This window comes from Cryptomeria japonica, chromosome 2, assembly GCF_030272615.1.
Source record: "Cryptomeria japonica chromosome 2, Sugi_1.0, whole genome shotgun sequence".
In the NCBI taxonomy this organism is placed as follows: domain Eukaryota; kingdom Viridiplantae; phylum Streptophyta; class Pinopsida; order Cupressales; family Cupressaceae; genus Cryptomeria; species Cryptomeria japonica.
In genome coordinates, this window is record NC_081406.1 from 297,941,573 (window position 1) to 298,013,661 (window position 72,089).

At 36.9% G+C, this 72,089-nt stretch overlaps 1 long non-coding RNA gene across 2 annotated transcripts; it reads right to left on the reverse strand.

Moving 5' to 3' along the window:
- Window positions 1-24,358: 24,358 nt before the first annotated feature.
- On the reverse strand, window positions 24,359-29,624 carry LOC131044401 (uncharacterized). Of its 2 annotated transcripts, XR_009105656.2 has the most exons (3): window positions 29,386-29,622; window positions 28,713-28,866; window positions 24,359-27,391 (listed from the first exon to the last, which is right to left on the reverse strand). It is a non-coding gene; the product is annotated as an uncharacterized LOC131044401 (long non-coding RNA). The 2 variants fall into 2 exon arrangements; XR_009105655.2 differs by lacking the exon at window positions 28,713-28,866 and having other exon boundaries at window positions 29,386-29,624.
- Window positions 29,625-72,089: the final 42,465 nt, after the last annotated feature.

Below are 72,089 nucleotides of genomic sequence, written 5' to 3' on the forward strand. Positions count from 1 at the left end.
TTTGAAAACTATGAATTCTTTTGGTAGCAAGTAGTGTCTCCACTTTTTCAAGGATTGGACTAGAGCATACATCTCTAGGTTATAGGATGAATATCTTCTCTTTGCCTCATTCAACTTCTCACTGAAGAAATAAATAGGTCTTCCCTATTGAATGAGCATCGCTCAAATGGCCATATGACGAGCATCACATTCTACTTGAAGATCCTATTGAAGTCAGGTAGGGCAAGGACCGGTTGTTCTGCAACTTTTCTCTTCAATGTTTCAAAAGAATTATCTGCTTCTTCTTTCCAACTAAACCTACACTTTTGTCCTCCCTTTATTGTATCAAGCATAGCGGCACAAATATGATTAAAGCCTCTTATAAACTTCCTATAGAAGGTAGCTAAGCCATCAAAACTCCTAACATCATTCATTGTCCTAGGTGTAGGCCAAGACAATACGACACTCACCTTTTCTTGATCCATTTTCAATTCACCATATCAGATCACAAATCCCAAGTAAATGATCTCTTCCTGCATAAAGAAACACTTTTCCAAGTTGATCACCAATTGTTCTTCATACAATCTCCTTAGGACCAGGTCTACATGCTTTAGATGTTCTCCTTTGGTTTGACTAAAAAACTAGAATGCCATCTAGGTAGACTATAAAAAATTTCCCTATGAAATCCCTCAAGACTTCATTCATTAACCTCATGAAGGTACTAGGTGCATTGGATAAGACAAAGGGCATGAATTTCCACTCATATAACCCCTCATTTGTTTTAAAGGCAGTTTTCCATTCATCTCCCGACCTAATCCTAATCTGATGATAGCCACTTTTTAAATCATTTTTTGTAAAATATCTAGCACCCCCCAAACAATCTAACAAATCCTCAATCCTAGGCATGGGAAACCTATACCTAATAGTAATCTTGTTGATAGCTCTTGAATTGGTGCAAAGCCTCCAAGTGCCTTCCTTCTTGGGTGCCAAGACTGCAGGGACTACACATGGGCTCAAACTTTTTCCAACCAATTTGGATTCCAACAATTCTTCAACCTATTTTGCCATCTCAACATTCCGATCCAGTGTGAGCTTGTATGCTGCTTTATTAGGAAATGTGGATCCAGGTATAAGGTCTATACAATGGTTTATATCCCTCATGGGAGGTAGTGACCTTGGTATGCCATCAGAGATGACACCCTTGTATTTGTCTAGTAGTTGCTGCACTGCAGGGCTCTCGTACTAAGTTGAATTACTATCGCGGTGCGGATCATCAGTAGGGTAAAACTAACATGTCTAACGATGGTCTAAACCCATCTCACGTTCCCTATTGGTGGGTGAAAAATCCAACACTTGGTGAATTCTATTTCACAATGATAGGAAGAGCTAACATCGAAGGATCAAAAAGCAACGCCACTATGAATGCTTGGCTACCACAAGCCAGTTATCCCCGTGGTAACTTTTTTGACACCTCTAGCTTCAATCAATCTCAATCTGTCCTCTTTCTTATCCTCAGACCTCTCCACCTTTGTAACTATTGGAATAGGGATAAGGGCATAACAAACCATGCCTTCATTTTCCATGTTCTTCATGAACTGCTTCCCTCCTAATATCAACACCTTGGCCTCCTTTTGTTTGGTCTCCTCATCATCCTCCATTAAAGGTAGAAATTCAATTACCTTACCATCCTTGGTAATGGAATATGTATTTCTAGCACCATCATGTTGTGCCTTCAAATCAAACTGCCATGGTCTCCCAAATAGGAGATGGCAACCATCCATCTTTGCAATGTCAAACATCAACTTATCACTATAGGTTCCAATCTGGAATTCTACCCAAGCCTGCTCTTCCACAACAACTTGTTGTCCTTGTGTGAGCCATGAGACCTTATAGGGGCAAGGGTGAGGTAGTCTACTCAACTTTATCCTTTCTACCATCTCTAGGGACACAAAGTTCTCAGTTGAACCAGAGTCTATTAAGACCTTACATACCTTTCCATCGGCTTTGCAAGTGGTTTTGAATAGAGACTTCCTCTGTGGGGGTTCTCTATCAGACATCTTCATAGTGGTCATTGTTCTTCTGATCATCAAGGCTTCACCTCTTTCGGGGTAGCCATAACTGTCAAGGGTATTGACACTTTGATAGGTATTTGCACTTGCCACACTTTGGCAGTTAGCCTCTAAAATCAAATTACTTCTTCTTTCCCCTATGGAACTAGTAGGCTTCTCCGGGCATCTATTAGCCATGTGTCCTTCTTGATTGCAGTTAAAACATCTGATTGGACCTCTACCTTGAGATCTCCCTCTGAATGGTGGTCTTCTTCCTCGTAAATTACCTCTGTGATTGTATCCTCCATTGTTATTGGAACTGCTCTCTCCTTTAGAGCCTTCTTGACTGGTTTCACCTTGATTTCCAAAACCATTTCCTTTACTTTTGAAAAAATTTCTTCCACCCCTCTTTTGTGTTCCTCTTCCTTTGTTATTTTGTTCTTGTCTCCTTTTGATCTTCTCTTCCACCTTTATAGCAAGTTGATGGCATCTAGTATCTGGGCTAAGAAGATTCAATTCTTCTTGAATGTTGTACCTTAGTCCATTTAGGTACCAGGAAACTTTATCACTCTCTTCCTCTTTTGTTTTTGACTTCATGCATAGCCTTTGGAACTCCTTTGTATATGAGTTCACATCCATCTCTTTCTGCTTGAGATTTTGTCTCCTCTTATGGAGTTGTATTTCATAGTCTTTGGGTACATAGGCCTCTTTTATTAAGGCAAACATCCTCTTCCAAGAAACAATCTTGGGCTTATTGTTCTTCTCTCTTTCTTATTGGACAAAGTTCCACCAAATTAGGGCTGCTCCCTTCAACTTGGACTTAGCAATCTTCACCTTCTGGTGTCCTAAAATGTCTTCACACTCAAAAAAATTAGACAGGGAGTCTATCCAATCCATCACAACATCTGGTTCCATCTTCCCAACGAAATTTGTAAAATCAATCTTCTTCTCCATGGTTCTCCTCTCCATGGATTTGAGGGCATTAAGGAAGTACCTCCGATCAGGAGAAATCACCTCTTCCTCCGGCATAGGGATCTCATCCTCATCCCCTTCATCACAACTACCAGTGCCGCCATCTTCCTTTCCATCTACTCTGCTTCTCAACCTCTCTAGCTCCCTCTACATTGCCTTGCAAGCAGTGGCCTGCTCTCTTACAATCTTTGCCAATTCCATGTTGGTGATTGGTCCTCTAGGGACCTCTTCTTCTTGTCCCTTTGACATCTCTCAATTTTCTATCTTCTCACCAAAGCCGTTACTAGCTCTGATACCACTTGATGTAGAGACCTCCTTGTAACTTGTCAAACACCTCAATGTAAGACATTGACCCCCCAAACCAAGAATGGGATCCTCTCAAGACAAGGCTCTACAACATTAGGTAGAACTTCACACAATCCTCAAGACCCATACCTACTCAAAAGGGGTATCTTGCAACAACACACTCCTTGATGCATTCAAGGGCTAAAAATCATTTTTGTACTAGTTTTGGGTCATGCAAGACTAATCAAAGTCAAACAAAGCACTGGTTTTAAGATTTCATGCTCATTCCTTTGTAAACTCACTCAATTAGGCCTAGTGGCTTGTAGCCCTATTTAGCAGGTAATTGGAACATAAGTCCAGATTATTCCAAACACATAGGAAAAAAAAATGGATTTAGACACCCTTTTGGAAGTTACACAAATCCCCAAAAGGAAGGATCAGGGTCTACAAAATAAGGGACTAAGCCGGTAGGGTATTGAGTGTCCTAAAGGGCTAATTAGGCCTCTTTTATGAAGCAAATCTACTTAGATGAGTAAACTGGTTAAATACAACCCCTTGGGCATATGAGGGACCATAAATCATGAGATATTCCAGGGTTACACACCTAGAATCATCACCATTTTAACACAAAGGTGATCTATCTGTTCAAGGTCTAGGTAGCCACATAGAGATGTCTACCTAAGATCGCCCCAAACACTCTTCTTCCTTGATTTCCCTGAAAAACCCTCTTAGAATCCTAGAATAAAATGACCATACTTTCCTTCCACCAAATCCCATGAGTCTCAGACTAAGGAAGTGCAAGATATGGCCATGGAAGGATGAAAACCTAAGGTAAACCCTGGTTTTCTGGGTACCTACAACAAAACTTGAATATCTGGAGCACTATATACAATAAAGGTTTCAAAACAAATCCAAAACAAATTTAACTCACCCCTTCAAATTATTCACAACATTTGGATTGGGTACCAATCCATACAAAACCGTACTACAGATGAAAACTCCAGAAATGCAGGAAAACTCAAAATTTTTATTGATTTGTTGGCATCAAACTCTCCTTCGTACCATTACTCCTTAGGAATTTGATCAACAAGGTTCAAATACTACTCTACAACCACTCTCAACCAAAATACAAGAGGTTAGAGCCATTGGGGAAGTTTGAAATATCAAAAATGCAAAAAAGTGCATAAAGGTTACTCATGACAACTTTTGACAACTTTTGCAAAAGTTGTCAAAATGTCATCTTTCGCCTCCTAATGCCTTGGGTCAAGTGAAACCCCTCCTAAAACATCTTAAAACACTCAAAACCAACACATTGGATCCCTATTGTCCAAAAGTCCTAATTGGCTCATATAAATGCCAAAATAGGAGTTTGGCTCACAAGATGGGATTCGTTATTACAAACATATAATGCATGATTAAAAACCTATATAAAACATCCTAAAGACATTATTAATGCCTTATCCTCCCTTATCAGGGTCTAACATGCCATCTTTAAGGGTTTTACGAGGTTCTCCTACACCAATATTACCTTGTTGAGTTTAAATAGCTTGTTGGATGATCCCCTCAGGCTTGCCATACCATTGGATGGTTGTATCCCTCTCCCCTATGACTTCCTCTAGCTGCCTACTAAAAGATGTTATCTTTACATCCATCGCTACAATAACTCCCTACAAAACCCCAATCTAAGAATCTCAAGTTTGCACCTATGCATGTAAGGTAGCTATTTGTGCATCTCTGTCATCTTTTCCATATACTTAGGGAATGGGCTCATCCTGGCCTTGCACCTATGGGCTAGCTTGGTCTCTAATATATATGTCAAGTGACTTATTCTATTCTTCTCACCCTCATGGTGGTCTCGACGGTAATCCCACCTGAAGAGTTGCTTCCTATCCCTTGGCCGGTGCCTATCATCCATCCCCTCCTCCATCTCCCTCCTCTGCCTAATATGTCCTCCTCTGACAATGTATCCTAAGATGAGGATCATCATAATCATCACTTGTATAAGCATGTATCTTCCTGGGGTTGATGAATCATGGAAATAAATGGATGCAAACCATGCCTCAAACTCGAGCATCATACCTATGTTTTCAATGTCTCACCTTAGGTCCCATGTCATAGGAGAAAGAACTTAGAACTCGGCTAAAGCAACATCATATGACAAGTTAGGTCCCCACTATGGCATATGTTGTTAGGATAACTAGTGGACAATTGAGAGGGGGGTGGGTGAATCAATTGTCAACAAATTATATTAATCAAACCACTTTATAACCTTTAACCGAAGCACATAAACATTGAATAGCAGAAATAGATACCGGTAAGCAATAAAACTTAAGAATGAAATAGAGAATTAACACATTGCAACCATACCACATAGCACCATGATTTGTACGTGGAAAACCCGGTAAAGGAAAAAACCATGATGGGAAGCCTACCCACAGTCAGATGATACTTCTGCAGAAAGTATGTGATACAATGAGGGGCTTGCACATGCAGGAAGGCACACTGCCTAGAGCGTACTGCTCATTACAAAAGAGTCTCACTGACTACAAAGAGGTTATAACCACCTCAAGATAATCGGACAACAATCCAAAAGAATGAACTGCCAGAAATAGCATCTACCATGCCTGATTACAGTCCCGGTTAAGTTCAATATCAGAGGCCTTTGACCTCTTACTTAAACCCAATTCGATCACCTATGATCGACCAAATCTCCTTCGCATATGACATTTCATTCCATGACCATGACACACGATCTACAATGAGATCTTACATCAATTTATATAAACCCTAAGGCCTAAACCAATTAGGTCGGCCACCTAAAAGATATTACAATAAGATCATTACATACATCCATATTATAATGATATGCCATGTCGGCTTTAGACCAAAACAACATCAACCAATCCATGAATCATCCCGGTAATGTTTAGAGAACACATTAACATGATATCGGTCCGTAACCTAGATAGGTACCAGACCTAATCTGGGTCCACCATGCCAAAACAATGTCTCCAATCAGTCGAGGCATGATCAAGGATCACTTTCTGCATCCCGAATTCCATCTAGAAGCCGCACCAACACCACTTAGCATTTTGTCAAAGATTCTCAGTAAAAGCTCCGTCGGTTAAACCTTTAACCCTTGCCGGTAACACAAGATCTTCTACTGGTAACCAAAACCCGTTTGTTGGTAACCAACCAAAACAACTAGTGTTGACATTAATGACAAAACACCAATGCAACACATAATCAATTCCTTCATATTGCCAACATCTCCCACATTGTCCATGCAAACTCTGTTGATCATCAAGGTTTACTTTGTATCCTACAAAACTATCTAAGTACCCAATTAGGCAGATGTCTATCAATGATATATTGTATGTGACCACTCAGGCACCATGTCTAAAAATAAAATAGGAGCTTTGCATCATCGTCCTACCAATCCTCATACTCCAAATATGGTCTCCAATAGATTATATCAATACCATCAATCACATGCCACCAATAATCCATCTTACCCAGCTTAAGCTAGGTAGTGATCATGCTATACATGTGAATATAGGGTTGTCTAGCCCTACAGAACCTCATGCATATTGGCTATTGGGAAATACGATGTTGTACACCTTGCATACTAATATTTATAATTGTAATATTTTATTTATTATGTCATGTTGCACATGGACATGTAACATGTAGAGATTCCTTTGAATATTCTTGGGGCCATTCTGATATTGTATTACAACATTATATTATATTGTAATTATTTAATATTGGGGAAAGATTTTTGAAAAAAGAAAACTTAACACCCAATATTAAATCTAGGGTCGAGGGTTAGTTGTGAGCACATGATTTTACTTTACCACTAGTTATATTTGTGTGAGTTTTGTTTATAAAAGCAAGCACATGTTTAGTGGTTAAGGTTTGCTACTAGTTTGGGTTGTCATTGTATTGAGTCCTTTAGAGGATTGCATTTGTGAAGCATGTAATGAGATGTGTGGATTCATGGTTGGACACATGTGAATGAATTGGAGCTCTTTATGGTTTGAGAGTATTCATTATAACTCTCTACGTGTTTTGTATTGCTTTATGGCTAATTAATATGATAGAGTATGGATGCTTTTGGAGGCTGGTTTTTTCCATTATGAGGGTTTTCCAAGGGTATATCTTTTGTTATCTTATGGCTTATCTATTTGATTTTTGTATTATGGTGATTTAATAAGCTTATATGCATGCTTTTGTCTCATGGGTTATGTAATAAATGGATTAAATGTATGTGGGTTTAAAGCATTATTTCTTAACAAGTGGTATCGAAGCTTTCATGGTAGATTTGGAGTTATAACCCTAACTTGAGTCAAGTGGTGAAAAGTGGAAGCCATGGATATGTATGAAAGGATTAGGACATTCCAAGGTGTGGAACACACTTGTAGGTTGTTTTATTTCATATCTATTGCATTTGGGTTCTTTGTTATGATGGGTTGTTTGCAGATTTGGGGTATGAATTTTTCTGGGTCAAATGGATTTCCTTTGGATATACATTTAAATGAGGGTTTTTTTTTGTTGGGGGGGGGGAGGTTACATAAATATCCTTGTGAACAAAAATAATCCTCACTATTCTATCTAGGTTAGGCAAGAAATGAAATTTGATATAAAATTTTCCTTGGTTTGGTCATGATTGAAAAAAATACAAAAATAATTAGTTGCACGACCTTGACGGACATCAAATTTGTGACAGTCTACAAAAATTAAAAAATAATCATAATAATTTTTCATCGTAGTTATTTTTTCATGCCTGCAAACTCCTAGCAAGCTACGACATACCTTGTCATGGTAGGGACTATCAACCAAACAATCCTTATTGTGAATCAACCCCACGACCTCATCACAGGCCTGGTAGCCCATTGGCCTCCAGTTCCCATGTCAGGTACCATGGGTGCTTGACCCACAATATAACCAGCAACCCATATAAATAGAAATTTTCATTTTTAACCACCATTTTAAAATGCATTTAAATTTTTTTTTTTGATCGATAATTGATTTATTTTATTATATTATAAAAAATAGTACATTGGCAACAAGGATTATCTCAAATATCAAACCACCCCAACCCCCATCTAAAACCACCAAACCACCCTACAAAATCAAATGTCAATACCACCATCCAGTAAACCCACCAACACCATCCCACATCCAAATTACACCAAATTATAGTTTTTCAAGCTCAAAAGAGGGTGCTCGATACGACATTGCTAAACAACAGTAACTAATAGAGCAAGTTTATACGATGTTGTTGAAAAAATAGATGAAACTTTAAAGTTTCTAGTAGAATTAAAAGAAAAAATCTATAAACAAAGCAGACAAAAATAGAGCTACTCAGGGCCTAGCCAGGTTCATCTCATCCCTCGACCATAACACTTGTCTCACCACCCGTCTCGCTTCCTCCATTGCTCGTGAGAATTGTTAGTGGCACGTTCATTTCCATTAACTCCACATGCCTGCGTTTGGTCATCAAACGTTGCCTCCTCCCCTGCCTCTCATGGGCCTGCCTAATAACCTCCTCTAGTTTCATAATTTGCACATACAATTTCAGGGCCTCCCATCCTCTACTTTCCATCTCCTGAAACTTGGCCTTCACCTCTTCACATCGTTTGAGGAAAGGGATATGCATATGTCAGCCCCTATGTTCTTGATGTTATTTCAGGATACCTTCGATCCCATCAAACCCCTAGCCTGACACTACCTATTCCAACAAAGACTCCAAATTATCAAGATATTCTTGTGGTACTATAGCTTTCATTACCCTTTGAACCTCCAAACATGAGGAATCTAATTCCAGTCCCCACACCATGATGAGGGAGTAGATGTCCACCCTTGTCTGATATATATGACCTATCACTGCCAATTCTTCTCCAACACCAACTGCATAGCCTTCAAGAACAAAGGTTCCTTTGAATGGAATATAGTCATCAATCGTCTCTTTGGAACTGGCCCCAGGAATACAGGCATCATTTTGGAGGTTCTCAATGTAAAGTTGGCCTCCAGTGCACCCACCAACCACAAAACCACCTCTCACTGTCAAAAACCGCTTCCTTAGACTAAGAAAGGCATTCACTATCCACATTGAATGAAATTTAATTTCTATTACACCTATTAATGTGAATGTCATAGCTTCCACTGTCGTTGTAGAGCTACTCAACATTAATTGCCAATATCAGCCGAGATGGGCTCGACACTTGGGTAGAGAAAAAAACACACTCATCTCCCACGCTTCATCTTAATCGTTTGTACTGTCCAGTACAACTGTTTAAACTTGCCATTGTATAGAGTAATCATCTCAACCCCACCACCTCGTCACCCATTTGTCATGTTCGCATGCCACATTGGATAAACAATCCGCTAAAAGATTCCCACCTCTTCTAATGCGAGACATAGGAAAATATTGGAAATTAATTAATTATGATTGAATCAAAGCAATGAATTTGTTTAGCCTCCAATTCGATATTTCTCATTTCATAATTGCATCCACTACTACCTTGGAGTCTCCTTCCAAATGCACTTTCAGAGCCTTCATATTAACAACCAATTCGACTATTAATAGAGTGGCTTACACCTCAACTTCATTGTTAGTCCGGTCTTGTAGTCTTTTCGCACCCTTGAAAAGAATCAACCCGTCTGCATCATGAGAAATGCATCTCACCCTGGATACACCTAGGTTACCCCTAGAAGCCCCATCAAATTTGATTTTAATCCACCCTCGCTCCAGTTTAGACCACACTTCCTCTTGTTAGACAGTTCAAATAACCGAAAGAAAACTAAGAGGGTGGGATGAATCAGTTGTCACAAATTACCAGAACCTTAAGCAATTAAAACTATAATATCGAAACCCAAAACATTAATACTGGAATGCTTAAAACAAATACCAGAATAGAAATTAAATCAATTAAGCATAAACAATAATCACAAAATAAATACCACCCACATGACACCAAGATTTATACGTGGAAAACCCAGTAAAGGGAAAAACCACGGTGGGAAGCCTACCCATAGTCGGATAATACTTCTGTAGTAAGTATGTGAATTATAATTGAGGGGCTTGCACTTGCAGGAAGGCCAACAGCCTAGAGCGCATTGCTCATCACAAAAGGAGTCTCACTGAATACATATAAATCTAGACTACAATCCGAAAGAAGTGTTTGAACTGCAAAGATAACATCTCCTATGCCTGAGTACGGTTCTGATTAAGCTCAATAGCGGAGGACTATATCCTCTTACATAATCCCAATTCAATCTCTAATGATCGACCAAATTCCTTTGCCTGAATGATATTACATTATTCGCACATTACATATCCTCACACATGATCTACAATGAGATCTTACATCATATATATACAAACCCTCGACCATAAACAATCAGGTCGGCCACCAGACAATAAACCAAATACATAATTATAAAACATGTTGGCCTTAGACCAAACAAATAATTTCCAACATATAAGACATCTTAGAAACACATAGAGAGGTCCAATCCACATGTTACATTAAGCCAATCCATAACCTAGATCAATCGGGGCCCAATATAGGTCCACATGCTAAAGCAATGATCTCCATCCACCAAGTCTCAAACATGATCACCAAAAACATCCTGAAACTCCATCAAAAATTGCACCAACACCACTTATACATATCACCAAAGATCTTCATCAAAAGCTTTGCTGATGAAACCCTTGCTGGAACCACAAGCCAAGCTTCCAAGCAAACAGGATAGCATCTGATCACCAGACCAAAACCAACTAGCTGAATATGAACATGAGTATCATGAATAAGCCAATTCCATAACCAAATCATACCGGAGCCTACCAAATCATGCCGGATCCAAACATACCAGAAACTACTCAACCTACCAGGACCAGAAGGGTGCCGGTAAAGCATCCAAAATAGCTAGTGTTGACATAAATGATAAAACATCAATGCAACACATAATTAATTCCTCCAAATGGCCAACAATCTCCCCCTTTGGCATTGATGGCAACACTTGATGTGAAAAACATCTAAGTACCAAGAAATGCCAAACAAGTCTCCCCCAATGGAAGACAACCAACAATCTCCAACATAAAGATATAGCAATGAAGTTCTAAAACAAAGACCAAACTCCCCCTATGAATGATATCTCTGTAAAAGCTCTAAATTATACATATATCTCTCCCCCTAATGTATACAACTCCTTAAGTTTTTCTTTTTCACATCGATATCTCTCCCCCTTTGACATCAATGCCAGAAATATGACAAAAATATCAAGGCAAAAACATAAACCACTAAATCACAAAGTTCACTACTCGCCCTAAGCAGTAGCATCCCCACATCAGTGACGAAATGAAAAATATCTTTGATAATGCATACCGGACTGATGCCAAATTGCATCAATCAAGTCTCTACCGGAGGGGCAGAAACCCCCAATTTGTCTCTGAAGTACTCAAATGATTCCTTAGGCAAAGGTTTAGTGAAGATATCTGCAATCTGCTCTTTAGTGTTCACATAAACTAGTCTAACTTTATTTGCTTCCACCTTTTCCTTCAAAAAGTTGTACTTGATAGATATGTGCTTTGTCTTAGAATGAAATACTAGATTCTTTGATATATCAATAGCAACAGAGTTATCATAGTGAATAACTATTGGTCCAGTGCAATGCAATTTGATATCCTTCAACATTTGCTTCATCCATAAAACTTGTGTACAATTAGTAGCAGCAACAACATACTCAGCTTCAATAGTAGATAAATACATGATTGTTTCTTGTTGATCCATGAAACCAACTTTTTTCCAAGAAACAAAGCTCCATCGAAAGTACTTTTCTGGTCATCAACATCTCCAGCCCAATCAACATTTGTATATGCACATAAAGTAAAGTCATCATCCTTACGGTACCACAAACCATATTCTGATGTACCTTTTAAGTATCTAAAAATCCTTTTCACCACACTCATGATTTTCTCTAGGATCACTCTGAAATATTGATACAATACAAACAACATTCATTATGTTAGGCTTAGTCCGAGTAAAAAAAAGTAGACCTCCAATCATAGATTTGTATCTTGTAGGATTTACCAGTGCAAAAACATTTTTTCTTGTCAATTTCTCACTTGTAACCATAGGAGTACTTACCAGTTTAGAATCTCCCATACCAAATTTCTTCAACAATTCCCTAGAATAATTAGTTTGACAGATGAAAATACCTTTATCAGTTTGAGTAATCTACAAACCTAAGAAAAATTTCATTTCCCCAATCATAGACATTTCAAGTTCTTTCTCCATATTCTTAGAAAATTCGATGCATAACTTATCTTCACCTCCAAAAATGATATCATCAACAAATACTTCAATAATCAGTATATCATCACCAGTGACCTTATAATATAAATTACTGTCAGCATTACCCTTAGTAAAACCAAGCTTCAAAAGATATTTATCCAACCTTGCATACCAAGCTCTAGGTGTTTGTTTAATTCCATATAAAGCTTTCCATAACCTGCAAACCATGTTTGTATGATCTGATAGTGAAAAACCATCAGGTTTCTCAATATAAACTTCCTCATCAAGATCCCCATTCAAAAATGCACACTTAGCATCCATCTGATAAACCTTTTAGTTCTTATGGGCACCATAGGCAACAAATAATCTTACAACTTCAATCCTAGCTATAGGTTCAAAAGTCTCTCCATAATCAATTCCTTCCTTATGAGAATATCTTTTACAAACCAATCTAGCCTTATTCCTTACAACTTGACCATCCTCATTTAATTTATTTTTAAAAACCCATTTAGTTCGAATAACATTCTTATTTTTAGGTCGGGGAACCAAAGTCCATGTGTTATTTTTCTCAATCTGATCTAATTCTTCTTCCATATCTTTCAACCAGTATTCAACTTTACATGCCTCAATTATTGATACCGGTTCAACTTGAGAAATTAAACATACCTCATTAGTTGTCAGTCTCCTTCTTGTCATTACTCCATTGTTCTTATCCCCAATGATCTGATCTTTTGAATGATTCAATCTCACATACCTAGGAGTCTTTTGAATCTCTGTTCCTCTTCTCGGTTCTTCAGTTACTGTAGAATTTTCTGATACTGCCAGAGTAACTGGTTCAACAATCTATTACGGTAAGGGTACTACCAATTTAGATATAATCATTTCCACCACCGGTTCCTTCTCATAAACTCTGATTTGACCTCTATTCAGCTCATCCACATTGACATTAACACTTTCCACAATTCTTTGCAATCTCTTGTTATAACATCTATATGCCTTGCTTTCATTAGAATACCCAAGAAATGTGCCTTCATCACATCTAGGATCAAATTTTCCAATGATATCATCTCTCTTGATATAACATTTACTAACAAATATTCTGAAATACTTAAAAGTAGGTGTATTGCCAAACCATAATTCATAAGGTGTCTTATCGGTTTCTCCTTTGATATGTACTTTGTTGAATGTATAAACCACTGTGCTCACTGCTTCGCTCCAATAGATACGAGGTAGACTAGATTCCATCATCATTGTTCTAGCAGCATCCAAGATTGTTCCGTTCTTTCTTTCCGCAACTCCATTCTGCTAAGGTGTCTAGGGAGCAGAAAATTGTCTTCTTATACCATGTTTCTCACAAAAATTATTAAACTCACCAGATGTGAATTCTCCACCATGATCTGGCCTCAAATATTTAATCTTCAATCCTGTCTCAATTTCCACTTTAGCCTTAAAGATCTTAAACTTTTCAAATGCCTCATATTTTTCCCTTAGAAAAGTAACCCACATCATTCTAGAATAATCATCAATAATTAACATATAATATCTATCACCTTGAAAAATTTTAACTCTAGCAGGGCCACACAAATCAGTATGAATAAGATCAAGAACATCATTATGACATGTTTACCCATTTGACATTCTTTACATACCGAATTATAGGGCTTCACAATCTTAGGTATATCTCTAACTGCCTTAGGTTGAATTGATCTTGACAATGCAATCAAAATTCACATGACACAACCTTTTATGCCATATCCAACTCTCATCAATCTGTGTAATCAAACATGTCTTCTCACCAGAATTTAGATGAAATGTATTACCTTTTGTCTGTGTACCGACTACAATCTGTAAACCAGATCTGTTAATGAATTTGCATTTTCCATCCTTGAACTGTAATTGAAATCCCTTATCGACCAATTGTCCTACACTCAAAATATTATTCCTTAAACCTTCAACATAATAAACATTGTCAGTATTGTTCTTACCATCCAATGATATAGTTCCTTTTCCTATGATCATACATGCTTTGTCATCTCCAAATCTAACCAGTCCACCATCAAATTATTGCAAAGATAGAAACTTCCATTTATCTCCAATCATATGATGTGAACAACCATTGTCAATTACCCATTCATCCTTGTCTTCAATTTTAGCAGCAAGTGCCTTCTCTTCAAGTACATTCTCTTCCAGTATCGAAACATCTTCCTTGATAACCAGGAATGCCCATACCTTCCCATTGCTGGAACCACTAGCAGATCCTTCTTCTAGTTCATCATCATAATTCGTAATGCCTTCCTCATCCGTTATGTAGCATGATTTGTGTCTGTTTTTCCTGTACTTATACTTATTCTGATATCCAGGGTTAGGATTAAAAGATCTTCTAACTCTTTCTTCAAATATTGAATTCCTTTGAGGACATCTAGATGCAAAATGACTAGTCTTATTACATGCAAAACATTTAAAGGTTCTTTTCCTTCATACTTACATCCTACCGGTCCTTTAGGTACTCTTCTAGCAAATAGTGCTTCAAGTTGTTCAAACTCATCTTCTTCTCTCTTCATATCATCCAATTCATTTGCATACAAAGCTTTCCAATCTTTCTTACCGATTGCTAATGCAGATGCATGAAAAGTAGGTTAAGACTTCACAACTCTAGAAGGTCCAAAATTCTTCAAGTTCAAAAGTATATAATTTCCCAACCAAAGTATCTCTGTTGACAGATGTATTAGCCATTGTTCTCAATTCATTAATAGCAGTAGCCTTCATCTTGGAAGCCAATGGTAGGGCTTTGAAAACTTTAGAAACAATTTCATCTTCGCTCAGAGTTCCACCACAACATTGAATTCCCATAACAATATCATTTACCCTTTCCAAGAATGTAGTAATCCTTTCATTTTATTCCATCTTCAGGTTTTCATATCTCACCCGGTAACCATCAAGTTTAGCAATCTTCACTATAGGGTCACCTTCATTAAGAGTCTCCAACTTATGCCATATAGCCTTTCTAGATGATTTGTACGTTAATCCCATTATTTGCTGATCAGAAAGTGCACACAAGAGGGCTTCTCTTGCTCTACAATCATTCTCAAGCTCCTTATCCAAGTTTTTCAGAGGAGGATTGCCAGATGTCGGATTATAAGGTGTGATACAATTCTGTGTGATCTCCCAAATCTCCTTGCTAAGGCATCTCAGATGAGTCTCCGTCTGAATCTTCCATACTGTGTAATTTTTTCCATCAAGCCTAGGGTATCCCTCCGAAAGATAGCTCCAGATGAACTGGATGAACTTGAACTATTAGAAGCCATACGATCTTCCTCAAGCGGTTAGGCTTTTTGCAGAGAGGACCAATGCTCTGATACCAATTGTTAGACAGTTCAAATAATCAGAAGACAACTGAGAGGGGTGTGTGAATCAGTTGTCATAGATTACTGGAACCTTAAGCAATTAAAACTTTTATACCGGAACCCAAAACATTAATATCAGAATGAAACCAAATACCGGAATAGCAATTAAATCAATTAAGCATAAACAATAATCATAGAATAAATACCATCCACATGATAGTAAGATTTATATGTGGTAAACCCAGTAAAGGGAAAAACCACGATGGGAAGCCTACCCATAGTCAGATAATACTTTTGTAGTAAGTATGTGAATTACAATTGAGGGGCCTACACTTGTAGGAAGGCCAACAACCTAGAGCACACTGCTCATCACAAAAGGATTCTCACTGACTACATAGAAATCTAGACTACAATCCGGAAGAAGTACTTGAATTGCAAAGATAACATCTCATGTGCATGAGTATAGTTCCGGTTAAGCTCAATAGTGGAGGACTAAATACTCTTACATAAACCCAATTCGATCTCCAATGATCAACCAAAATCCTCTGCCTAAATGATATTACATTATTCACACATTACATATCCTCACACATGATCTACAATGAGATCTTACATCACATATATATATATATATATATATATATATATACAAACCCTCGACCATAAACAATTAGGTCAGCCACCAAACAATAAACCAAATACATAATTACAAAACATGTCGGCCTTAGACCAAACAAATAATATCCAACACATAAGACATCCCAGAAAAACATCAAGAGGTCCAATCCACATGTTACATTAAGTCGGTCTATAACCTAGATCAACCGGGACCCAATATAGGTCCACACGCTAAAGCACTAATCTCCATCCGCCAAGTCTTGAACATGATCACCAACAACATCCTGAAACTCCACCATAAACTACACCAACACCACTTATGCATATCACCAAAGATCTTCATCAAAAGCTCTGTCGGTGAAACCCTCGTGGGAACCACAAGCCAAGCTTCCAAGCAACAAGATAGCATCCGATCACCAGACCAAAACCAACTGACTAAACACAAACATGAGTATCATGAATAAGACAATTCCATAACCAAATCATATCAGAGCCTACCAGATCATCCCAGATCCAAACCTACCAGAAACTACTCAACCTACCGGGACCAGAAGGGTGTCGATATAGCATCCAAAACAACTAGTGTTGACATCAATGCAACATATAATCAATTCCTTGAAATGGCCAACACAGACCACACTTCCTCCTTAGGCCCATTCACCTCACACAAAGGATGAACCCTAGAGAACCCATGAATGGGTTTGAGCTGGATAAATGGCCATCGAGATTGAATAAAGTTATCTGCCATACTGAAAGGATATTTCACAAAATTATGACTGACTGTCGCCATTGACACCACTTCAGAGATATCCCTTTCCACTCTATCACACAATTTTTCCATCATTTCTGCTTTGTCCTGGAAAACACTCTTGTTTCTTTTTTTTGATATTTCCCACAGGACTATTGAAGGCGACACAATCCATATGCTAGAGAAGACCGACTTCCTATATTCAGATAAACATCTTTTGAATAAATCCAAAATCTTTTTCAGAAAAGGAATCTCCCATTCCAATTTACTTAAAAGGAATTTCCATACTCCTTGAGCCCAGTCACAATGCAACAATAAATGTTCCAAGGATTCTTATTTTCCCTTACACATAACACATTGGAAGGGACCATTGAAACCCAGTCTCTTCAACCTGTTCCTCATCAAAATTCTCCTTTTCAAAACTAACCATGTGAACACCCCCGCCTTTGGTAAACATTTGGAGCTTCAATAGAGCTTGGACGACCACTCATTAATAGTCTCTGATTTTTCAATGTGATTATAGCCCACTTTGACTTAATAATTCCCAGATTTTGATCCACACCATTTGAGGACATCCTCCTTCGAACCGAGAGGCAACTTATATTCTTCTAAGATCCTAATGAAGGAAGATTTTAATTGTTGAGATAATGACAACAAGATAAATCCTTCCAATCCTATGCATCCACTCCATTCCTTCTCATTTTGATCATATAGTCCCCCACTTTAGAACCCCAATGAGCCTCAACCACTTGTTTGATTTGATCTACATCCCTTCGCAAAGAAAAGAAAGGTCTTCCTTCCCATGAATATGTGCAAAAATTTTCTTTCTCCCCATTCCCCAACTACCATGTGAGATGCTCTGTAATCCCCTTCCTACAACACTAGGAAATTCTAGATCGTCAACCCCCTCAGTGGGTCCTGAACTGGAAAGATTATTTCCCTGCAGTTTGAATCTAAATATTTATGTTTCAAAATTTGTACCCACTTCTGGTCTAGTTTTTCATACATTTACCATATTAGTTTCGCACCCATCACTTCATTCAGTAAGCTCCAATTTATAAGATCTGCACCTCCTAACAATTTTGGCTGACATACCTTATCCCATGCTACCAGTGGTATCTTGTCTTGTTCACTCTTACCATTACTAAAGAAATTTCTCATGAATTGGTTGATACTTCTAACAATTTTATGTGGGACTTTGAAACACATCATTGAGTAAATAGGCATTGCAGATAGAATTGATTTCAAAAGCATTAGTCTACCTGCCGAAGTAAGCCACTTACTCTTTCATCTTTCCAATTTGTTTGTACAACTATCTATCAACCTATTCTACATACCCGTGCGATTAGGTCCCCCCAAAAGTGGGGTTCCTAAAAATCTTCCCAAAAGGTCTCCAGCCTTGACACCCAAGATCCTGACAATCTCTCTTTGCTTCCTCAGATCGGTATTGAAAAAAAAAACCGATTTGGACCAATTTACCTGTTGGCCTGAAGCAGGAAAAATTGCATCTAATACTTTTTTAATGATACAGGCTTCATGAAGTGAGGCATCCCCAAAAAGAATTGTATCATCAACAAATTGCTGATGAGTTGCCGAGCGAACACCAGTCGAAATCTGAACCTCTTTCCATTGATCTTCACTTTGAAGGTGTCAAATGAACCTTCCCAACAGTTCTGCTAAAATAATAAAAATAAAAGGAGATAGTGGATCTCCTTGCCTCAAACCCCGTGATGTTTGAAAGAATCCTGACAGGCTCCCATTAACCAATACAGATACCCATGGTCCATCAATGCATGCTTTCGCCCAATTTATCCAATGGGGAGAGAAGCCAAACCTTTCCAGAACTCAGAACAGAAAACCCTGATCTACCATATCATAAGCCTTCCTAATATCTAATTAAATCAATATCTTCTCAACTTTTTCTTTCCTAATTATGTGTATAGCTTCATGAGCTCTAATAATACCTTTCACAATCGATCTCCCCAGGACAAAACCACTATGCTCTTCTGAAACAATCAACTTCAAAAGGGGTTTCAGTCTGTTGATGATGACTTTTGCAATCACTTTATACAATACATTGCATAAAAAAATTGGTTTGAAATCCCCAAAAGAACCTGGTCTCTCAAATTTGAATCAGGGATAAGAAGGTATAAGTTAATTCTTTAGCTACCTATGCCCTTTCTCTAGCCTCTTCCATAACCATCCAAGCATCAAAGCCAACCACATCCCAAAACAAAAAATGCAAGAAAATCATCAGGCCCCAGGGGCTTATCCCCTACCATCGAAAAAATTGCCTGTCTAACCTCTTCAACCAGGATAGGTCTACAAAGTATTTGGTTCTGAGTATCTGAAATGATGTGAGGGATGTGCTCCAAACTGATCTTGCTGCTAAACATTCAAGCTTAGATCATATGCCAACAATTCACCAAAGAACTCTACCGCTTCCTTGTTGATGTCATCTGCCTTATCCAGAACAACATTTTCCCTGCTCTTGATTGATGTGACTTTGTTCTAGGATCTCCTATCCTTCACCAAATTGTGTAAATTTTTTGCATTCCTATCTCCTTCCTTCAGCTAGCCTTCCCAAGACTTTTGTTTCCAATACACTTCTTCTCTTTCTAGGATTTAGATTCTTCTCCCTGTTAAAAGTATCTGTTGTCAAACCATGATTCATGATGCCCTTCTATAATTTTCCCAATTTTGTTTCAATAGCATCTCTTTCCACGAAAATGTTCCCAATTTTAAGCCTGTTCCATTCCTTCAATTTCCCTTTGATGAATTGCAGTTTCTTAAAAAAATGGAATGCCTTCGAACCATAGACCATTGGGGCTTCCACCCACCAGGATTTAATTAAATCTTTTAAACCATGCTCTCTTAACCACATTTTCTCAAATTTAAGGGGACATCGAACAGGGACACTATCCAAACATACCAATAGTTCCACTAGAAAATGATCAGATGCAACAATCGGCTTAACCCCTACTTCAAAAATTAATGGCTTGGCAGCCCAGTTGCCACCCAGAAGGAATCTATCTTAATTCTTAGCAATATGATCTCCCCCAAATCTTTGACTAGACCAGGTGAAGGTTCCTTTGTTGGTGCTTACTTCTCTCAGACCATTCTCGACTACAAAGTTTTGAAAGCCCACTTGTGAAGCAGTAACTGTTACCAATTTTCACTACAGCTAAATTTGGTGGCCTATTATAGGCCTTACACATTACATTTTGAAGAAAGGTACACACATGTTTTTTTACAAGTTCTTCTTTTGCACATTATGTTTTAAAAGTTGAAGTTCATTTCACATATGCAAGTATTTCAAGCAAATAACACCAAAAGCTTGCATAGAAATAGCTTTTGTATTACAAGAAATGTGTAAAGTGTCCCACACAAGCCATGGGAATAGCCGACTAAGCTATATACATAAATTATCATACAGTTACACAAATAATTTATATAAACAAATGAAAGAATGAGAATGATAGTAGGGTGACTCGTCATTGCTTGGAATGACGAGCTTGAGCTTGAAGGAGTGGTTGAATCCTCATCTACTTGTGCATCTTCGGTTTCTCCTTCTCCCATCCCATCAGTACCTACAAGAGATTTGAAAAATATGTTAGAGCAATGAAGATAATCATACTTTCACACTCAAACTCATCAAAATATATAGTCTATTTTCATAAGAATACCAAAATATATGTCTACAGTTATCAATGTGTTGGAATCGGAGGCAAGGAATCAATGCAGAAAGAATGCCACGAGATAGTAGCAAGTATCATGTTTTATCTAACTTGTTTGTTTCATTTGCAGATACATGTTTCATCATAAGCATGTGGGGTTAAATGAGGCTCCCACAAGGGTTGAGCCCAACATGCTAACATGTCAATATCGCTCCATTGAGTAGGGACCCATCATTCACAACAGTGAAACTTTCAAAATCACTATTATGGATGATGTGCCTGTGACCAATGTAGCAATATTGGCATATCAAACACCCAAACAACCCTAATGGGGTCCCAGAATAGGATAAACAAACAATTATATTGTCCTAAGAATTTTAAGGCTAGAGACATACACAGAAACATCTCACAGTCATAAAGACATATAGCATCAAATCAATGCACTGATAATGTTGCAGTAAAAAGAAAAATCAGTCATTAAGACACCATGAGAGTATGATGGATTCAGTGACAGAGAAACTAACAAGGTCTGCAAAAACACTGTATGAACAGGATAAATCTACATGAAGTAGAGAAAACATCAAGCATACAATTCTTAGCAACACATAGAGTAAATACCTTCTGAAGGACTTACTAAGAAAGCCTATAATGCCCCGCCAAGAAATTCTGAAGGGATAACACTAAAACACAAGAGTAGAGTGCAAATATTTAAAAAAGAAGAAGTTAAAACAACATATTGATACAATGAGTTAACATTAAGTTCAGATTACACAACGGAAGACTTAACTAACACCTAAAGAGTTTCCCAACGTGATTACTTAATTCAACAATTAACTCAACTCACACTAATAAATCCAATTAAGGTTGATTAACTTAATGACATGTTAATACTTTAAACAAGGATAAATTCTTTCAATAAGTAAAAAATATAGATAACATGATTAAGTTTATCCATTACAATTTAACCACACATTACATCCAATCTTACATTTAAAACATATGACATGCATCTAATTTCCTCACATATTTTAATTGCATTAAAAACTAATGAATACTTTCCATTATACCAACTTACATTCTTCATGATCCAAATTACTGCATTTAATAAGATAACTACATACATGCATTTAAGATTAACATCATCTAATCCACATTATATATTTTAACCATAATGGCATCCATACATGCTAAATAAAAAGGAAACAGAAGAACACAAACACCACATAACACCAAAATGATATTGGAGCTCACCCCTAGTGGGCTACATCTTTGGGTCTGCTCAACTGCAAGACCCCTCTAATAAAATAATAGGGTGAAGAATACATAGGGTTCACATCATTTACATCCTGCCATCAAGGCGTACATAAACCAATAATACATACGACCACATCAGTCCAATAGATACATGAATGATTCCAAAAAAAGGAAAGGATCCATCTGAACATGATAAGAAACAAATATAAAGAGAAACTTGAGCACTCGTGAAACTAAGTCCTCGCAACCCATCATAAGAAACCCATGGTCTAACATGAATATCATATTCTCACAAGGGCATAAACAACCAAATATGACTCCACAACAGTGCTCCTAGCAAAGACAACACAAACTACACACTAGCGAACATAAAGGACAAGTGTCATCACATAACTTGGTATGGTTACCCTGGCAGGCCTCCATAGGTTCCGACCCCATCTACTGGGTTACCCTAGCAACCTTTCCCGAACCTCTGACCCATCCAAGTCTCATGTGGACCCAACACATCCTTTCGTGAAGACAAGATTGTTGGTTTGCCATTTTAGGCCTTCTCACTGCATGTTGAGTATGTACTAGCCCTCATCCCATGCGTGAGGCACAATTATCTTCTTAGTGTTTTTTCTCTAATATTATATTAGGTTATAACTTATTTAGACACACTTTTGATGGGTTACCCTACAACCACTTTGGGCACGGCCCCCACTCAAAAGCCACTTTCCCATATGACACTAGACCATAAACAAATGAACTCCTAATCCAAGGAATACACCAGGACAAGCATATGAAGTTCAATACGGTAGGAATACCCACTTGGCCAAACAAGTCTTCATACAAGGTGCATTGACTGACGGTCCTTTGACTAGAGACATGACTAGCGATAGTCAACCACATAACAACACCCAACACTCGCATATAAGGACACGACCAGATACAAACAATCACATGAAAACAATCAATACTTGAGTTCAAGGACATAAATAGATACCAAAATAAACATAAGACAATATCCAACAATCACAATCAAGGACTTGTCATTTCTTAATCAAATGCGAATACAAAAAATTAAACATGCATAGACATAAATCTAAAAATGACAATCCTTTTCCATATTGTTTAAACATTACAATCGATCCAGTTTTCTAATAGATCTAAATTTCCATACATAATTTTAGACAAAAAACACCATTTCATAACAATTTCAATACCAAAATGGCGATCATATGATCGTGCCTATAATCCAATACATAAAAATAAATTATTATTAAATGTATTTTCTCATCTAATATCCATATTTCGTTAGGAGAAAATGTCATCAATTATCTAACTCTATCTATCTATCTTCAAAATTCCCCAATTAACATATTATTTAAACTCATAAATCTCCAACTAATATGTTGCTTTAATTTCCAAGAATTAACAAATAATATAACATTTTTTATTTTTTTATTTTTTTAAATTTTCAAATACTATATTATTTTCTTTCTTAAGATTTTCCAAATAATATAAATATATCATTTCATTTCTCTGAAATTTACTAAATAACATAAATTAATTTCACCTTCCAAAATTTATCAAAAACACAAGTTAAAGACTTCCAAAATATACCCATAACATATATTAATTTACTTAACAAATTTATATTTAAAGAAATACAAATTTAATATAATTTAAAATATATTTTAAATTAAAATTAAAATGTATATATAAAAATGACTTTATAGTCACGCATTTTTATGCAGACCAAAGTGCACATTGCAAAACAGAATAAGTAGGGGGCTGCTACCAAATGGTAGCAGTTGCTACCATATGGTAGCAGGCCGCTACCCTCGATAGCACTGCTACCATCCCATGTGGTGGGGTTTTACCTGCCATGTGGGGGGGGTATTTAAATTATATATATTTTTAAAACTTTTAAAAATAGAAACCCCCACTGCCAATTGAATGCACAGTCTCATATTGAGACCAAAATTAAGGAAATTTCCAGAATACAATGGCTCCAAAAATATTTAAATTTTTTGAATAACAGTCCTAGAATATATAAAACTGGGCAAATTTCTCCATCCAAATACCATATTTGGGCAAATAGAATTGATTTACACACATTTATTCAACCAATTTGCCAAACACAAACTAATTTCCCAATTTAAAACTTGAATCTGAAAACATTCATTGGAGTTTTAACAAAATTTTATTATGAACAACCAACCCCATTTTTTTGATTTTGAGATCAATTTGAGCAACCAAAATTTGATCTGGAGGTTGGGAATGAAAGAAAGGAGGGTTTAAATTTGAGATTTAACTACAACTCTTCCATATTCCACAAAATATATGAGATTTTCAAACCTTTTTCAGCAACCTTGGGAATGATTTGATGAAGAGCCCAGCCTCCAAGCTCAAGAAAATCCTTCTCCCACAAATGCCCAAAATTTCATTCCAAAAATAACTCTCCAGAAATATTTTCAAAACCTAGGTTAAAAAGGGAAATTGTTTGACCAAAAATCATTTTTTTGCATTTAAAATATTTTCCTCCAAATAAAAAGGAAAAATCATTTTTCCCAAACAATTCAAATATGCAAAACTTGCTTTTTCTTCTAAAATTGATTTTCTTAATTTAATTAAAACTAACATTTCTATTTCAAAATGCCAAAGAGTGTAAAATATTTCTATTTTCGAATACTATTTAACCTTTCCTTCCAAAATGCATATACTAAATAACTTCATCATTTAAAAATAACTATTTAATCAACTTGCTACAAACATAAATTGAGCAATTCTAATTATTGATTAATCACACAAAAGGGTCCTATTTAATTTAGTCCCTTAATTTACTAATGCGTAAAAACACATTCAATCTAATTAAATACTTGGGATTAAATAATCAATTTTACCACACGCACAACACGCAATGCAAGAAAGCCAAACAAATACACGATCCGCATACCCAACCAAAGGGGAAACTAATGGATGATTGACGATGCTCACTTGAGCATGACTAGGGTAGGACGAGGGTCTTATGACTACCCAATCCAATTCCTTAGGACCGATGAGGTACACTCAAACCTGTGAATCCAAGTGGAGATGAACCTTGTACCTATGTGGTACTGTACCTGCAATCTCCTGCAACCATGAACCACACATGCATACATATATATTGAATGAAAGTGTTAGCCCAAGATTAATAACATGAAACAGAAGAACAAATAATCTTACATAAGAATTGATGCGAAAAGAAAATTTACAGGTACGCACAATAATCATAATATCTGACTATAACATTACTACATGGTAAATCAACCATCCAAGAATGCCACTTAAAAAGTCAACCAAGGTCAAACCAGGTTTTACAATCTGATTAGGGCAGGGGTACTACAAAGCCAACTCACATAAGCTACAAGGTTACACCCAAAGGAATAAGAAGGAAATCATAAAGATAGTTATGCTATAGGCTTCATCAACAGTTATCATTAAAAAGACCAATAGAGAGCAACAAAGTCCATTCATGATCAATATTATGAGTTTTGGGAAATGAGATGATAGACCATAATAACAGTGAATAGAATAAAGTAGCAAAAGAGTGACCTATAGGGAACTCTATAGTAACAAAATAGTGAAAGGAATGCAACTGTAATTCCCCTAATGCACTATCACAACCCTATCTAGAAAAATGAAAGAAATGGAGGACATTATAACAGATTGGAAGAATAAGACAAGAGGTTTTTCTGGCAAAAGATAGCAATACAAATAAGGGACAATCATTATGTATTGAAAGAGCTCATACCTATACCAAGATATAGTGATAGGAAGTTATCCACTGTCAAAAGAAAGATCATGAGCAACAATAAAGGTCACAATGCTTAGATGAATAATGATTAGATAGACCAAGCAAGCAATGATAGTGACAAGATCAAAGCACAGTGAGATTATCAAGCTGATAACAGTGAGCAACCCATAACAAAAATGGTTACATGGACAATGACTCATGGAGATATGCAACAATGACTAAAATTTAAGTTTGCGGTCACCATACTAACTACAAAAGAGAAATAAAAGAAAAGATCCAGTTACTACCAGCCACACATCATGAACTTATGAAGAAAATATCACAGTAAGCACATTTATTGGGGCTTTGAAGTAGTCATATATATAAAGACATTCATATTAGTGCTATGCTATACTCAAATTATGCGTAAAATAGTGAAAATACTAATCCAAATCTTAGTATCAAAGCTACCAATAGGCAGTCATAAGAAAAGGCAGTGAAATGGCAAAGTGTTCATTCAAAGGCAGGGATGGCCTAAGCATCAATGAAAGTTCAGTACAACTAAGACCAGTGGACTAGTTATATGATTAGAGAAATATGTGAGAAATCCTAGCAAAACACCGTAGGGAGGCTTATGACAGTCAAAGGACATCATCCATAGTCCAAGATAAGAGATCACAATATCATAGCCATAAGAAGTAATCACAAAACTCACTATGTCTCATATAGTAAGACTGAGTTAGATCATCACAACCTTCCCAAATAATTTGATCATAGTTATAATGCAGTCACTAATATCAATAGCACACAGTGACTGTCAAATACAGTCACATCAGGCTCATCACTATCAAGAGAAGTGTCTTTCAAAGTACCTTAGTCATGGATTCTATGATCAATGAGATGATTCTTGTATTTTAATAATTGATCTCAAAAAAGGTTCATAATAAAGCAGTCTATGAGCAAATATAAAGATTCAAAGCAGTCATGTGACAGTGATTGGTTTTGTTATCAATAAGTTATATACATTACCTTTTAACACCGTGCAATATTGAATAATGACACTGACTATAGCTATGGCAGAGATCCTTTTATCAGGAGTCAAAGATGTAGATTGTTATATTAGCCAAATACATAGTCATAGTAAGAGCCAAAATCAGAGCCTATGATAAGAGTGTTTTATAATGAATTCACTGGTAAATACGATTACAAGAAGAGTAGCCTCAAAGTTGAAAAAGAAGCAAGATTCCTAAATAAAAAATATACAACCTTTTCTTTGTTAAGGTCAGAGACCTAAGAATCTGTCCTTACAGATTTGAAGCCATGATCTTCCATAAAGTATGCAATGAGCAAATGAAGATAGTCTTATCAACATAGTGAGAGAGAACCCGTGAAGAAAAGGCAGCCCTAGCATGATGAGCATGATCATTTCTAGTGAGAACATTGAATGAGCATTAACAACGACAATATGTGTAAAGTCTTAAAAATCTCAAAAAATAAATACAGTGAAGGTCACAACTAGGTAGCTATGCAATAATGAGGTACAAATTAATAATATACAATGAGTAAATATTCACTATCACAACAAGTTGATGCAATTCAAGCAATAAAATATAGTGAGAAAACCCTTTAATGATCATAACAAAGCTATGGTGGATCACAAGTGCACAAGATAGAGAGTTACAACATGAATAGTACCAAAAGGACAATGAGGATTATTATACCTGTGCATAGTCATAAGTAGCATCAATGAGTTTTGAAAATAATGACATAGATTATTAAGAATTACAAGGATACAAAGAGATACTACAAAATCACAGTCACTAATCTTTCATTGTCAAAAACGTACTCACTATCCAAGGTATAGTCACAGTCCATGCATCTATTTAATTAGTCATATGAAGATAGAGCACTCGTTGAAATCAACATACAATGAATACAATATATTCAAGAGTAGTCACAACCAGTCATAATCCAAGCTTGCATTCATAAAATCAAGGTCAAGATCTCAAGAACCATGAGACAATTGTATGGAAGAGCAAGTCTATGAACAACCCCTTAGCCAAAATAGATGACTTATACACAATAAGAAGCACCTTTAGCAGTCATAGAGCATTGATAAAAATCTACTTTGCATAGTCAAAAAAGTAGCTAATAGTAAGTACAATACACAATGAATGCAATCATAAGGGCATTTCATTTGTTTAGATCATGACAGAGTTCATTCATCAAAATTGGTCACCAAATAAGGGTTTTTGAACAACACCAAAGAGACAATAATAACATCATATAGTTTTACCAACAAATGTAGATAGATTTGAGATATTGTAAGAGGAAAATTTAGTCATAGTGTTTCAATTGTATCTAAAAATTTATGATTTGGGTTTTCGCGATTTTTATAAATAAATTAGAAGACTTCAAGATGAAAAAACCTAGTAAAATTCATGCAAATCCAGTTTGTATTTTTTTAAGATACATTCATCAGAAAATTGCAGACTTGTAGCAGCATCTACAACCAAACATATCAAGGTTATCACTGTATAAAGATTTGTTGTAAAAGATGCAATATCCAACCCTCAAAGAAATAAAAATATGTGATATACTCATGAGCAGATTAAGGGAAGCCAGATACACAAAGTTGCACAGCTTCATAAGATCACATACCATATAATGATAAGATACAATAATAGTTAAAGACCACTGTGCTTGTGAGAAAGGAGAGCTTTACCTGGTAATGAATGCCTAACCATTTACACAGTCCTAGATTCATGATGAAAAGCCAATGACTGGAAAAACTGATATATGTACAACTATCAATGAGAGGTGTTTGGAATAAGAACACATGGGTCTTTATGAAATTTACAGTCAACACTTCAAAATCTCTGCAACAACAATCATGAGAAAATAAAAACTTTTAACAGTGAGTTTTCAAAGAGATCTTCGACTTCTTAAGAAACATGAAGGAAAATATAGCTATGAGCAGTCCACACTATAGAATGCAACAATACAATGAAAATACAATAATTTTTCTATGAAAGGCCATTATTGTGTTGACAGTCATATAAATAAGAAAATGCATTCTACTATTATAAGAGATAGCAAGGTTCAGTCAAGAACAATTACGAGAATAGGGTATATATAGTCCCAAGACCATGAGGATCTTGCAAATATGAAGGAGATGCTATATTCATCAAACCCTAGGTTCATAGATAAATCAAGGAGCTTGTAAAAGCCATAAAGACCAAGAGAAAGGCACAATTATAAATAATCTATCACAGTCCCACTGCCAATAATAGTCTATTACTAATAAAACTACAGTAAAGAACTCCTTCAATACAATATGCGCAGAGACACAAAGAATCATTAATAGCACAAAAGAATGGAGAAACAATAACCCATACCATGCAAATAGCAAGTTGAATCCATGTAAAGAAATCCCAGTTAGAGCTATCAGAAGATTAGTTCAAAACCCTGTCAAGTCTCGGTTGGAAATGTCACTTCCAGTTACAATAGATGCGGCATGTGCATGGCGGTAGAAGAGAACTTCTCTGAGAAAACAAAATGAAGAATAAAGACTTTTTAGGGTTTCTTCCAAAATATCATTTGCATGCCCTTGTTCGAATTAGAGGCGTTTTGATTTATTTTAAAATATGACACTTCATATTAATATTTGCTCGAGTTATTGACTTTTATGTCAATATGCCTTTGTACATGTAAAAGGATTAAATGCACTATAACAAAAAATGTCTTCATACAAGTGCATGTCACAAATAATTTAAAATAATATTATTAAAAAGTAATAATTTTATTAATTGTTTTAATAATGTTATTTTAAATTATTTAAATAAAGACACACACTTCATATATGTAATTAATGATTTAATTTAACATTTATTAAAAAACAATTTTATTAATTGTTTTTAATAATTGATAAATCACATTTTTTAGAAAAACATATGTCAAACACATGCAAAATTTGGAGAGGGAGTTATTTTGGGTACATTGCAACATGCAGTTTTTAGGGGGAGATGTTTTCGTTTTTGGACTATATTTGGCATTAGATATCATGCAGTTTTCAGAGGCAAAAGAGTGCTTTTTTTGAAGCTATTTTTAGCATTTTGAGTGTTACATGCATGAAGTTTCAGTTGAGGAGCTAATTTTAGCAGCAAAAGCTTTTTTTGGCAAAGTTTCACATGAGTTTTTTAGGCTATTTTAGGAAAATTTGCCCAAGGCTTTTTCTCATGCAGTTTTTTCATTTTAGAGTTTTGGAGGAGATATTCTTCATGATATCTATATATTCTTCTTTTATCCTTTTCCCCCTCAGGTTCTTTCTTTTCTGCTACACACATAGCAGAAAAAACCTTGTATCTCAATACTTATCAGTTTTTCAGTTATTGTAATAGAGTGATTTTATTCAGTTTGTAATATAGAGTTAGTTTCCTTATCAGTATTTCTTACTTTTTTATTGTCAAGTAGTGATTTGATAGAGTTACTATGATTTTTACAATCCTTTACTCCATCTCATTTTTGCTTTGCAAAAGTAGGATAATTTCATTGCAGATTCAGGTTGTGGGTCGTGTTCGCCTGGTTTCCAATTCTTTGCATGTTGTGAAAATCACTTTTCCTACATGCAGAAGTTGGATAACTTCAAACCTTTTCACGAAATATTTATGAGTTTGGTGATCTAGTTGATTTGTGAGGCATTTTTCATTCTTTATTACAGTTGTCATAGTTTTAGCGCAGTAGTTAAAAACTCCATAATCTCGGTGTATTACCTCCATTAAGATAAGTTTATTTCGCATGCAAGACTTTTAACCTTTTTTTCACAAAAAGCAAGTTGTAGGAGATCCATCAAGATAGGAAGCTGTTCTGGTCTCCAGAGGTCTACTTTCAGTATAGGCAACCCACAGGCCTGAAAGTATTCCCATGTTTCACAGGATTGATAAGTTTTGTTGGCAATTGACACTCATTTGGTTTAGTAGTGTTGTCATTGATGGCAACACACACCATTTTGGGTTGGTCACTTAACCAGTACTCACTAGTATTCATTATTTGGCAACTGACATTCAAGTCATCTAGCACACAAGGAACCAACATCGACAGACAAGGGAAACCGACAAACTAGGAACCAATATACGAGGCCGACATAACAGATTGATCCGATAGGTTTACACGGCAACGATCAAAGGCACTGGTCTCAAAGTTTAATGAGTTTATTTTTGTCTAGACCGACATGTAAATAAATTGTAATAGCATTGTAAGTCGACATAAGGCATTTATATTTGTGTTTGGGAAGGATATTTAAGTCAGTCCGATTAGGTTATTTTTGAAAAGTAATGGAATATAATTATGTGATATTGTGCGAGCGATCTTGATTGAGAGAATGCGAATGTAATATTCTGTAGTCGGTCTTGGATATTGGTTTAGAGGTTTGGGAAGCGAAGAAAGATACCAGTAAGGGACGACATAGTGAAAACCAATATAGACTGTGCTTTAATTGGAACTCATCCAGCATAGCAGATGCACTTTCAGAGTTCAGAATTTTGTTTGTAACTCCATATTTGGTGTTTGTAGTCAGTGAGGCTCCTTTTGTGATGAGCAGTGTGCTCTAGGTTGTTGGCCTTCCTGCATGTGCAGGACCCTATTGTAATATTTATTCATTTGGCCAGTGGATAGATATTGTGGGTCTCCAATCCCACCGTGGTTTTTCCTCTTTGAGGTTTTCCACGTATAAATCACTGTGTTATGGTGTATGCTCTTGTGGTTGCTTCATTTCTATTTGTTGTTATATTCTTTTATGATTACCGGTTACTGAAATACTTTGTTAATAATGTTGAAATTGATCTTGCCCGTAGAACACTGATTCACCCCCCCTCTTAGTGTTCTTGGATTCCAACAATTGGTATCAGAGCCTGGTGCCTTGGAGAAAGTCTAATAGCTTAAGGAAGATCCTGAATCCGGAATCCATGGAGATGAGTATGGAGAAACAACTTGAAGTAGCACTTGAGGAATATGATGTTGAAAGGATGAAGAACTTAAAGTTGCAAGATGAATTGAACTCTACAAAGGAATTCATTCTTATCCTACAGGAGAGGTTGTCATCCGTTCAAGCTAGAAAGAAGGAAATTTTGCAAAACCGGGATGATGAAGAGAAGGATGTCCTTAAGGAACAATGTCAGAAGTTGAGTAAGGAGAATGGTGTGATGAAGAATGAAATGCAGGCCCTCACTATGAGGATGTGCAAGGAGATTGAAGACTGGAAAAAGAATGAAGAAAAACTTGGCAGATCTCTAAAAAAAAGATTTGAGGAATGCATTAGGCTGGTGCATGAGAATGATATGTTGAGAACCGAACTGGTGCAATCCTAGAATAATGAGCAGGAGTTGGAAAGATTGATAATAGTCCTAAGGGGAGATCTGGATACTACAAATGAATACAAAGACAATTTTAAGGCCAATTCTGCAAAACTGGATGAGCTATTGAAGGATGAAAGGCACAAGGGAGACACTAGAGGTCTTGGATTTGAGCATGGAGAAAGCTTCAGTACTGCAAATACAAATGAGACAACTGGTCAGGACAATCCACCTGTACCGAAATCAGAATACACTAGTAAGGAAACCCAATGCACATAAATTTAAAGGTAGATGTTGTGTTTGTAATAAGTTTGGTCATAAAGCAAGTCAATGTAGAAATAGAGGAAATTAGAATAATAATGTTGTTCTCGGTCAGTTTTCAAATTGTAATAAGTATGGTCATAGGACAGAAGATTGCAGAATGAATGTGAGATGTCATGCATGTGGAAAGTTTGGACATATGGCTAATCAGTGTAGGTTGAAGAATGGTCAAGGAATCAACAAGGCAATTAAGAAGAACAATGTTACTTGCTATGCATGCAACAAAATATGACATATTGCCAAATATTGTAGAAGCAAGAATGCACCAGAAGGGAATGACACATCAAATGAGAAAGGAAAGCAAAAGGTTGATTAGATCCAACAGGCTCATGCTAAACAGCGGGTTAGGAAATCTGAAGGTCAACCGACAGAGACAATCAACCTGGTCACTCAACTGGTAGAACAGAATGTTCTTGCATCGACATGAAACTCATATGGTAACTAAGGCATTAACCTTAGGGGGAGGCAAATTAATGACAAATCCTACATTTCCCCTGGTAGAGGTTTGAAATCTTGTTTTAGATCTTGGTGAAGACAGTTTGGAGATTCACCGACTTTGAGGTAATGGATTTTGTATACGATATCATATGCCGACATGCATTAATGTCAATAGGAAATTAGGGTTTCACAGAATAAAAATGAAATGTTGGTTCATTTTTTATCACATGACATTTAGAGCAAAACAGAGCAAGTTCAAGGTGATTCAAGGTGATCAAGAGCATTCTCAAAGCGAATTCAAGTGCATTTAGAGTGGATTTTCAAGAGCTTTCACCGGCAAAGGTTGTGAGGTATTTTATCAATTTTCGAGCTATCTTTTGTTTGCAATGGCTTCTGGATCGACCTTCGCTCTGGCAGGTGTGGCTACCCCTGTTGTTGTTGACATCAAGGACCATCCACGCCTTGTTTTCAAGCAATGCCCTCATATTGCGAAGGTTAATGATTCAGTCGATGCATTTTGTAGGGTTTCTAAAGGAATCTTGTATGTTGAGGATGTTTGTGCATATATCCACTGCACTCTAGAGGATTTGGGTTCTACTGAGATAAAAACAATGTACATAACAAATCTGTTGGACAAAAGGGGATCGATGAAACCAGAATTCCAAATTCTGAAGGATCGGGGTTTCACGGACACTATGGAGATGCCAAAATTTGAAGATGATATGATCCAGTATGTGTTGAGTCGAGTCCACGGGGAATTCATATGGCTTGACCGGCCTTACAAGATCACTAAGGAGGCTATTCGTGCAATCACCAGTTTGCCCCAAACTGGTTAGATTCCTGGAAAGAAGATATCTAACAATGAGGTGGAGAAGTTAATTGGTGCAACATCTGACAACAAGTCAATGAGAATTGGCACTATCAGAGACAAAGCAGTTCAATTTGTAACCATGATCATCAGTTACAAGGTAACCCAATCAAACCGGTTTAACTCTGTTTCCAGTTAATGCATTTACTGTGCTCACAAAATGATTAAGGAGAATGAAAATCTATATCTATGTTAATGGATGTGTGATGAGTTAATTATAAACCTAGGGAAGATTAAGGGTGAGAAGAAAGGTGTTTTCTGGTATGCAAACCTTATGGTTTGCTTGATGCTTTTCTTTCTGAATGAGTTATCGGGATCCAGTAAAACACAATGGGCATTTGATATGCTAGTAGGAAATCAAATTAAAGAAGCTATAAGAGGTTTGGGATAGGAAAAGGAGATAGAATCATTTCAAAAAACAATGAGGCAGAGAGAAAGAGTTCCAAAGCATAGAGTTGACAAATACTCAACTGAAATCTGCTTTATGGTGAAGAAGGATGAAACACTAATGGAGGTAGTGCAACCAAGGAAGATCTAGATAACTGAGATGGGCTATGAGGTAGATGCATAGATCTTGGACTTGTATGCCAAGACTCTTATTGATGCCTCGGTTGATGAAGTAGAGAAATCCTTTGGGACAACAAAGCAAAAGGAATCTAAAGTTCAGATAGGTTTCAACAAGAAGAAAAGGGAAGGAAAGATCAAGAAGGTTGGGGAAGTTGTACAAAAGATATCTTCTGAAATCAAATAGATTATTGGATTAACTAATGGATCTTCTCCAGCAGCAGTTCAGGCCTCACCGACAACAACAACCAACAAGGGTGTCGTAAAGAGGAAGAAACCAAAGACTTATAATGTCCCTATTACATCCGGTTCTAATACTGATGTTGTGCCCTCAAATATTCCCAAGACTTTCATCAGGGTACCAAGGAAGAAGCCTAAGGAAGTAAAGAAGCAGAGAGTGAAGGTCACCCCTCCGACACCCTCAAAGAAAATTTTGAAGGAGAGTAAGCCCATAGAGAAGAGGAAACCAGTTAAGGAGTCTACTTCTACTCCTGGCAAGAAGAGGAAATCAGATGTAGATATAGCTCTCGAATCCAGTAAGAGTATTGAAGTCATTCCTCCTCTCTCAGTTGCTGAGTTGATTGATCAAATAACTAAAGATGGAATTTTGAGTAATATACAACATTACTATGTACAAAAGGATGATAAGGAGCAAATGGAAATAGAGGAATCAATTTTGTTGTATTTAGACATATATAAGAAAGCACTTTTAGAGATTGAAAAACAGATACCAACAAACTTGTACAATAAACTAGATGCTAGAAGGTTATCTGCGGTTGAAGAGGATAGACATATAAAGATACGGGAGTTGTCAACTATTTGTGGAGCCATAACAGATGAGGAGATGCAGTAGTGTCTAGAGTGCAAATAATACAATTTTCCGAAGTAAACACCGACATGTTAGTCTCATGGTAGGTAGAGTAAATGAGATAGTTAAGGAGACACGTGAGGCTTGGGTAAAATTATTTGTAGATAAACCTGGATTCTTTACATCACCTGAAGTCCCTCAAAAGTCTAACACTCTAGACATCCCGGTAGATGATAAGGGGAAAGGTATATTGGTCATGGATCCACCGATTTTTGAACAGAAAAGGATATTCCTCTGGTAGAACCACCTCTACAAAATGTAGAGAAACCTGTAGATAATATTGAAATTGTACAGGATAAGCAGGATACACAGGAACAAATCATTCCAGATATAGAGGTTATTGATGTGGATACAAGAAATAAATAGGTTGAGGATATTGAACCTCCGACACCAAATGTATATACTGAAGAGGTTAAGGTTGAACAGGTTACTGCACCAAGTGGTGAAGCCACTGGTGCAAGTCATAAGGTTGAATACTCTAGGAAGATTTTGGATAGTCATTCATTGTTGGCACTTGACTCATCTGGTCAAGTTGATTTTGCATAGAAGAATATTGAGTAGCTGAGTAGTTTTGAATTGATGTATGTTGCATCTTAGAAGTTAAGGAAGGAAGGGACTAAAGACAATCAAGTTATTGAGTAGGCCATTCCGGTTTTGCAGCAACTTGCACCAAAATATAAGGTAGATCAAATTAGAAGCCCATCCGCCAAAATGAAAGGTTTGATAGAGCATATTTCCAAACAGTTTAAAACTCTTTAATAGGTATCAAACTGATAGTTGGTTGAGCGGTATAATGCAGCCCGAAAGGTCACTTGTGACAACATGATTTCATCTGACAAGGCTAGGTTAATTGAGGAACTATCTAAGATTGATAAGGCTCTAAATGAGTGTAACAATATACATAGGTCTTGTACTAACACCAACAAACTAACAGCGGATCTTGAGGTGAAATTGAAGGCGGCAAAGGCCTGGTTAGAACATTTGACTAACAATTTTGATGGTACTCAGACACTAACCAGTACCATTGATGATCAGATTTTGATAATAGAGTCTAAGATTTCTGCATTATAGAAGGACATGGATAGGCTAATCTGACGTCCAAGAGAATTAAGAGGTTTGGTGAGTCCCCGGTTGAACATTGTTACTTCACAAAAGGGAAAGAATAGAGTTAATGGATAAACCTACTCCGATATACCTATCAGAAGAAGAGCTTCATGCATATATTCTTAATGGTTTTGTATCTATTTAGAGAACATTGAAGACATGTTGGGATACATACTTAGGATTTTTGAAGGGTGCTTACCCGGATATATTCAAGTACATCTAGATCCGATAATCACAGTTTTTCTCTCATTCTTTCATTCATTTGCCCTGGCTTTGTCATTGATGTCAAAGGGGGAGAGGTTGATGTGAAAAATGATTGGGACATAAGAAGTAATGTATACCTTAGGGGGAGAAGTCTTCCAACAATTTTTGAGATCATTTTTGGTCATCGGTTTTGGGAGGAACTGGAACAACACTTCAGCAATCCATTTTTCACATGAGTGTTGCCATCAATGCCAAAGGGGGAGATTGTTGGCAATTGATACTCATCCGATTTAGTAGTGTTGTCATTGATGGCAACACACACCATTTTGGGTTGGTCACTTAACCAATACTTACCAGTATTCATCATTTGGAAACCGACATTCAAGTCATCTAACACACAAGGAACCAACACCGACAGACAAGAGAAACTAACAAACTAGGAATCGATATATGAGGTCGACATAGGAGATTAATCCAACAGGTTTACACGGAAATGATCAAAGGCATTGGTCTCAAAGTTTAATGAATTTATTTTTGTCTAGGCCGACATGTAAATAAATTGTAATACCATTGTTAGCTAGCATAAGGCATTTATGTTTGTGTTTGGGAAGGGTATTTAAGTCAGTCCGATTAGGTTATTTTTGAAAAGTAATGGAATATAGTGATGTGATATTGTGCGAGTGATCTTGATCGACATAATGCAAATGTAATATTCTGTAATCAATCTTGGATATTGGTTTAGAGGTTTGGGAAGCGAAGAAAGATACTAGTAAGGGAGGACACAGTGAAAACCGGTATAGACTGTGCTTTAACCGGAACTCATCCAACATAGTAGATGCACTTTTAGAGTTCATAATTTTATTTGTAACTCCATATTTGGTGTTTGTAGTCAGTGAGGCTCCTTCTGTGATGATCAGTGTGCTCTAGGTTGTTGGCCTTCCTGCATGTGTAAGCCCCTATTTTAATGTTTATTCATTTGGCCAGTGGATAGATATTATGGATCTCCAATCCCACCATGGTTTTTTCTCTTTGAGGTTTTCCACATATAAATCCCTGTGTTATGGTGTATGCTCTTGTGGTTGCTTCATTTTTATTTGCTATTATATTCTTTTATGATTACCGGTTATTGAAATACATTATTAATAAGGTTAAAATTTATCTTGTCGGTAGAATATTGATTCACCCCCCTCTCAATGTTCTTCGATTCCAACAGGTTTCACACTTAGCGTTTTTAGGTGCAATCCTTCATGACAATAGTAACCCCAACAATCCCTCCTTTCTTATCTGTCAAATCTAAAAAGGCATTAAAATCTCCCCTAAGAAGCACCAATTCCTTTGAGAGATTAATCAAGATCATAGATAGTTGTTTCCAAACCTCCAGTTGCGTGTTAGCTTTCACTGGGCCATACACATTAATAAGGAATAAATGACAATTGAGTCTATAAGAATGAATTTTGCATGACTGCTAGGCTTGTGAACTCATGAGATCCTCCACCATAACCAATGCAGGATTCCATAGGATTTCATGTCCACCTGAAGAGCCAACAACACTAAAAAAAATCCCTTTTCCATGCCCTCCAAGCTCTCAACAGACCCTTGACATCCTCCAATCTCAGTTTTGTCTCCTGTAAACATACCAATTCAGGTTTCATCTGCTCAAGACCACACTTGATTAGATGACGTTTGTCAAGGGCATTGCAGCTGCTAACATTCCAACTTATGATTTTCATTTTTCTTCAGGAAGGAGGCCTCCCTTACCTACTGTTAGTTTGCTCTAACCTTTACCATTTCTTGCCATAGCTATCCTGATCCCGTTTGGCTTCCTGCCCCTTGACTTCTTTTCTCCTATAGAGGCTTTCAAAAGTTGAGAATCAGTTTTATTTATGGTTCAACTTTCAATAATATCTTCTTCATCAAATGCCCCCCAATCATCCTCCTCATCCTCCCAAATCGTATCCTCCGCTTCCTCTTCACAACCAATCTTTTCTCCATTATTCATGTCAGTGTTGGAATTTTGATGATGTTTGTAGTTAGTTGTGATTGTCATTGATGGACAAACACTTATTTGTTGTATGATTTATTCTCAACTGGTAGTATGTGATGTATTGTTAAAACCGATATTATATGCCAATGTATACATAGTCTTTGTTTGTAGAAGACTATCGGTGTTTGTAGAAGGAGCTTACTGGTCAAAGCATGACCAAGGACCTCAAGTGGTACAAGGACTTCAAGTGGTATGAGGACCCCAAGTACCAGCCAATCTTTTCAAGATCGGAACACTATGTTCTAGTTTACCAGTCTTTGTTTGTAAAACGGTAATCGATATACTTTTTTTTGTTAACCGACAAACTTGTAAAGTGTGATGAGTTATCATCCACCAACACCGATGTGGTGATTCTGTGTCATGTTACAAATTATGTCTAGATGCACTGTACCTAGGAAATTGTACTCTAATCTCATTGGACCGACATGAAATCATATTCCTCTATGAGGACATCATGTCTAGGGTTTTGTATGTGTATGAAGTATTGTAGAGAAGATTAGGTCCTTGCGGAAAAGGTATCTTGCGACAAAGATTGAACAGAAGACTGAAGTAATGATGCAATGCATTAACAGAGAGCAATCAAGGATCTAACTAAGCATTTTGTGCTACTTTCTAGATCACTTACTTGTTGATTACTAATCTCTTAGACAAGTTAGAAACCCTTAACCGGGTAGGCTCAGTTAAGCTTGTTCAAAATCCTCTAACAAGGTGGTTCACGGTTGTGGAATTGAAATCCTTTAACAGGGTAGTCTTTAACAAGACTTATCTCCTAACAGAGATTTGGATTCCTAACAGGATCTGTTCTGGTGAAGAACATTGTAAGGCCTTAACTGGTTTGGTTGCTATTCTGCAGATAGTAGACTTGTGAGTTTTACTCACTGTGGTTTTTCCCATTTGGGTTTCCATGTCAAAATATCTTGTGTTATGGTGATTGTGTTATTGTGGGTGAATTCTTTATTTGCTATTTGTCTTGTTTGTGTATTAATCGATTTACTGTTTAAAGGGCTATACAGGTCTGTAGTAAAATTGTTTAAGTGTTTGGTAAAGTTTTTGGGTATACTAATTCACCCCCCCTCTTAGTATTCATCAATTGGTATCAGAGCCAACCTTTCTTTAAGTCTAACCACTTGAAAGGAGATATGGGGGAATGTAGTATGAGGGAACTCACTCACCGTCTGGTTGAATTTGAGAGAGCCTATGATGAACTTAAGGTCAAGTATAAAGCCTCTTTAGCCAAAAGAAGAGAACTTGATTAGCAAATGTTGGAAATTATTGAAAATAGCTCTTCTGATGAAGCAAACATGGATGCCCTAGTTGAAGAAGTGGAGAAACTGAATGATTCCAAAACTAACCTGAGGAGGGAGCTGGAAGGACTAACCATTAAGATGAGTCAGGAACTGGAAAACCGAAGAAAAGTTGAGGATCTAGTGAAGGACAAGGAGCATGAGATCTTTAAGTTGAATCAAGAAATTGGTACCATTACCTCTTATCTGCAAGAGGGTAAGGAAGAGAAAGAAGAAATGCAAGCAGAACTCAATGCAGCCATTTCTCATAATAAAACCCTAATGAAGACCAATGAAGCTCTTTCCAAAGAACTTGCTGAAATGAAGGAGATACTTGCAAAGTTCAACCGAAGCGCTGCAAAATTGGACCAAAAGATGGAATCAGTGAAGCCATCAAAGGATACCACTGGACTTGGGTTCTTTGCATATGAGGAAGGTGAATCCTCTGGAACTAGGATTGATGCACCGAAAGAGCAACCGGTACCTGAGAACCGCAACAAAAGAAAAGGTAAGTCAAAGTTCAAACCTATATGCTTTAACTATCATAAGGAATGACATACTGCCAATGTATGTAGGAGAAAGACTTATAATAATTTCCCTTACATGCAAAATAATGTGTATGACCATAAGGCTAGAACTGGTAGATTTAATGGTCATTGTTATGCATGCAACAAGTTTGGGCATAGATATTTTGAGTGCAGATCGGTTATGAACAACCCTGGAGGTTATGCACTGAGATCAAAAGGAGTTGTCCAAAAACCTCTTGTGAACCAAAACCCAAACCAGTATAGAACCTATGACCACTGGTCAAATGGTTATGGAACGACAAACGGTTGGAGAGAAACCTGTGTGATCTATTGTGGTAGCGGTCACACTGCTGCAACATGTAGGAGAAAGAATGGAAATGTGAACACCGGACCATGGAGAGAAACTGGTATGGTATGCTATCATTGTAACAAATTGAGACATCTTTCTAGAGCATGTAGACTAAAACAGAATCCTTCGAAAGACAAACCGGTCGACCCAGAAGGTAAAGGAAAGGTCGATGTTGAAACCACTCGGCGAGATATGGATAAAATTTGGAAAAAGAAATCTGAAGAGAAGCCACAAGATGTACTAGTTTCCGCACCCAGTGTGGAGACCCCTGAATCAACAAATTGAGCTTCGAAAAGCTTAAGGGGGAACATATCGGTAACAATGTTTTGGACCCCTAGAGTATATCGGTAAAGTCCTTTTATCAGTATTAGTTACCTGTCGACCAACAGAATAAATGAAGTGGTAATAGGTAAAATTAGGGTTTGTACCCTAACAGTGATGCATTTATTATGGTAGGTAGGAGCATGTATAAAGGTGATTCTTGTAGTCATTTTTACTTACCTATTTTCAAAGAAGCATTTTTCTAACTTGAGAAACACAACAAAAGCGATCAATCTTACATTCGAAGAAATCCAAAAATAAATCTTGTGCAAGACCCAACAGTTATTTCAAGTTATTCAAAGTTGAGGTCAGAGTGGGAAAGCAAGCTTTTGGAGAAGTGTGTTGTGCTCGACATCGGCGAACCCTAGTTTGGAGTGAAAAGGTATTTTTTCGAATCACTGTTATCATTCAAAATTATTTAGACATGGCTTCTACATCCAAAGCCTCTTCTAGTTCTTCCGCACCTGAGGAGTCATCCGAATCTCTTAGGAAGAAGTTGAAATACAATGCCCTATCTCAAATTCTCGTCGGAGTCATTATTGAAGGGGATGTTTATGGTTACATTGATTGCAAATTGGAAGACCTAGGGTCTCTAGTGATTCACTCCCAGTTGAGATTATTTTGTGGAGAAGATAAGAAGATTAAACCAAATTACAGCGTGATCGAGAAGAAGAAATTTCACAATGCAATATATTTTCTCGAGGAATTCACAGAAGATCATATAAGAATTATTCTTAGTAGGGTTCATGGCGATAAGATGTATCTTGAGCGTACCCATGATATCACACAGGAGGTAATCCATGTCGTGACCCATTTCTTCAATATTGGAGAAGTCCATGTTCTTCGTAAGATCACAAAAGCTAAAGTGACAGAGCTCACTGGTTCTGTGAGCACAAGTGGGCAATGACTGTCGACACCATAAGAGATGACTTGGTGAAGTATGCATGCATGGTGATTGGATATAGAGTATTCTATGCTAGCAGGATGAATTCCATTCCTACAGCTACGATGAATGTCTCTTATCGAATGATCAAGGAAGATGAAGAGTATGACTTGTCTACCTACATGCAAAAACAACTCATGGAGAATTTAAAATCCATCAAAGAGGACAAGGCACTAAGGTTCAAGTTTGGTCAACTACTTGTCAGGTTGTTTTTCTACTTTCAAGGGTATTTTCCGAGAGTTGGTGATGTTCAATGGTCAAGTGACCTATCGGTTACAAAACAAATCAAGGAGAGTCTGGAAGCAGTGGGATCTACTTATCCGGAGACTCTGAACAGGTATTTTGATGAGTTTAGATTGAAGATGAACCAAAGAACAAGGCTATCAAGTGACCTAGTTAAGAAGTATGAAGATGATATTTGTTTCATGATCAAAGTAGATCATTGCATAATGGAAGCGGTTGAGCCAAGAAAAGAGGAAGTTGAGCCTATGGGCTATGAAGTGGTGAACGATATACTCATTGGGTATGACTCTACCCTACTTGCTTCACCGCTTGATCCAAAGAAGAAGAGGACCGGTACCTACTCTAAGAGGGTTAATCCTACTGTAGTACCAAAGAAAAAGAAGAGGAAAGTTGTGTCATCGGCATCGGCACCGATTACATCTGATACCAGTCCAAAAGTGACCAAGAGGTCACCAACCAAGAAGAAACCCGAGGCTATTCCGCCAAAGGTATTTTGAGAGGAAGAAGAGAATCAAGAACGGAGCACAGGATTCAGAAGACACTGAATCAAAAGTTGAAATATCGGGTAAGAAGACCAAGCTAACCGGTAATGTACCTATAACCTCTACACCAATAAATATACACATTCCTTCTTACAAGCCTATGACACATTTTCAAAGGACTATAAACAATATTAGAAGGAAAATTATTGATGATCTTAACGATGCTGAAAAGTAGAAGGTAGAGAAAGAACTCATTAAGTATTTATGTGATAATTATTGGTTTCCAACCAATATTAAACTTAGAGTTTCTAATTCTTTGTATGATTCTTTGGATAATAAATGGCGCATTGTCATTGTAAAGGAGAAAATAATTAGGGAGCAAATTTTTGCTCAATATTTCCCAGATGCTTCCAATTCTGAATTATTTGAGCTTCTTGATCAGTACAAAGGAATCTTTTTCATGAGAAAGAGAAGACTTTAGTTACTTGGAGGTAAAATCTCTAAAGTAGAAAAATACACTCATCTGCAGGCTCAAGAAGCTATCAAGATGCAAAAGGTATCTGAAGCAAATCGACAAGCTGAGCAAGAGCTTGACCTATCAAAATCAAAACCGGATGAAACCTTCAATGATCAGGGAGAAAGAGTAGCTGAGAAAAATGATCATATTGATGTGGATGCATTAGATTCTGAAGGTACTAAATCAGAGGAAGAAGAGAAAGAGAAAGTGGAGAAGGAGAAAGCAGAGAAGGAGAAAGTGGAGAAGGAGAAAGCGGAGAAGGAGAAAACAGAGAAGGAAAAAGCAGAGAAGGAGAAAGTAGAGAAGGAGAAAGCGGAGAAGGAGAAAGTGAAGAAGGAGAAAGCAGAGAAGGAGAAAGAGAAGAAGGAGAAAGTGGAGAAGGATAAAGTGGACAAGGAGACAACAAAGAAGGAGAAAATGGAAAAAGAAGGGAAAGAGAAGGCCGACAAGGAGGCTAAGGAGAAAGAACAACAGAAGAAGAAGAGACAAGAGGAGATCAAAGAAAAGGAAGGTGGACAGACTTTCAAGACTCCCAAGGCAACCGGAGATCAAGCTCAAGCTAAACAGGTTGATCCCACCAGTCACAATGAATTGAGTCTTGCCTGTCTTACCAAATCTGTAGACGAAAATGAGCCACTTAGAAGTATTCAACTTTCTCAAGAAAGATTGGAGGAACTAAGAAAGAAGAAATAAAAAAGATGTTATTCAACTTACTTTTGATACTCTTTCAACCTTAGTCCCCGATACTGATCTTTCCGGTACCGATTCCTCACTGGCCCAGTTGAAGCTTCTATGCACAATAGTGGGTGATCAAGTACAATCATTGGAAGATGTTGTCCAGGCTACTGTAGAGAAAAAGAATGCAAAGGCACTAAAAGTTGCATTGGTGAAGTGATTTAACAAAGACAGAGCCAATCTGATCCATCAAAGAGATGATATCAGTCTGGAAATGGCTGAAGGACATAAACTTTTGAGCAAAATTTGCCAGCCCGATCTATTCTATGATGATTCTCTGAAGAAAAAAAGGTCAAATCCAATCGGAATTAAAGCAGTATATAGAGAAATTCAAAGTGCCATATGATTCCTTCGCAGTGTATGGGCAGACTGTACAAACTCACAGGCACCAAATTGACATGATTGATTCAAAGATCGGCAAGCGGACTCAAGATATGCAAAAGCTTCAGTAGCTTTTGTTACCTAAGTTGCAGATTCTTCAGAAGTGCTTTCTAAACATGGACGCCATTATTGTCTCTCAAGAATTGAGCACTATTGATGCAATGGAAGAGTTAGCATTCCAGATGAAGACTCGGAGTGAAATTGTTGCCTCACTCCTAGATACTTGGTCTACAGACATGAAGGAATTTTTGAAAAACTTTAAATTCATTTTTGAAAAGTTTTACTCATTATTGTCATAAACATATACTCTGTTTTCATGTTATGCAATATGATTTTGGTAAATCTTTGTGGCAGGTTTGCATTACTTTGTCATTGTTGGCAAAGGGGGAGTAGTATTGATTGAAATTTTTATACAAATGGAAGTAGTACATGCTTGTAATTTTGGCAAAGGGAGTAGTGTAAATGCTTAGGGGGAGTAATTTGATCATGGCATCATTTTTGTTTTGTAAAGCACTTAGATGTCAAATTTTCCCTAAGTGTTGCAATCAATGCCAAAGGGGGAGATTGTTGGCATTTTGATGATGTTTGTACTTAGTTGTGATTGTCATTGATGGAAACGCACTTATTTGTTGTATGAGTTATTCTCAACTAGTAGTATGTGATGTATTGTTCAAACCGGTATTATATGCCAATGTATACATAGTCTTTGTTTGTAGAATACTATCGGTGTTTGCAGAAGGAGCTTATCGGTCAAAGCATGACCAAGGACCTCAAGCGGTATGAGGACTTCAAGCGGTATGAGGACCCCAAGCGGCAACCAATCTTTTCAAGATTGGAACACAATGTTCCAGTTTACCAGTCTTTGTTTGTAAACTGGTAATCGGTATACTTTTTTTTGTTAACCAACAAACTTGTAAAGTGTGATGAGTTATCATCCACCGACACCGATGCGATGATTCTGTGTCATGTTACAAATTATGTCTAGATGCATTGTACCTAGGAAATTGTAGTCTAATCTCATTGGACCGACATGAAATCATATTCCTATATAAGGACATCATGTCTAGGGTTTTGTATGTGTGTGAAGTATTGTAGAGAAGATTAGGTCTTTGCAGAAAGGGTATCTTGCAACAGAGATTGAATAGAAGACCAAAGTAATGTTGCAATGGATTAACAAAGAGCAATCAAGGATCTAACTAAGAATTATGTGCTATTTTCTAGATCACTTACTTGTTGATTACTAATCTCTTCGACAAGTTAGAAACCCTTAACCGAGTAGGCTCAGTTAAACCTGTTCAAAATCCTCTAACAAGGTGGTTCACAATTATGGATCTGAAATCCTTTAATAGGGTAGTGTTTAACATGACTTATCTCCTAATAGAGATTTGGATTCCTAACAGGATCTGTTCTGGTGAAGAACATTGTAAGGCCTTAACCGGTCTGACCTTAACTGGTCTGGCTGCTATTCTGCAGATGGTAGACTTGTGAGTTTTACTCACCGTGGTTTTTCCCATTTGGGTTTTCACATCAAAATATCTTGTGTTATGGTGATTGTGTTATTGTGGGTGAATGCTTTATTTTCTATTTGGCTTGTTTGTGTATTAATCAGTTTACTATTTAAAGGGCTATACCGGTCTGCAGTAAAATTGCTTAAGTGTTTGGTAAAGTTTTTGGGTATACTAATTCACCCCCCCCTCTTAGTATTCATCAATCAACACATTGGATTTGTTCATTTTGGTAATTTAATTTTTTAATTTTCTCTTGATGAGACCCTATCACTCTCACATCCAATGCCTCCATAGCCACTTCAGCTTTATTTAAAGCCTCTTCCACTAGGTTAACAACTTCTATCTGACTCGTCGTCCTATCAGCATCACTCGGTACCACCTCTTGATCAAGCCCTATAATTTCTCTATTAACTCTAGTGTTATGCACCATTAGCATGGAAGGTGAAGCCCCATTATCTGAATTCTTAGTCTGCCTCTTCTCATTCTCTTAATTCACAAACTTTGCCTTTATAGCTTCCATTGAAGACTCCACTACCTTACCCTTAGGACCAATCAAACACACCTCGTTCGAATGTCCATCCTTGTTGCACACAATACACCTTTCTAATTGGTCTTCTACCTCAATCTGCTAAAGCCAACATCCTACATTTGTATTTATTTCCAACCATGTCGGTAGGGGGAAATGTGGTTTCCAACCAATACAAATTCTTGCATACATGCTCAAATCTTTTTCCTATATAACCTCATCCAACTTAATATAAAACCCTATCTTATTTCCAATCATCTAAAAAGTCTCCTCATTCCAATATTTCCTTGGGAGATTATAAAGATGCAACCAAATGGGAACTTCTTCCAAATGGGCCTTAATCGGATTAAAATTTGGCTCCCAATCTCTAATAAACAAAACTTTGACTCCCATGAAAAATGGCCCATTATTAAGGACCTAGTTCTTGTCCTTACTATTTCCTGTGATAACTAAGAAGAAGCCATTCGACATTGTCTTTATATCCACCTTAAAAGGCAATTCCTCCTCACACCATTGTTTCACACAGTTGAAAGTCGGCCAATCCCCAACCCATTTCATGAAAAAACCTTTTTCTCTCAAGAATGCAACCGAATCATTCCATCTTTTGTTATCTAGAAAGAATGATAATTTTTGAACTTCTATTGGTTTAGGTTTTACCTTCTCCAAGGGCATTGATATTGGGATCTTCTTTGGTCTCCACTCTTCACAAACCTTCTGCCAATCCTATTTTTCTCCTGATTTTCTATTATTACGATTGCTGAAGTTTTCCTGACGATCATTTTTGGGTCGTTAGAAATCCTAATTCCGCCCACCACTTTTCTTTCTCCCTAGAAACAAAACATGGGCTCTATTATGATCCTCTGAAACCCACTTAGGTTTTGTCCATGAGCGAAATCCTGGTTTGGCATAGTACCTAGGCCGGTCACCTAGTCAAAAATCCCTAAACTCTTGAGTTTGCAGACCTAGCCTCCTGCACGTTGCCATTTAAAAAAATTTAATATGCAGTGATAAATATTTAAATCCACCCACTTTTATTAAATATATTTAATATGAATGGTGGGTTTTCCCCACCCCCATATTATTTTTAAAAATTAAAAAATTAAAAAAAATCAAATTGGGAAAATATTTTAAGTGTACAGATTATGATTTTTTTATTGGTAATTGGTTCCTTCTATATTACTTGGTTTTGACTGGAGCTACGAACCAGTGGGGTCACAATGGGGGACCCCATCCCCGTGGTTACATCTTTTGACCTGCTAAGGCATTAACACCTCCCTAATTTTGTCTCATATTGATCTCGGTTCTCTTTAATCACTTCGGAAACCTCTTATCTCTTTGTTACTCTCCTTATCACTTTGTTTCTCTCATTATCACTCCATTTTTATCCTTATACCTCCAACCCTTATCACTCCATGCTTCTCCTTATCCCTCTGACCATTATCACTCCATGAGACATCCTTATCACTTCGTAGCCTACATACTAGCTCAACGTGTATCATTTTTCCTCCTTATTCCTCCACACACATTGTACTCTTTGATCTCCATGCACATTGTACTCTTTGTCCTTGAATGAAGAGGCATTAACACCTCAACCGCAATAGTCTTGGGCGATTGGTCACTATGACAACTTTGTCATGTTGGAGGTGCCTATCAACATCACCTTTTCTACAGAGTCTGAGCATTTCTTGGGCAGGGTACCAACTGGCCATGGGAGTCAAGACCTCCCAAATAGGAGGCTCACAACATACTATATTATTGTGGGGCCATCCCCTAAGTGTATATAATATTGCCCATGTGGCGAGATTGGCTATTTTTTCAAACAAGCATATTTTTAACCCAAATTGTCAATTATTCAAATTCTTATACTCATTAGAAAGTTGGTTATGAGTACTACATTGCAGTATGTCTAGTCTCATTGTTTTATTATTTTGATCAATTTTGGGGGTCTAGAAGAAATATGTTCTCTTTTACACGGTTTCAATCATAACTTTTGCATACAAAATCAATTTTTTTATTTTGAATAAGTTTTAGAGAGAATGTTCAATTGTCTACATAGTGATGATGTTATTTTATCAATTTGCTGAGTATGGAGAGTTGCGTACTTGATTGCTCACTTGTAGGTGCCTGAGGGTTGGAGTGTGATTATGTGAGCATCTGGATGAGTCATGAGGTGAAATCTTGAGGGAATGCATGTTTTTATGAGATATTTATGATGTTATAACTGATTATCAAATTTGGTGCTTCTTGGTATAGGTTTACAGATTATTTTTTAGAGTTGGACTTTGATGGTGATAGGTATACAAGTTGTTCTTAGTTTTATGATATGGTTGAACATGGTTTGAGACTAGGAGTCTTATGTGGGTGATATTTGGACTTAGGTTCAATGTTGATGATAATTATGGTATCATGGTTATGCAAGTATACCTTTTTGCATTGACATGATATAGTCATGTTTGTGATGATTTGGTAGTTATTTGGTTTGATGTTAGGAGGTTGTTGATTATCTTCTAGATGTTTGATTAGTTCCTTGACTATGGTACTTGGATGTTGACATGTTTGGCAAATTAGACCGGACATTGATTTGGTGTCTAAGTCATTTGGTCTACGGGATTATTCTTTTGATATCTCAGTTTGCAGTTTACTAATGTGATGATGATTTTGCATATTTCAATATTTGATCTATGAGTTATGTATTTATATGGGTTCATAACTTATTCAGTTGTAGTGGGATGACTCGGATGTGGATTGTTTATATCCACTAGGTTTGATTCATTGTGGTTCATACTTGTTAGTTGGCCTTGTTTGTGGGCATTAGTTCGTTGGTGTGTTTGTTTGAGATGAGAGGATGGATGATGTTTATAGTACCTATATAGTTGGTGTTGGGACTTGTAGCATGTGATTTTATAATGATGTCATGATATATTATTATTCATTAGTTATAGTACTTTCAGTGGGAGCTTTTGATAGTGATGTATTGGCGGTGTAGGATTGATTCTTGATTGGTGGTTTGTTGTCCATTATATGTATCTTCTTGGTTTGCAGTTCATGGTTACACTTAATGTTATTTAATTTTTAGTTGTTTGTGTGTAGACTTGGATGTTCTTCATTTAGGAGACAGTTGTCACGATGCCATGTGTGACTTGATATCATGGTTTAGTGGGAGTTGTTGGTAGTAATTTGTATTCACCATCAGATTGTGGATGATCTTCTTAGTGTGTAGATGTTGGAGGAGTTGTTGCTGTAGAGGGTCTTTCACATTTGCAAGTACAATAGTAGGAGATGGTTATCTTCATGTGATTGGAGATGGTTACAAATGATATTTAGTTTAGAGCATGTTTGTTATTATGTCATGGTTTACTCTTGATTATCGGGTTAGATTTTTGCATGATACATTTCTCTTGAGACCATGATTTTCTCACTTGGAGTATGTGATCTCTTAGGAGGATATGTTTAGATCATGATGTCATGCTTATGTTCCAGATTCTATGGTTGTAGCTTTGACATTAATATTGAGTGGTTCTCTTTGTATTGAGTGCATGATCATTTTCTTAATTACTTTATGATGATGCTATGTTACATTTGAAGTTTGGCATGGATTGATTGGTTATAGGTGCTCATGGACACATAAATACATAGGTGATGTCGGTATTCTCTTATGATAAAGACATGTATTGGGACGATTAGTTGTTCCAACAGGAAGACCAAGGAGTATTCACCTGGTATAGACTTGAGAGGAGATTATTCTTAGTGTGAGTCAAGATGACTTAGATAGCTTGATAAGAATCTTCATTCCCCACTCTTGGTCTACTTGATTATTTACTACTTGAGAGGAATTTCCCATTGTTCCTTTCAAGTGCATTATGTTTATGCTTATCTTTCATAGATATGGATCTTAATCTGTGGAGATTTTTAGTTATGGAGGGTTCATTTTGAGATATGGATAGCATGGTTATCTCCTTGTCATAAGGTTTGATAATATGATATCATTATGTGTATATTAGGAGATTTCTTATTGGGCTAATTTCCTTCATTGGGAATGGTATTATGAGTTTGGTCTTTTTGGTTATGGGAGGCTTACATCCATGTTGGCATTACATGATACTTATGTTTGTTTGATCTAAGAGATTAAATGAGGGTTTGGGTGTTCTTTTGGCTTCTCTTTGGGGTGTTTTGGAGGAGATCATGCTTGACATAATGTTGCTTCTTTAGGGTGTTGATAGAAGGATAGGTTATGATTTACAGGTTGTCTCTCTTCATTCTATGCTTTCTCTCATATGGTTTGGAAGGGTACTGACATATTGTGGGAGAGTATGTCGCATTTGAGTTGCATGTGTTGGATATTATTGGCATATGATGAACCGACATGTTGATATGATGATAATATATGTTGTCATTGATGTCAATAGGTTCAACTAGACTGATATGAAGAGGTATGAGGACATGCAGTGAACCTATGTCAGGGTTTCACTAAGTGTGACTACCGGTTGGCAGTCTCAGCTCTAGGGTTATTAGTTTGGTGATCCAGCCTGTAAAATGCAACCGGTGATACTCTATGATGAGCTAGCTAAGAGATATGAATGAGATCGAGGTGCCACGTCAGCTTTGTACACGTGAAGGATTTCCTTAAGGATCTTGCATGAGAAGATCGACTGCGTTTGAAGTCTACCTCGGGAATGATCATTCTTCTTGGCAGTGTGAGAAGAGAGCGTGATGGGTTACTGATTCCCATGTGCGGTGAAGAATGAATGATGCAAATTGTCTTGTGATCTGTTTGAAATCATAATACTCTATGCAATGTGTTTGGACAGTCAGGATTGGACTGCCTGTGTTGTAAACCTAAGATGCTTAGGGTTTAGGGTTTATGCTACCGACCTAACTGATGTCTATAAGGTCGATGATGTTTATTATTGTAAAGTTGTACCTAACTGATGTGTGTGTATCCGAGTGATGAGATACTTGCTAGACCAGTAAGAGGAAAACTGCAGAGTGTGATTGCAGAGTAGAGGAAATGAAAAGGATTTGCCTTGGCATGTAGTGTTGTTATCATGCCAAGGCAAATCCTTTTATGCTAAGATGCTTAGGGTTTAGGGTTTATGCTACCGACCTAACTGATGTCTATAAGGTCGATGATGTTTATTATTGTAAAGTTGTTGGCAAATGTTGTGTGTGTATCCGAGTGATGAGATACTTGATAGTGTTGTAAACCTAAGATGCTTAGGGTTTAGGGTTTATGCTACCGACCTAACTGATGTCTATAAGGTCGATGATGTTTATTATTGTAAAGTTGTTGGCAAATTTTGTGTGTGTATTTGAGTGATGAGATACTTGCTAGACCAGTAAGAGGAAAATTACAGAGTAGAGGAAATGAAAAGGATTTGCCTTGGCATGTAGTGTTGTTATCATATCAGAAGTTTTACCTGTTTTCTTCTAATCATTTCAACAGTTGGAAAATCCCTTTACCGGGTAGTTGTAACAGGATTATTGTAAAACCTTTAACAAGGTGATCATCGAGTTCTTCAAATCCTCTTGTGAGGTAACCTCTAATAGGGTTTCAACCTTTAACAGGGTGTATAGCCATCCCTTAACTGGGTGATCTCTAATAGGATCAGTTCCTAATAGAACCTTATTGTATAGTCTTTAATCAGACTAGGCTCTTAACAGGGCGAGCTTCAAAAGAGTTCAAAAACAAGATTATGGGTATTCATCCCACTGTGGTTTTTCCCATTTGGGTTTCCACGTGAAAAATCTGTGTGTTATGTGTTATGCATTTTTCATGTGATGATTATGTATTATTTGGTTGAATGATTATACATGCATAATTAATAGGTTATGGTATTACTGGTATACCACATGCATATGTTTATGGGTGAAGTTGACATGAAGTATTGATCGTATTTGAAGTGTTCAGACTTATCAGTTTGTGGTGTCTGATGTCTTACTGTGTTTAACCGGTATTCGCGTGGTTAAGTTTAGTGATGGTGACAACTTGTTGGTATTGCTTTAACCAGATAAGTTGTTGAGAAATTTTTTGCCTGTATTGATTCACACCCCCCCCCTCTCGGTACTGGTTGGTGTATCTATTGTTCATCATTATTCATCATCATGTGTAGATCATTGTAATTTTTCTTGGCACTATATGTTTTGATTTACTTACGACACCTTTATATGAGTAGCTGTTGGCAGACTTGATATGCTTTAAGCTTCATTTTAGATTTGGTATTACCCATGCAATGAGAGCTCCTCGATATTTATAATTTCATTGGTAGGTTTTAATATAGTTAGCATGATTACGGTTTATGGGTTGATATGATATTTACATGAGTTTACTGATTTTGGTTATACCTAGGAGGTATGGATGGTGCATGTGGGTTTTCACATTGTGTTATGTCATTTCTGATCATGTGGGTTTTTTCTTTAAGACAACAATTTAGAGCCTTTGTTATCGTATTGGATTTAATGCTTGTGTTCATGAATTGGTGCATCTTCACCTTCACTTGTTCCTTTTCTTCCATAGATGACATATTGGAGGATGAGAGAATTTCTTGCTTGAGATGGCGGTCACTTGGTTTTATTGTAGGTATATAGATGGAGCACGAGAGCATGTTGGAGATTCATGTGGTTACATGTATGGCTATGATGATCTATTTCATTGATTGAACCTTATGCAATGTATACAAAGTGGGAGAATGATGGGAAATAAGATGTTGTACTCCTTGCATAATTATGTATAATTATAATATTTTATTTATTATGTCATGTTGCGTGTGGATGTGTAACATGTAGAGATTCCTTTTGAATATTCTCAGGGCCATTGTGATATTATTTTGTAACAATTTAATTATTTAATATTAGGGAAAAATATTTTCAAAGAGAAAACTTAGTACCCAATATTAAATGTGGGGTCAAAGGTTAGTTGTGAGCATATTTTTTTACTTTACCACAAGTTATATTCGTGTGAGCTTTTGTATACAAAAGCAGGCACATGTTTAGTGGTTAACATTGGTTGGTATTTTGGGTTGTCATTGTATTGAGTCCTTTGGAAGATTGCATTTCTAGATTATGGCACGAGATGTGTGGATTCATGCTTGGACACATGGGAATGCATTGGAGGGCTTGATTCTTTGAGGGTATTCATTGTAACTCCATAAGTGCTTTGTATTTATTTATGGCTGATTAATATTATGAAGTGTGGATTCTTTTCAAGGCTAGGTTTTTCCCTCATGAGGGTTTTCCTAGGGTATATCTTGTGTTATCTTATGGCTTGTCTATTTGATCTTTGAATAATGGTGATTATGTAAGCTTGTATGCCTGATTTCCTCTCATGGGCTATGTAGGAAATAGATTAAATCTATGTGGGTTTAAAATATTATTTTCTAATGCTAGCCTCAAAATGGCAATGAGTTCATAGGCCCACACATGGAGAAATGTAACCTCAATCAACAAGTTTGCACCTTCCATGTAGATTAACTAATGAAGATCATGGTACAAGTGGGATAGCATGCATAGACTCCAGGATAATCGAGTCCCATCCATGATCATTTTCTTTAGAGTGTGGCCCCATCCAATCAAGAAGCCATGTGATTAACTGTTGGGGTGAATGTAGCCACTGACAACCCCTACTAAAATTGATGGGAGTGGATCACATGATTCTACCATCTCTCTCCAACTGATAGTGACATCCCCTCTAATATCCAAATCCTCATTACCAAAAGCCCAACGTAGACCAGTTGCATCACCATCTTAGTCATATAGCACTAGCTCTCCTACTATCAAAATTTGAAGAATTTGCAACACATCCTCCAATTGCCGACATCTCCCCAATTGGGAAATGAAACAAGTTGTGCTTTCTATATATGCATTCTATTTTCCATTGTGGATAACATCCCTAAATTATCCCTAATATTGGGCTTAAAGGTCGTATGCCATAAGCCCACTAAGCCTAGGACCTCATGATCGCCCTCGTTCGAATTCAATCACATTTTAACTGTGTGCGAGGAAAATGCTATCCTGATATCAATAGTGACAAATCAACCTACAATCACATTGTTCAACGCATTAGCAAACCTCTAATTGGCTAGTCAACCACCCAATTTTATCAATTACATAGTTATCCTATCAATTATGCTAAAAAATTTAGCTTTATCTAGCAAAAAGACATCCTTATTGTAAAAATGCATATTTATCTTGCATATATGCAACTTAAAGCAAAAACGTAGCATCAGTCTGCCAAATACATGTTAGAATTGAAACTATGCATCAACATAACAAAAACATGCAACCAGCTTGCAAAAATGCATAATCAAGCAAATACATAGCGTTAGACTACCAAAAGTGCATTTTCACATTAAAAAACGTAGCAACAAATCCACAAAAAACATAGAACTAATCCTATTGCATTTTTGCGAATTCTAACTTCTAGCACTATTAATGATGCCACAAATGCATGAAATCAACAAAAGAGTTAGATATATACTGGCTTGCTTGCATCATTTGACCTATTGTATCTCCACACCTGCTCAAATCGATGTGTGTGCATATTTTCTTGCCATCTATGTTACTGCTACCTTCTCCTTTGTTTTTCTCTGCTCTAGGAAAAATCTCTCAAAGGTGATGGATGCAAATAAGGAAAATGACCCTCGTAGCTCCTACATATAAATGCTAAAACCATAATTCAACATGTTAAACTGTCATGGTCTCCACATTACCCTATGACCATATTTTGGTCTCATTCTTTGCCAAGCTAGCCCACTATTTCTGCTAATTTTCGCCTACCTTACCCTTCTCTTCCTATCAAGAGATTAAAAAAAAACTTTTTTTGATTCCTCACCCAATCTCTCTATGGACATACCACCTTACCTATTGGGGAAAATTGGGGCATGTATTAATTAAATATTATTCCTTAAAAAAATGCAATAAGCTTCATTCTCTCAAAGAGGAGCAAAATGTAGACACTTAAAATTGTCCTCTAATTAATTAAATAAATATTTTCACCAAGCCTCTTTTTTCTAATTTAAATAAATATTTATTATTTATTTAATCCTCACCTCCTTCCTAAATTAGTTAAATATTTGATTTATCTAGCCCTTTCCTCTATTAATTGATTAAACACTTTCATTTATTTAATTAATTCAATACCTTTTTTTCCCTCTAATACAACCATCCAACTTGTTCACATGGATCACAATCTAAAATCATAGGCATGTGACAAGTGTCAATCATCTCTTCATTCACTTTGTGTTTTTTACAAAGGCAATCCACCTCTGAATCTCATCCCTTCATTTAAAATCTAACCTGTGAATATAAACCCTCCATTTTTAGGATGATCTCTATAAAGAGGCTTTCTTCTCTCATTCCTCATAACACACATAGCTTGAGCATAACTATATTTTGCCAAAATCCATCTAGAAAATATATCATCACAACCACATCCATTCTTCCTTGAGCTCTTGTGCAAGTGCATACAAATCTAAGAGAAAACATCATCAAACACAAGATAATGGAAGATAGGAGAACAAATGAGGTGAATATGTGGTGTATGTCGATATTATATTTATCTTTTTTACATGCATGATAGTTCTCCATTGATAATTTGTTGAATTAGTTTGTAAATTTAGGTTTGTATCAGAGTTATAGGTTCAGTACCAGGGCTTTAAGTTCATTATGCTTAGTTGCAACAATTGATCATATAAACCTCTAGTCAATTCATTCTTTGTGCATGTTTGTGTAAGTGCTAGTTGTATGTGTTACTAGTTGAATCTTTGTGGATCAAGTAGAGTCGTAAGGAAGAGATCCTCCTAGTTATTGTTACACTTGATAAGAAAGGGAGAGATGTCGCTTGCTTAGGAATTTATAGAAGTAAAATAGTCACTCTCAAGGCAATACCTATTGTTTATATGTGTGTAATGTGTGACTTCTCAATTTTCCTTGCTTGATTTTAAGATGCAAAAGTTAGAAAGAACCTTGAAAGTGCTTGGTTATGTTTGTCCATTCTCTTGTTTGGTGTGATTGTGCAACTTCTGTCTAAGATTGCATTTCCATAATATTTTATTGGAAAAGATGAACTATATTATACAAGTAATGCATTTGAAGTAAAATGATTGTTCTTTCTAATATGCAATGTTAGAAAGAAAGTGAATTTCTATGTTTTATGTTGTATGGTCAATTGATAGCTGATTTCATAACAATAATATTATAATAATTCACTAAGGCTATGAGTTGTTGAAAATCAAGCTTAGACTCATGATTAAGGATGATTGAAGTTGTCATTACATAGTGTTGAAGTCTTTTAGACTATAATTTTCATGAGATTAGGCATGTTCTCTGGTGCACCTTAGATGCAAGGTGTTATGTAGCTTTTTAGTCTCTCAATGTGACTAGTGTTAGTCACATAGTTTATGTGAACTATTTTTCAAGTTTGATGATTCTTCCAATTACTGATAAAATATAAAAAATTTGTAAAGGAAAGGTTTTAAATTTTAATTTTTCTTGTGATAAAATAGTCACCGGGGATTTTTATTTATTTATCTTGTGATTTTTGTATATACTTGTTTATTTTGTGCCTATTTCATGATTTTGAGTTGAAATTTGTCAACTCCTATTTTGAGTTTTCTTTTGCATTCTTATGGTGAATAGGTAGTGTGATTCATGTTGCTAGTCATGTGATGAGATATTGATGTTCTCTACCATGTTCATGATAAACACTAATAGGATTTTCAAGGGAGTAGATAGCTAAGGACATACCAATCTTAAAATTATATGTATTTTGATTGAGCAAAATATATTGTTTTTATGAACTCTCAAAAGATCTGGAACATTGTGTGTAGTAATTAGTGCTAAACAATATGCATGTTGAGGTGAATTGTTTTGCTAAGAAAGGTATTTCTATTTGTGTGTTTTTGGTTTATGTTTCTAGGACAGGTGTTGAATATATAACAACAAAGAAGGATAGACCTCTTTTCAGAATCTTCTAATATTTTAAAAGTACTTTGATCAAAGTCACATGTTCATTAAATTAGATGAACTAGCATAGAAAATTATAAATTATTTTTCTTTTCCATATCCTGATAGTAAGGCATTGTATTTCATACAAACAAATGCATGCATATATATCAGGTTATGTAATGCTCGCCAAAATACCCTAGAGAAATTGACCATCTAACATAGAAATAGAGATTTTTTTTTTTTAAACATCATCTATTAATCCAACACATATAACTAAAATACTCAATGCATTAACAATAATTCACCCCATATGGATTTATTCAATTTAAACATAATCTTAAGAACACATTACGCAAGCAGAAATAAATACAACTCAACAACTATCTTTCCCTAGGGTATATCAACACCATTACTTAAATTAACATTAAGTACATAACTTCATATTCACTTCCATAATCAATCACATTCTATCTTCTCCTACATTTACTTTTTGCAACTAAATAAGAGATCATCCATGCATATATTTAATTACCATGAATGCCCTTTAACCCCTTAGATTCATTTTAATAACACCAATTCAAATGTTCCTAATTCCCATTTTCTCAATACTCATAAACCATCGTTATTCACATATCACATAGCTAATTCCTTTCCTTTAAGAATAACCCTTTTATGTTATCAGAGTCCTACTTATTCAATCCATTTCAAGGGACATGTACAATAATGAACTTATCTTTTTTTCATCTAGCACATATTTACTTTTCCATCCAAGAATAATCCAATAATATAATTAATCGTAAATCTAAAACCATATTTCCATAAATGAACAATAATCAAGATACAACATAGAACCCACAAGGGTTACCATTCATAGACTTATAAAGCACTAAGGGGTTGGGGGGGGGGGGGGGAGGTGAATCAGTGATAGCAAAAACAATAACAATTTAAATATAGACCGGTAAAAACAATTAACCAGTTTACTTAAGACTTTGCATGCAATCCAAAGTGTTATAAAAGCATCCACAAAAAGTAAAACATCCACCATAATACAAGTGTTTATACGTGGAAAACCCAACTAGGAAAAACCACGGTGAGATGGGAATCACAAGTTAACTATCTGTAGAAATAGGTAACTGATCGATTAAGGTCTACAAAGTGCTCTTCTAGGAGTGAATTCTATTAAAGATCCCAAAGACCTATTAGGAGCTATACCCGGTGAAAGGTACCCTGTTAGGAGTAACCTCGGTAGAGGATTTAAAAACCCAAACTAATGGATCACCTAGTTAGAGGATTTGTACAATGAAGCTTATTAGAGCTTACCTAGTTAGGGGATTTAACTATTGTAGTGATTAGAAAACAACAAGCGGTATGATCTAGAAATAACACATCTTGCTTGTATAGATCCTCTTCTGCTCACTCAATACTGCATCACTGACATACTCTGCAACTCCTTCAATAAATCGCATCAATTCTAACTCATAACAATATTTGTCTCTTGCATTACAAAATAGTTCATCACAATGTCTTTTTATAGACATTACATTTCATGTCCGCTCAGGAACCTCATCACAATTTTCTAGGTTCAGTGTATCTGGACAATCTTTCATAACACATCACAGATCACCGCCAAATCTGTCGGTTAGAGATAAGTCATCACGCCCGATGATAACTCATCACACAATCAATGAAACCGGTTGGAACACCGATACTGTTTGAGTGTTAACCTCTTCCAACTCATAGACCGATTGTTCTCCATTTTCCTCCTTGTTGATCTTTGTAGTATCTCCAAACTAGTGTCAGTGGAATTGACCAAAACCAATTGTCGTTCCTGCATATACTAGTTAGACACCTTCATACGGATTGGACTTCTCTTTACAAATGATACTGGTTTGCAATACTAAGACTTAGGAGTAGTACTGGTTTGTCTTAACTAAGATGACTATGACAATGTGAACATATGTGTGTGTATATGTGCCATCAATGACAACACATAAAGTCATCCATTACAAAAATCATCATCAAGCCAACAATCTCCCCCTTTGGCATTGATGGCAACACTTAGAAAATTTTATAACTTTACAACTAAGTGTGCTTACAAAAATTGTACAAACGTATTTCTACTCCCCCTTTACAAACTCCCCTTTAACAATACATACACAATTTTCACATCACATACATATTTCTACTCCCCCTTTGACAACAATGCCAAATTGAAAAGTAAAATACATATATATTATATCAAAATTTGCATCAAAAACTACACATACATAAATATAAGAGTTTTTCAAGGTGTGTTCTCTACAATTTTTAAGAAAATGTCACTAAAAGTAATCTTCATTTGTGCAAAATCATTATCCCATGTTTCTAATAATGTTTCAATGATCTCAATAGTTGTCATAACTTGTGCAGCAAATTCTTCCATTGCATCCACTGTGCTCATCTCCGAGGTAGCCAAAACCGCTTCTGAATCCTTGTATGCCCTTTGTAAGATGTCCACTTTTGGACTCAATTGGTTCTTTAGTTCTTTCAAGGATCTGAGTTGCTTAGCCTGTTCAAAAATCATAAACATCCAACAGATGTTGTAAAGCATCAACTGATTTGCCAAAGTCCAAGGCCGAATCCTGTAATGGTATGTAAGCATTACATATCCTCTCTGGTTCCTTTTTTGTCTCTTCTCACCTCTTCTTTAAATCAGAATAGAAAAATGAGACTTTAGATGTATAGGCCAAAATTATTCCTCCAGTTTCAACAACAGTTCTCAAAATATCTTTATTTATAGATAAAGCAATCTTGCCTTTATCAATATCTGACATTAGTTGCTCTCCCCTCTTCTTGTAATTATTTTTAGCTAAGGTATGTGTTGCTTCTTCAAGTGATTTTAGTTGGTTAGTAGCATCAACAACCAACTGTCCAAGCTTGCCGATAGGGGTAGACAAATTGCCAGTGTCAGTCCTTGGTCTAGGAGACTTGACAGAATGTCAACAATAGTTTGTATAGTTTCTGCTTCTTTTCTCTGCTCTTTTAACCTTTTATTTTGAGCATGGGATTGCATCACTATAGAAATCTCCATAAGTTCAGATACACTCAATTTGTCCACATCAATTGGACCCTGTATACTGATTGAGACATCATCATCATCAGTTTGATGCTTCACCTTTGCTTTTTCCTTTTCATCTTTTTTCTTTTCTATCTTCTCCTATGTTTTCTCTTTCTCTTTATCCTTTTTCTTTCCAGTCTCCTTCTCTTTAACCTCTTTCTCTGGTTTCTCTTTCTCTGCCTCTGTTTGTTTCTCCTGTGTAGATGTAGAGACTGGGGGCAGTTGATTTTCAACTTGGTGTTCTTTTTCAGGTGGCGGTTGAATATCCACACTTGGTTCATTGACCGGTGCTTCAGTTGCTTTCTGTGTATCAGTAATGTCTGGTTGTTGTTTAGTTTCCTTAACTGGTTCAATGACATTACTAGTTGTATCAATAGTGTCCTGGATTTCTTCAGTTTTATCTACAAAGAAAATAACCGGTGGAGAAGTTGTGTCATCCTTATTCTTAATAGGATAGGCAACATTTAGTGTAATAAACTCTTTAGCATCTAGCTCCGGTGGAGCTCCAGTCTTTGTTTGGTCAGGTTTATTTTTATGATACTCCAATTGCTCATTCATTCCTTGAATGGATTTAGTTGCCCGATGAGTATCATTTTCAACTTCCTTAATTATTCCTACCAATAGTTTCATTCTCGTTGATCTTAAATTAAATTGCCCTTTGAACTTAGCAAGCAATGCTAATAATTCATCTCTAGATAACTCAAGAAAATATTGAATAAAAATTGTATCAATAATTTCTTGATCCTGATCTACAACCATTTTCCATTTATTTTCAAAAGAATCAAGGATTTCCTTATGAATCTCATGAGGTAACCGATTATTTTGGCATAGGTAATTGACTACCTCTTGAATAATTTCTTGTTTTTGGCCTTCATCAAATGAATCAAAATATTCTTTTACATTATCAAAATGATTTTTATTTAATAGCTTCATAGTCCTCTCAAAATGACTTGCTGGCTTCCAGGATTCAACATCAATAGAAACATTTTGCTTAGGGATTTCCCCTACAGATTTAGATTTCTTACTGGTTGCCTTTAGCTTCTTTTGCTCTTCATTAGACTTGGTTCCCTCAGATTATGCTTGAAGAATGAGATGTCTACCTCTCTTCTTTGTTGCAATCTGCTTCTTTGCATACACCTTGGGTATCGGTTCCTTTTTTATTTGAATGCTTCTAGTCACCCTTGTACCAGTGGTCACAAAAGTTGTTTTCTCAAGTTTCTTCTTTTTCTCTTTGGCACTACTGGGTTGAGCAGGTGCAATCCTTTCCTGGTAAGTTCCCTATCTTTTCTTCTTTTTATCCTTAGGAGATGCCAAAAGGTTGTTAGTGTAACCGATTAGTAAGTCATGGCTGACTTCATAGCTCATTTCTTCCATCTCTTCTTCCCTAGGTTCAACGGCCTCCATAAGGCAAAAGTCAGTGGTTACAGTGAAATAGATGTCTTTTTCAAAGTGTTTCACCACTTCATCAGATAGCCTTAACCTCATGCTCATCTTCTTTTGAAACTCATTAAAATATTTGTTCATGGCAACAGTAAATGTGTTCTTCACAACCTTAATACTATTCTTGATTTGGGTTGTAACCGGTATGTCCTTCGATCATTGAATGTCACCAATTCCTAGTATGAAATTCTAAAAATAAAAGAATAGACCAATCAATAGTTGACCATATTTAAACTTTTGACTATTGTCATTCTTGATTGATTTTAAGTTCATCAATTGACTTCTCATTGGCTCGCACAAATCATAATCTGCATTCTCTACTATCATCTTGTAGGCGACATGCACAACAGCAGATGGTACACTATTCATCCTGTTGGAATGGAATATCCAATAGCCAATAACCATAATTGCAAATTTGACTGTTGGATCTACAATGTTGTTCACCGATATAGCATGACCGTCAGCAGTGGTCTATGTCAGTGCAATCACAGTCTCTTTTGAAATTGTCCTTAATTTTGGTACTTCACTAGTTTTCCAGAAACCAGTCACTGCATGAATTTCTTCCTTTATGATTGTGTGCGACCTGTCAAGATACATATTCCCTCCATTTACATGACTAAGGATAATCCTAACATGCTCTTCCTCAAAATCTTCAAGAAAATATGCCGCATTATGAAACCCCTTTTCATAAACCCTAATATATTCGGGTTTGATTTTCCCGCTCTTATCACACAGAGATTTGAGTTGCGATTAGATTGACAGTGATCCTAGATCCTCAATTTTACAGTCTATATAACTGGATAAATCACCTTTGATCAAAATACCTTGTGGAACTTGAGACAATGCATTATAAGATTCTATTTTATCTGATTCCATTGACTCCATAGCTTCAGCAGTAATCATAAGACTCTCTGCTAGTGTAGACGATGATGCCATTCTAGATAATCTTGATTCGAGAGAGAATAACAAAAAACTACCTTATTCCCTTCGTGCTAGTAGGGTTTCTAGTTGATCTCTCGTATGCACACCTGTTTCACCTTTCCTTATCTTCGAATCCGATTCAATCTTTTGATCTGTTGCATAAATCCGTTCACAATCTTCTAACAATGCTCTATTTTTCTCAGCAAGTGCTCACAAATGCTTCTTCAAATGCAATTAGGGTAAAAATAACTTAGTAAAACTTTCTATTATAAATTTACCCACTGCATTAATTACTCAATCGATAGGGTAACAAACCCTAATTACCGCTTAATAAACTCAGCTATACCAATAGGTATATAACTGGTTGGTAATCCTTAGAAAACTGATAGATAATAATATCAAGAATTCTCATAATACAACTTGAAATGCAAAACTCTCTTACCATACACTCTTAAAGGGGTCCAGAAGTAGATTTATCGCTATTCTCCCCTTAGTCTTGTTGAAAAGTTTAGTTGACCAGTGCAAGATTCTCCACACTAGGTGAAGGGTTTGATTCTTCTGTTGGCTTGTCTTCACTTTTCTTCTTTCAAATTTTGTTCATCTCTGCTCTTGTTTCTTCAACATCAACCTTTTGCTTACCTTTCTGATCTTCAGAGTGGTTTACTGGTTTGTTCTTCTTGGTTTTACAGATCTTAGCCATGTGTCCCGATTTATGACAATGATAGCAGGCCATCCCAGATGCTCTCCAAGGTCCTACATTAGCTCTTCCAGTTCTCCTTCTATAGTTCATAGCCACATGTCCATATTTATTGCAAATTGTGAAAATCACATTTGTTACCTTCTCCATCTCATAAGGACTGAACCAATTGATATAAGGTTTTTGCCAGTTCATGTTTTTCTAGTTGTCATAGGTCCTTCTCCAGTCACCAATAGGTCTTGGATTCATGTGAGGTGCCATATTGTTTGCTCCATATTTGCATTCAACTGACCTATGTCCATACATATTGCATGTGTAACAATGACCTTCAAATCTTCTAGACACATATCTAGTGTTAGCATTATAGCCTGTGTTCTTATTAGATATGCTTCTACACACATTAGTTGTATATCCAGGTTTGTGACAGATAAAGAAAACAGGTTTGAAAGATTTCTTACCGGTAGGCTTCTTAGCCTTAGGAGAAGTTTTTCCTTTGTGCATGTTGCTCTTGGTACCAGAAGATTCTCCTTTCTCAAATGTATTGAATCCTAGTCTAGATGTGTCACTTTTCATCCTTTGAGATTGGATCTATTCATCCAGCATAGAAGAACTTATTGAATTTTTAAAGTTTCTCATTAGCCTAAGTAAGTTCTTTGGTAAGATCTTCATTATGCTTTGTAAGAGTCTCTCTAAGAGACATTGCCATTTCAAGATCTAACTGTAATGCTTCTTTCTCTTCCTTCTCTTGATGCCAATGTTCATGCAAAGCTGCATTCTCCTGCTTGATCTTATAGATCTCATGATCTCTCTCTTTGATCAGGTCTTCAGCTGCCCTCCTTGCTTCAAGTTCTTGACTCATACGGATTGTTAAGGCTTCAAGTTCTCTCCTTAGATTTAGCTTTTCACCATTCAATTTTTCCGCTTCTTCAGCCAGTGCATCAATGTTGGCCTCATCAGAAGAACTGTTGTCAAAGATCTCCAATAGTTTCTCAATCAACTCTCTCCTCTTAACTTGTGAAGCTTTAAATCTACCTCTTAGGGTTTCAATCTATTCCCTAGTTGCATCAATCACTCTAGCCATCTCTCTATAACTCATATCCCCCATAATGGCTTTAGGGTTTCCTTCCAAGCGATTAAGCCTTAAGGAAGTTAGGTTCTAATACCAATTGATAGACTTATAAAGCATTGAGGGGGGGGGGGGTGAATCAGTGATAGCAAAAACAATAACACTTTAAACACAGACCAATAAAAATAGTTAACCAATTTACTTAAGACTTTGCATGCAATACAAAGTGTTATAAAATCATCCACAATAAGTAAAACATCCACCATAACACAAGTGTTTATACGTGGAAAACCCAACTGGGAAAAACCATGGTGAGATGGGACTCACAAGTTAACTATATGCAGAAATAGGCAGTTGAACGATTAAGGTCTACAAAGTGCTCTGCTAGGAGCGAATCCTATTAAAGATCCCAAAGCCCTATTAGGAGCTATACCCGGTTAAAGGTAGTACCCTATTTGGAGTAACCTCAGTAGAGGATTTTAAAACCCAAACTAATGGATCACCTAGTTAGAGGATTTGTACGATAAAACTTGTTAGAGCTTACCCGATTAAGGAATTTAACTATTGAAATGATTAGAAAACAACAGGTGGTATGATCTAGAAATAGCACATCTTGCTCATATAGATCCTCTTCTGCTCACTCAATACTGCATCACTGACATACTCTACAACTCCTTCAATAAATCATATCAATTCTAACTCATATCAACACTTGTATCTTGCATTACAAAATAGTTCATCAGAATGTCTTTTTATAGACATTAGATTCCATGTCAACTCAAGAACCTCATCACAATTTCCTAGGTTCAGTGTATCTGGATAATCTTTCATAACACATCATAGATCACTGCCAAATATGTCGATTAGAGATAACTCATCATGACCAGTGATAAATAATCACACAATCAGTGAAATCGGTTGGAACACCGATACCATTTGAGTGGTAACCTCTTCCAAATCATAGACCGATTTTCCTCTATTTGCCTCCTTGTTGATCTTCGTAGTATCTCCAAATTGGTGTCAGTGGAATTGATCAAAACCAATTGTCATTCCTACATATACCGGTTGTCTACATATATCGTTTAGACACCTTCATACCGGTTAGACTTCTCTATACAAATGATATCGGTTTACAATACTAAGACTTAGGAGTAGTACCAATTTGTCTTAACTAAGATGACTATGACAATGTGAACATATGTGTGTGTGTGTATGTGCCATCAATGACAACACATAAAGTCATCCATTACAAAAATCATCATCAAGCCAACAACCATAAACTATTTTACTACAAATGCTAAGATCTCAACCAAATACAACAGTCCATTACATATGAATACATTATCCTTTACATCAAGATACATGATACTCAATCTACAAATACATCTATCTCATGAATGCCACATGAATCATAATACATCAATCTGATTCCTAGAATCCAACCAATTGTTGAAGAGAAAGAATATTGTATGCGGGGAAAGTGGGCGAATAAAACTTAATATGTGAAAATTTAGTTAAATACTAGTCCACACACACACACAGGACTTCTTGATGCAAGCTATGAGAACGAGAGATGCTTTTGCTAAATTTAGTATGAAATAGGTGTTAAGCTATGTATGATGCTAAAAATGCAATAAACTAGATGATAAGATGACGAGGTTAGTATGAATACTATCCTAACATGGTATATTTAGTCTATGATTGAGCTAAAATGATAAAGCAAGTACTCTAGCATGCATATTTAGTCTAATTCCTGATCTAAAAGAGGCTAAATGAGGAGCATAAAGATGATATGAAAGCTTGAAAGTATTTGAGCATAAGTATAATGCTTCAAATTTGAAAGATGATTGTTAAGAATGGAGGAATGAGAGCTCTATTTATAGCACAAACAGGGCAATGGATGGTCAGGATTGAATGGTTTAATCAAGGGCCAGGTTTGAAAGTTGGGGATCCATGTGCATAATTGGTACCAATGACATGCTGACAAATGTCAACATAAGATTGGGTTGAGAGAAGAGGTTGGAGGCATTAAAGGCCTGAGAAGACCTCATGGTTATCTAAAGGCTAAGGGTCAAGTCTAAGTTAGGCTTACCCACTGGATTAAGAGTTAATCCAAGGATAAACCTTTGTGCAAATGATTAAGAGATAATCATGGTCAAAGCATTAATGGCCTGATGAGACCCTTGGGTTGGAAAGAGGTTGAGTCAAAACAAATGTTTTAACCATGTGGGAGGGTTTGAATTAACCATTAATGGTTATTGGAGACTTTACGGATTAAGTGGTTGAAGGTTGGAAGCCTTCAATGGTTTTCAAAGACTTTAAGGGTTTTGGTGGTTGAAGGTTGAAAACCTTTAATGGTTATCAAAGACTTTGAGCCATTTGAGAAGTGACTTCCCTTTGTTTAGGGATGTGACAAAATTTAGAGGAGGGTTAGGTTAATTAGAAGCGATTAGAAGATTCTAGAAGGGATTAGGAAGGGGTTTGGGATTTTGCAAGTGGATGGAGGGATAATAGGATTTAATTGAATTTAATGATTTAATTCAATTTGGTTGAAATTTGGGGAAATTAAATAAATTAGATTTATTCAATTTAGGATAACTATTTAATTAAATTTGAATTTAATTAAAAGTGGACAGGGGGATTTAATTGAATAAAATGATTTATTCATTAAATGGTATAGTGAATTTAATTCAAATAAATTGAATAATTTATTTAATTAAATAGAAGAATGTGGATAATTTAATTAAATTGGATTTAATCAAATAGAGAAATGAACATAAAATATTCATTTAGGAATATGGTCATTTTTATACGTCTACATTTTGCCCCTCTTTGAAGTGACGTGTGTGCACATGTTATTTCAAAGAAAATGATGTGTTTTTGTGATTTTATGATCAAATGCAATTTTTGTTGTGTCGCTCTTTTGATTTGCAAGTCGTGCCCCAGATTCGATGTGTGATGCCCCCTCGGGAGATGAATCAATTTTTTGAAAATTTTTTATTTAATTTGATGAAGTTCGTATGATGTGTATGATTTCGTGCATGTAAAAAGTGTGCAAATTGATTCATCTCCCGATAAGTTACAACTGTTTTGGTATAGGGGAGACCGCGACCATATTACAGGGCTAGTCGGCTAACCCTAATTTCATTTTCCTCCTATAAAAGGGGAAAAGGGTTTGATTTAGGTTCATTTGTGCTTTATTGACTTTGGAGAAAGAGAATTTTCTCTGGAGAGAAAATGCCTATTCCCTATCACAGACACCGTTTCGAGCGCGTTCGGAGGTACCGGAGATCTGTAGCGCGTGGACCACTAGTAAGTCAACATTTTTTACCCCTTTTTGATTTTTTGTTTTGTCGTTTTTAGTCATTTTTTGAATTTCAAAGTTCGGGTGTTGCGTTTTAGCGCGTCTAGGGTCAACAGTAGCGCATACGAAGTGTGAAGTAGCGCATCAAGTTTAAATTTAGGGGTCGCGTCCGAAAAATGTAGGTTAGCGCATTAAACTTTTAGGTTAGCGCGTGCATGGATAATAGCGCATGTAAAGTATTGGGTAGCGTGTCGCATCAACAAGTTAGCGCATAGGTTTGACCTAGCGTATAGGGGCCGCAGAGGGTCGCATAGGGAAGGGGGTTTAGCGCGTAGGACTAACCTAGCGCATAGGGCTAAAAGGTTAGCGCTTAGGAGGGATAGATTAGCGCGTAGACAGAGTCTAGCGCATAGGATGGGTTAGGTAGCGCAATGGAGGAAAAGAGTAGCGCGTAGACAGAGTCTAGCGCATAGGACAGATAGATTAGCGCGTAGGAGAGACAGCCTAGCGCATGGGGGTGTTTTAGCGCATTTAAGATCTGTTTTAGCGCATCTGAAATTTTTTTGTAGTTTTGGCCGATTTGAAAATTTGTTTTATCTGCCTGTCATGTTTTGATGAAGTTACCCAATATGAGTGTTTGTATAACTTGTGTTGATTTGCGATTTTTCAAGTTATATATAGATATCAATCTGTTGTTTTGATCAAAATATGATGTAGTTGCGTGTTCTGTTTCAATTTCAATGTATGTGAAAGCCTGAGTTGTGTTACAAGTCAATATGGGTTGGAAACTTGAGTTGTTTTACAAGCTGATATGGGTGGGAAACTTGAGTTGTTTTACAAGTTTATGTGATTTTGGTACTTGATTTGTTTTACAAGTTTTGATATGGTTTGTGAGAACTTGAGTTGTTTTACAAGTTGATATGAAATGATAGGATTTTGAACTTTGATATAGATGAGCAAATTGTGTCATGTTGTTGATGTAAATTGTATTTTGATATCTTTGTGTTGATGTGGAAACTGATATTGGATATGTTGTGTTTGTTGACAGGAGCGATTGGGTGTTGTACAGTCGAGGGAGAGATTCCCGAGACCGTGGACGTTGATACCACGATTGTCACAGGCAGATTTGGACATTATAGAGAGATGTGGATTGACCTCTCTTTTGGATATGCCTCGGTTCACTGTGAACCGGGGGCTTTTGACAGCGTTGGCAGAGAGGTGGCATAGCGACACGAACACCTTTCATTTGCCACGAGAGAAATGACAGTGACACCGAAGGATTGCTACCGGATTTTGCGGATTCCTGTAGTAGGGGCACTACTTCCTTATGAGCAGTCAGAGGAGGGTGGCACAGAGGCACTGCACAGGATTTTCCAGGATGACACAGTTTGTGGCTACGAGATCCCCTGGCAGGAGTGTTTGGATTTGGGTTATGCACCATTGCCATCTGTACTGGCAGGATTCATTGGGGGATTCCTTTGTCCTGATCGCAGGTCAAAGGGATTCTCGGTGGGATGGGGACTGGTTTTGGAGGAGATGGTTACGCAAGGCAGGAGGTTTGCATGGGGGTCAGCGATGCTGGCTCACTTATATAGGAGTTTACATGAGGTAGTATACCTCGGTTATGGTAGCTTGTCAGCAGGAGTGACCCTATTACAGGTATGGTGCTCGGAGCACATGCCAGCAGTGAGGCCACTAGTAGACAGAGACAGGCCCGTAGGTGCAGCATATGCCTACGGATACAAAGGCCTAGCTGTCCAGCGTAAGCTAGGCAAACTAGAGCATTGCAGGAGGATTTTTGATGATATAGATACGGTCACCTGGAGGCCGTATACAGGTTGTGAGGTATGGGCGGAGGCTGGGCTGGAGATACCCTTTGTATTTATGACGAGGTATCTGATTGGGAGGACCCCATTCGTCATTGAGCATTTTGTGGTGACCCGAGTTTTGCGACAGTTCGGGTGCCAGCAGGGTGTTCCACAGGGAGCATGTTTGTATGCACGGAGGCAGCAGGATGTGGCTGATTGGGGGCCGACTATTGATAGTGCGGTGGCGATTGAGGAGTTTACGAGGTTGGCAGGGCAGATCTGGGACTATGCCCCAGAGATTCAAGACGCAAGTATGACAGATGAGTTCGCCCGTTTGTTTGTTGCACGGGCAGTGGCCAGGATCTCGGATCCAGAGGAGATGAGGCCAGCATTTGACTCGGATGGGGAGGAGGGAGATGGAGGAGATGATGGAGATGATGGGGAGGATGGAGGAGGGAGAGGAGCCAGAGGGAGGCGGGGAGGTAGAGGTGTGGAGAGAGCAGTACGACAGGGGAGGATTGAGAGGGGGAAAGGAGGATTGGCTATCGGAGCTGGGAGAGAGGGGAGAGTGACAGAGGTGCTAGCTACAGTGGGGGGTGAGGAGGAGCTGAGTAGACCAGCACAGAGGAGGAGGGTAGATATACTCCCACCTCCAGTACCGAGGATAGGGCGAGTGGGAGGGGTTCCTCCAGCACAGGTACCACTGCGGGTTCGAGTGCCAGGTCATGTGGAGGATGCACAGATCCGGACCTTGCAGATTACCGTGCAGCAGCTGCAAGCACAGATTTTGACCTATCAGCGGCAGATTTCTCAGTTGACCACTAAGAGAGATACTGAGATAGAGCGGTGAGGACGAGCGGAGGAGGCGTTGGCGAGTGTGCAGAGAGCAGCGACGGGTGGTCCATTGAGAGACACCCTTAGAGAGCTGACACGGAGAGTGCAGGAGGTAGAGTATTATAGGCGGCATTATGAGACTGCAGTACCTAGAGATCGGTGAGTGGAGAGCTTTGCACAGTCGAGATCGAGTCGATCTTGAACCACTGGGACACGATCTGAGAGCCAAGGTGTGACGGGGCCGGCGAGATAGGACCCTCCTGGAGATCCAGGGGCGAGTGTATCTGGAGTGAGACAGGACCCTCCTGGAGATCCAAGGGCGGGTGCATCTGGAGCGAGACCATCTTCGTCAGGAGATAGTCATACTTGAGAGACAGGGTCTCTGTTGTATTTTTGAGCAGTTTGTTATTTGTTGTACTGGACACAGTGTTTGGACACATTTTGTACATTTTGATCAGTTTTGAGATATATATATATATATGGCACCATTTTTGATCATGTGATGTGTTGATATGGATGCATTTATTTTATGTGATGATGTAATGCTTAAATATATGATGTAAGATGTAGGATGCAGGAGGTATGTTTTTTATATGCTGTATCTTGAAAATGAGATGTATGTTTTATTTATGTTGCTAAATGTATCATGATATGTAAATGATGTTAAATGATATGGAATGATGTGTATGTAACTAATTGTAAAATGATGTGCAACTAATTGTAAAATGATATGCAACTAATTGTAAAATGATATGCAACTAATTGTTTTTGGACCATCCCTCATTCTGTATTTGCCATCCGATATAACCATATTTTTGCTTTCTTTGTAAATATCATCACTGAGCATTGATTTGTTTAGGATATGTTGAAAATTTATACAAGCATAATGGTATAATGGAACCATAATGACCTGAGAAAAGTTTACATGATGTTTGATTTTGCAAGATAGCACAAGCGTCAAGGTATAATTGAACCAGGACGACTTGAGTGCGTATTGCGTAAACAGACAAGATTTGATCATTTGTATGCGTGAAGTGGAATCAAGCCTTCAGTGATATTAGATGTATCACGTCTCGAGGCATATATTCACACAGTACAAGTGATCGCCTCCCAGACAGAAGACTAAGAAAATATTGGAAGTTCCCCACGATCTCTAGCTGTGAAGCATTTAGTGAGATAAGGAAGAGAATCCAATAATGCACAAAGTTCAATATGCAAAACTAGTTAAGATTTTATGCTATAGTGCAACATTCAGTACTTCAGAAAATCATCCATCCTTGATATTTGTGTGAATTGTCTTTGTTTTGGTTTTTGCGATGAAGCGTAATGTTGTTTGTTGGATGTCATGTTGTTGAGTTTTGCACTTAGTCTTGATGTCTTGAATGTTTTGCAAGATTGATACGATTTACATGCCCCTT